Genomic DNA, 72,089 nt, shown 5'->3' with positions numbered 1-72,089 from the left:
TCATTAAAATGCAAATCAATTTATAACATTTTTTACATGCATTTTTCAGGATTTTTTGGTTGTTATTCTGTCTCCCATTGTTCAAATAAACCTACCATTATAGACTGATCATTTCTTTGTCAGTGGGCAAACGTCCAAAATCAGCGGGGGATCAAATACTTTTTTCCCTCACTGTAGTGGTTTGGCCAGTCGAAAGTGTTGCTGTTCCTATTGAGCAGTTGGAGTCATCAGGCAAATATTAAGGGCCTTCTTCTAGCACTGATGAGCTCTAATCCAACTGCGTGCCTGCTTCTAACACTGATGAGTTCTAATCAAACCCCGGGCCTGGTTCCAACGCTGATGAGCTTTAATCAAATCCTGGGCCTGCTTCTAAAATTGATGAGCTCTAATCCAACCCCGGGCCTGCTTCCAACATTGATGAGCTCTAATTTCCAACCCTGGGCCTGCTTCTAACATGGATGAGCTCTAATCCAACTGCGTGCCTGCTTCTAGCACTGATGAGCTCTAATCAAACCGCAGGCCTGCTTCCAACACTGATTAGCTCTAATCCAACTGTGGGCCTGCTTCTAACACTGATGAGCTCTAATATCCAACCCTGGGCCTGCTTCTAAAACGGATGAGCTCTAATATCCAACCGTGGGCCTACTTCTAACACGGATGAGCTCTAATCAAACCGCGGGCCTGCTTCCAACACTGATGAGCGCTAATCCAACTGCAGGCCTGCTTCTAACACTGATGAGCTCTAATCCAACTGCGGGCCTGCTTCTAACTGATGAGCTCTAATCCAACTGCGGGCCTGCTTCTAACACTGATGAGCTCTAATCCAACTGCGGGCCTGCTTCTAACTGATGAGCTCTGTGTGTGTGTGTCTATGTGTGTGTGTGTGTGTGTGTCTCTGTGTGTGTGTGTGTGTGTGTGTGTGTGTGTGTGTGTGTGTGTGTGTGTGTGTGTGTGTGTGTGTGTGTGTGTGTGTGTGTGTGTGTGTGTGTGTGTGTGTGCGTGCGTGTGGGTGGGTGGGTGAGCCTCCCATATCTTTCTGAGGTCAACAGAGGCCTTGACACATTCAGATGCACTATTAATGTAATTTGTGTTTATTAACCACAGGACAAATGTGCTGAGAGGCGTCTATTGATTCTCAGGGAGCATTCATTAATTGTGCGCTTCACTAATCATATTGTTGGTGGTTGGCGATCATTAGTACACATGTAGTCCTGCAGTGTGGAAGGGAACCGGACTTGAAGTATGGGCTGTATGGCCTGTTCCAGGGGTCAAGTGTTCAGTCTATCATATTCAATCTATTTAATTATATTATATGGTGACAGAGGTTCCCTGATGTGTTTGACTGGGGATTAATATAAGTGGCAAGTCTGTTTCCCTAGCTATCACCCCCACATGGGCTGGTTCAGGTTGGCTAGGCCCAGGCGGTGTGTCTGGCTGTTAGTGCACAGGGTCTGTCTAAGGTGCAGCGCTAAAGTCCTCCCCCCCTCCCCCACAGAGCCAAAACGCAGATGTTTCCAGATGCAGCTGGCACAGTATGGTGCACCACCTGACAGCGTTCACTCACTCACTCACTCTCACACACACGGGGGGTGAGTAAATGCAGAAACACTTACAGTATGTGCACACACACTCACTCATTTACACCCATTGTTGACTGTATACACACTCACTCATTTACACCCATTGTTGACTGTATACACACTCACTCATTTACACCCACGGTTGACTGTATACACACACACACACACACACATTGCAGATGCAAGCTCTCACTCTTTCAGACATATGTACACAAGAGCCCACATACCAAAGAGATCACTACAGGGCTCGTATTTAGAAAGTGTCTTAGAGTGTTGATCTAGGATCAGGTTCCCCCTGCATATATAATTGGATTCATTATGATCTAAAATGCTAAACTGATCCCAGATCAGCACTCCTACTCTGAGATGCAATATACGTAAATATGGGCCCTGGCTTGCAGCTGAGCAGAGCCTAACTGAGTCCTCTCACAGTTGGAAGATCTGTAGCCAGAGGACGCTACTACAGCCTGATAGATTTATGATGGATGGAGTTTGTTTTGATCATTTGTACATAATCCCAGAAATTGTCAGTCATATCGGAATGATTATATTAGAACATGAAAACATTTACTTTTGTCTAGAGACAAAGACAATCCTTTAAGTAGCAACCAGGCAGGTTGCCAGATCCCTGTGCCGTACATCGCGGTCGGAGAAATACCACACATCATTTTCAACTGGGTCTTAAGAGGCGCGCACACATACATCTTACTGAGGGAAACAGAGGTACCGCTCTGACTTATTCAGTCTCCATGTTTTTACTCAGCTGTGGGAGGCGGGACAAAGGTCAGGGAGAGAGAAGAAAGACAGGGCTTTCAGCCAATGGCTGTCAGTGCTGTGTGGCAGGGAGATGCAATCCATTTATCCCCACAGTCCAATCAATAGGAGTGTGTGTGTGTGTGTGTGTGTGTGTGTGTGTGTGTGTGTGTGTGTGTGTGTGTGTGTGTGTGTGTGTGTGTGTGTGTGTGTGTGTGTGTGTGTGTGTGTGTGTGTGTGCGCGCGTGTGTGCATGTGTGTGTATGTGTGTGCGTATGTCTGTGTGTGTATGCGTATGGATTTCATTTGTTTGCAGTGAGTAACATAGGTGTGAGCTTGTGCGTGTATATGTTTGTGTATGTTTGTGTGTGTGTGTGTGTGTTTGTTTACAGGGTAGCTGTGTATGTGAATGCATGCATGTTTGAGTGTGTGTGTGAGAGAGTGAGAGAAAGAGAGAGGGAATGTGTATTGAACTATAACCTGTATATTAAAGTAGGAGGACATTGAGTCACTAGCTGGCTGTAAATACATGAAGTGGACCTTTCATCAGCTCTATGTAGAAATCAATAGAACTTCTGCTATTGGTTAGAAAAAGACACCACTTTGCCTGCTACAGTGCAGCCATCTCAGGTTAGCCTAACCCTGACCCTAAACCTTAACTCTTCCTGTCTTCACTGTCTTTAACACTGCCACTGATCGTCTCTTTAGTCAAACCTAACTTCCTTATGCTAACATTAGTTTTCCCCTAGAAAGCTTAGCACTCAAACATTTACCATATCGGAAACCATACATTTTAAAAAGTATTGTTCAACAGCAAATATACCATCAAAAACACTTGAATATTCTTGCCACTTTAGTTAGGTTTTCTTGTTCTTGTTCTTCTTCTTGTTCTTTTAAAATCTGTTGAATTTAGAAGAGTTTGTGATCTGTGGTCTGATTCTTTCACTCTTTTGCTCAGCACAGAGTCAGTGAAGTGGCACCCGCATTGTTCCATTACAGTTACACTAGTGCATAGTGTCAGGCAGACAGGGTTTTCAACGTTACGCCTTGTCTACCACAGTGACTGAATGAAAGTGGTTACCCCACAGATGTAACATCAGCCACTTATAAAAACGCAAGTCATAGACCTCATTTCAAACCTGGATACGTTTACTACTCCTACATTGCATTTTGTCATTCGAGGAATTGCCTCTTGTTCGATACGAACGTTGGCTCGGTTAGTGCTTCGGTGGAAATGCCAGTGTTTCATTAAATGAACTGCAGTCAACATATTGAGTTCGGGCTTCATTTGAATTCTCAGCGTGTTTAGATTGAGTCTCAGCCAGCGTGCTGCAGTTATGTCTTTAGGTGATCTATGAAATGTTATTATTTAAAACAAGCTTTTTATACATTGCTTATGAGGCATGCTTAGCACATGATTGATCTGACCTTTCCCACATGACTGTTCCTTGGAAAAACATCAGGCTTCGTAAGGAATATGGGGGGTCTATACCCCCAGCCCTCAGGCACTTGTGTAGATCTGAAAGCATAGGCATAAGTATACAGTTGAAGTTGGAAGTTTACATACACTTAGGTTGGAGTCATTAAAACTCGTTTTTCAACCACTCCACAAATTTCTTCTTCACAAACTGTCGTTTTTGCAAGTTGGTTAGGACAACTACTTTGTGCATGACACAAGTCATTTTTCCAACAATTGCTAACACACAGATTATTTCACTTATAATTCACTGTATCACAATTCCAGTGGGTCAGACGTTTACATACAGTAAGTTGACTGTGCCTTTAAACAGCTTGGAAAAATCCAGAAAATGTCATCATGGCTTTAGAAGCTTCCGATAGGCTAATTGTCATCATTTGAGTCAATTGGAGGTGTAATTGTGGATGTATTTCAAGGCCTACCTTCAAACGCAGTGCCTCTTTGCTTGACATCATGAGAAAATCTAAAGAAATCTGACAGTACCAACAACAACAAAAAATTGTAGACCTACACAAGCCTGGTTTATCCTTGGGAGCAGTTTCCAAACGCCTGAAGGTACCACGTTCATCTGTACAAACAATAGTACGCAAGTATGAACACCATGGGACCATGCAGCCGTCATACCGCTCAGGAAGGAGACGCGTTCTGTCTCCTAGAGATAAATGTACTTTGGTGCGCAAAGTGCAAATCAATCACAGAACAACATCAAAAGACCTTGTGAAGATGCTGGAGGAAACAGGTACAAAGGTATCTCTATCCACAGTAAAACGAGTCCTATATCGACATAACCTGAAAGGCCGCTCAGCAAGGAAGAAGCCACTGCTCCAAAACCGCCATAAAAAAGCCAGACTACGGTTTGCAACTGCACATGGGGACAAAGATCGTACTTTTTGGATAAATGTCCTCTGGTCTGATGAAACAAAAATGTCCATAATGGCCATAAAGACCATTGTTATGTTTGGAGGAAAAAGGGGGATGCTTGCAAGCCGAAGAACACCATGCCAACCGTGAAGCACGGGGGTGGCAGCTTCATGTTGTGGGGGTGCTTGTCACGTCCTGACCAGTATAGGGGTTATTTGTTATTGTAGTTTGGTCAGAACGTGGCAGGGGGTATTTGGTTTATGTGGTTCGGGGTGTGTGTCTATGTAGAGGGGTGTTTGATTTATGTATTCCGGGGTTTTTGGGCACTGTTCTATGTTAGTGTATTTCTATGTTCTGTCTAGTCTAGTCTATTTCTATGTTTAGTTTATTGGGGTTGGACCTTCAATTGGAAGCAGCTGGTTATCGTTGCTTCTGATTGAAGGTCCTATGAGTAGGAGTTTGTTTTCATGGGTTTTTTGTGGGAGATTGTGCAAGGTATAGCTTTGTTGCCTTACCGGCCTGTTATTAGTCATTGTGTTTTTTTTTGTGTACGTATTTATTTTTGGTTTACCTTCTTTGTCCGTTTAAATAAAAGAAGATGAGTGCACATTTCCCCGCTGCATCTTGGTCCACTTTAACCTATGACAACCGTGACAGAATCTCCCACCAACCAAGGACCAAGCAGCGGGGTTAGGAGCAACAGATAAATTATATGGACTATGAGGGGAATTGGACATGGGAGGAAATTCTGGACGGGGCTGGACCTTGGCATCAGGCTGGGGAATACCGTCGCCCACTGGAGGAGATAGAGGCAGCCAAGGCGGAGCGGCGCCGGTATGAGGCATTGTACGCGCCGAAGGGGAAGCACGAGAGGCACCCCCAAGAATTTTGGGGGGGCACACGGGTAGTTTGGCTGGGCCAGGCAGTAGACCTAAGCCAGCTCCCCGTGCTTTTTATGGGAAGCAGGTGAAGAAGAGAGCGCCGGAGTATACGGAAGTGCGCACGATCGTGCCCATACGCACACACAGTCCGGTGCGAGTGATCTCAGCCCCTCGCAAGTGCCGTGCTAGAGTGGGCATCTAGCCTGGAAGGAGGATGCCTGCGCAGCACATCTGGTCACTGGTGCGCCTCCTAGGTCCAGGCTACCCTACGCCCGCTCTACGCACGGCAACCATCAGGCCCCTGCACAGCCCAGTTCGCCCTGTGCCAGCACTTTGCTTGTGCAGGGCTACTAGTTCCATCCAGCCAGGACGAAGGTTGTGCAGGAGGTGCGATCGAGACCGCCAGTGCATCTCCACGGCCCTGTATATCCAGTACCAGCACCACGCACCAGGCCTCCAGTGAGTCAGCCCAGTCCAGTGCGTCCTGTTCCCGCTCCTCGCACTAGCCTTGAAGTGTGTGTCTCCAGTCTGATACCTCCAGTACCAGCACCACACATCAGGCTTCCAGTGTGTCAGCCCAGTCCAGTACGTCCTGTTCCCGCTCCTCGCACTAGCCTTGAAGTGCATGTCTCCAGTCTGATACCTCCAGTACCAGCACCACGCATCAGGCTTCCAGTGCGTCAGCCCAGTCCAACTCAGCCCGTTCCTGCTCCCCGCACTAGCCCTGAAGTGCGTGTCCCCAAACTGGCACATCCAGTACCAGCACCACGCATCAGGCTTCCAGTGCGTCAGCCCAGTCCAACTCGGCCGGTTCCTGCTCCCCGCACTAGCCCTGAGGTGCGTGTCCCCAAACTGGCACATCCAGTACCAGCACCACGCATCAGGCTTCCAGTGCGTCAGCCCAGTCCCGAGTGTCCGGCAACAGTACCTCGTCCAGAGTGTCCGGCAACAGTACCTCGTCCAGAGTGTCCGGCAACAGTACCTCGTCCAGAGTGTCCGGCAACAGTACCTCGTCCAGAGTGTCCGGCAACAGTGTCTAGTCCGACACCGAGTGAGACTGACTACAGTCCGGAGCCGAGTGAGTCTGCCTGCAGTCCGGAGCCGAGTGAGTCTGCCTGCAGTCCGGAACCGAGTGAGTCTGCCTACAGTCCAGAACCGAGTGAGTCTGCCTACAGTCCGGAACCGAGTGAGTCTGCCTACAGTCTGGAGCTTCCAGAGTCGGCTTACAGTCCGGAGCTCCCAGAGACGCTCTACAGCCCTGAGCATTCAGCAGGGGTGGACAGGTTGGGTGGGGGTAATAGACCTGAGCCTGAGCCACCTCCAGTATAGGTTGGTTGGGGAGGGGGGTGCAGCACAGGAGCCGTCGTTGACAGCAGCCACCCTCCCTTCCCTCCCTTTAGTTTAGGGGATTTATTTTGTTTTGGGGTTATTTTGTTTTATTTGTGTGAGGTCCAGTACCTTTGGGGGGTACTGTCACGTCCTGACCAGTATAAGGGTTATTTGTTATTGTAGTTTGGTCAGGACGTGGCAGGGGGTATTTGGTTTATGTGGTTCGAGGTGTGTGTCTATGTAGAGGGGTATTTGATTTATGTATTCCGGGGTTTTTGGGCACTGTTCTATGTTAGTATATTTCTATGTTCTGTCTAGTCTAGTCTATTTCTATGTTTAGTTTATTGGGGTTGGACCTTCAATTGGAAGCAGCTGGTTATCATTGCTTCTGATTGACGGTCCTATAAGTAGGAGTTTGTTTTCATGGGTTTTTTGTGGGAGATTGTGCAAGGTATAGCTTTGTTGCCTTACCGGCCTGTTATTAGTCGTTGTGGTTTTTTTGTGTACGTATTTATTTTTGGTTTACCTTCTTTGTCCGTTTAAATAAAAGAAGATGAGTGCACATTTCCCCGCTGCGTCTTGGTCCACTTTAACCTACGACAACCGTGACAGTGCTTTAATGCAGGAGGGACTGGTGCACTTCACAAAATAGATAGCATCATGAAGTAGGAAAATCATATGGATATATTGAAGCAACATATCAAGACATCAGTCAGGAAGTTAAAGCTTGGTCGCAAATGGGTCTTCCAAATGGACAATGACCCCAAGCATACTTCCAAAGTTGTGGCAAAATGGCTTAAGGACAACAAAGTCAAGGTATTGGAGTGGCCAACACAAAACCCTAACCTCAATCCTATAGAAAATGTGTGGGCAGAACTGAAAAAGTGTGTGCAAGCAAGGAGCCCTACAAACCTGACTCAGTTACTCCAGCTCTGTCAGGAGGAATGAGCAAAAATTCATCCAACTTATTGTGGGAAGCTTGTGGAAGGCTACCTGAAACACTTGACCCAAGTTAAACAATTTAAAGGCAATGCTAGCAAACACTAATTGAGTGCATGTAAACTTCTGACCCACTGGGAATGTGATTAAATAAATACAAGCTGAAATAAATAATTCTCTCTACTGTTATTCTGACATTTCACATTCTTAAAACAAAGTGGTAATCCTAACTGACCTAAGACAGGGAATTTTTACTAGGATTAAATGTCAGGAATTGTGAAAAACTGAGTTTAAATGTATTTGGCTAAGGTGTATGTCAACTTCCGACTTCAAATCAATCAATCAAATGTATTTATAAAGCCCTTCTTACATCAGTTGATGTCACAAAGTGCTGTACAGAAACACAGCCTAAAACACCAAACAGCAAGCAATGCAGGTGTAGAAGCACGGTGGCTAGGAAAAACTCCCTAGAAAGGCCAGAAGCTAGGAAGAAACCTAGAGAGGAACCAGGCTATGAGGGGTGGCCAGTCCTCTTCTGGCTGACTTCAGCTGTATGTCAGTATAAGTACTGTATACATATATTATGCTGAAAATTCCACCTAACCCATGAGAGGGTGAGGCAGTAGTTGAACCATATTGCCCATAACTATCCAATTTATTTTCAGATCTACATGGTGAACGTAGGAGGTGAGGACTAGAGGGTTGATCCTGGATGAGACTAACTATGACCTTTAGGGGTTGATCCTGGGTGAGACTAACTCTGGCCTCTAGGGGTTGATCCTGGATGAGACCAACTATGACTTCTAGGGGTTGATCCTGGATGAGACCAACTATGGCCTCTATACTTGATTAAGGACTATCAGTATTTGTCGCACTCAGGGTCAGAATTAAATCAGTGTGGTGCCAGGACATCAAACTTCCCTCAACATCAGCAAGACAAAGGAGCTGATCGCGGACTACAGGAAACGGAGGACCGAGCAAGTCCCCATCCACATCGACGTGGCTGTAGCGGAGTGAGTCGAGAGCTTCAAGTTCTTCGGTGTCCCCATCACTAAGGAATTAATTTGATCCACACACACCAACACAGTCGTGAAGAGGGCACGACAACGCCTCTTCCCCCTCAGGAGGCTAAAAAGATTTGGCATGGGCCCGCAGATCCTCCAAATGCTCTATAGCTGCGCCATTGAAAGCATCTTGACTGACTGACTGGTATTTCAACTGCTTGGCATCTGATCGCAAGGCGCTAAATAGGGCCTTTGTGTACAGCCCAGTGCATCACTGGGGCTGAACTCCCTGCCATCTAGGAACTTTATACCAGGCGGTGTCAGAGAAAGGCCAAAGAAATTCTCAAAGACTCCTGCCACCCAAGTCATGGACTGTTCTCTCTGCTCCCACACTGCAAGCGGTACCGATGCACCAAGTCTGGAACCAACATGACCCTGAACACATTCTACCCCCAAGCCATAAGACTGCTGAATAGTTCATCAATAGCTACCCAGACTATGTGCTTTACCCTAACTATTTTGACTCATCACATACGCTGCTGCTACTGCTTATTATCTATCCTGTTGCCTAATCACTTTATCCTTACCTATTTGTACATATCTACCACAATTACCTTAAATCCCTGCACATCGACTCGGAACTGGTACCCTGTGTGTACTGTATACAGTGGCGGACTTACAATTAGAAAGAAGAGGCAATTGCCTCAGGCCTCACATCATCAAAGGGCTTCATGAGCTCGGCATAATTAAAAAATGTATCATGCTAATCATATTTTTTATATAATTTCTCAGCTTGAGGCCCCCCATACTCCGCTCGAGGAGCAATTAAGCTTAAGTGCCTTGCTTAAGGGTACGTCGACATATTTTTCACCTAGTGAGCTCTGGGATTCGAACAAGCAACCTTTCGGTTACTGGCCCAATGTTCTTAAACACTTAGTCCGCCCCTGTGTTTATAGCCAAGTTGACGTTATTCATTGTGTATATATGAATAACGGTAGTAAGCATTTCACTGTTAGTCTACACCTGTTATTTACAAAGCATATTACTGCTGGATGGAGATTGATGGAGGTTTATGGTGAGGAGGATATTTTGTTATCCTCCCTGTAGTTAAAAGCAACCTCATTATGGTTATTGACTCCCCACTACACAAACCAGCACGGTCATACACTAGGAAGGGTTTGTAAAGCGTTTCTTAAAAAATGAAAAATAGCATATTAAGCAGCACATATTTTCAATTTATGCAGAACATTTAGATGTGGTTAAGTTATCGTAATGTGCAATAAAACCTGGATATGAAATATGTAATCCACTTTGGAAAATTGCATACTATATTGCTTTAACATCCCCTGAAAGAGCTTTTGAAATGTGCGGGCCTGGTTTATTGGAGCCATCATTTAAATGTCTTCAGGTCTGGCAGTAAATATAAATGTATTAGTGGCAGGTTTAAATAGGCAGGCCTCGGCAGTGTGTGTGTGTGTGTGTGTGTGTGTGTCGTGTGTGTGTGTGTGTGTGTGTGTGTCTGGGTGTGTGAGTTTTTGATAACCGATGTGTGGTAGAATATGGCTTTCACTGGGCTTTCAGTGAAAGGAAGAAGCGATGTCTCTCGTCAGTCTATCTCTCGTCTAAATTGGCCATTTTGACAGGACGTAATTGTCGCTTCCTTTCAACTGGTTATAATTAGGGTCAATGTGTCTTTTTTTAAATCACAGGAAATTACTAATGAGCTAACAGAATTAGTTTCAGAAGTGAAGTAGGGTGTTCCTGCCCCAGGCTGATTGGCTGGCTACTGAGGGACACTACCACGTCTGGCACTAGCTGGGTTATTCCAGTGTTAATCGCAGGGGACCTGGGGGGACCTGGCCTCTGGTCTCTGTAATGGTAAAAGTAAGGACCTGGGCTCTGGTCTGTGTAATGGTAAAAGTAGGGACCTGGGCTCTGGTCTCTGTGAGAGTAAAGATAGGAACCTGGGCTCTGGTCTCTGTGAGGGAAAAGGTAGGAACCTGGTCTCTGTGAGGGTAAAGGTAGGAACCTGGTCTCTGTAAGGGTAAAGGTAGGAACCTGGTCTCTGTAAGGGTAAAGGTAGGAACCTGGTCTCTGTGAGGGTAAAGGTAGGAACCTGGTCTCTGTGAGGGTAAAGGTAGGAACCTGGTCTCTGTAAGGGTAAAGGTAGGAACCTGGTCTCTGTGAGGGTAAAGGTAGGAACCTGGTCTCTGTAAGGGTAAAGGTAGGAACCTGGTCTCTGTGAGGGTAAAGGTAGGAACCTGGTCTCTGTAAGGGTAAAGGTTAACCAATTGTCACAATAATATAAAAATCTACTGCTCTCTCACTCTTTCTCTTGCTCTTTTTCTCTCCCCCTCTCTCTCTCTCTCTCTCTTGCTCTCTCTTTCTTACTCTGTCTGTCTGTCTGTCTGTCTGTCTGTCTGTCTGTCTGTCTGTCTGTCTGTCTGTCTGGCTGGCTGGCTGGCTGGCTGGCTGGCTGGCTGGCTGGCTGGCTGGCTGGCTGGCTGGCTTGCTGGCCGGCTGGCTGTTTCTGTCTGTTTTTCTGTCTGTCCCCCAGTCTTAACTCTCCTCTGTAGGCTGGCCCTCACCACCTCACCTCCTCGCCGCCTCGGCACCTCGCCTCCTCACCAGCTCGCCTCCTCGCCACCTCACCACCTCGCCTCCTCGCCTCCTAGCCACCTCGCCTCCTCGCCACCTCACCACCTCACCACCTCACCTCCTCTCTCCTCACGATCTCGCCTCCTCGCCCCCTTGCCTCCTCGCCTCCTCGCCACCTCGCCACCTCGCCACCTACTCTTCCTGTGGTCCAGCAAAATTAAGGCAGTTTATACAATTTTAAAAACATTATAATATATTCACAGATTTTACAACACACTGTGTGCCCTCAGTCCCCTACTCCACCACTACCACATATCTTCAGTACTAAATCCATATGTATGTATAGTGTGTGTGTGTGTGTGTGTGTGTGTGTGTGTGTGTGTGTGTGTGTGTGTGTGTGTGTGTGTGTGTGTGTGTGTGTGTGTGTGTGTGTGTGTGTGTGTGTGTGTGTGTGTGTGTGTGTGTGTGTGTGTTTGTGTGTGTCTGTGCCAATGTGTGTGTGGCTTCACAGTCCCCGCTGTTCCATAAGGTGTTTTTTAAATCTAATGTTACTGCTTGCGTCAGTTACTTGATGTGTAATAGAGTTCCATGTAATCATGGCTCTATGTAGTACTGTGTGCCTCCCATAGTCTGTTCTGGACTTGGGGCCTGTGAAAAGACCTCTTGTGGCATGACTTGTGGGGTATGCATGGGTGTCCGAGCTGTGTGCCAGTAGTTTAGACAGACAGCTCGATGCATTCAACATGTCAATACCTCTCATAAATAAAAGTATTGATGAAGTCACTAAAATCTCTCCTCCACTTTGAGCCAGGAGAGATTGACATGCATATTATTAATATTTGCTCACTGTGTACATCCAAGGGCCAGCCGTGCTGCCCTGTTCTGAGCCAATTTTAATTTTCCTAAGTCCTTTTTTGTGGCACCTGACCACACGACTGAACAGTTATCAAGGTGCGACAAAACTAGGGCCTGTAGAACCTGCCTTATTGATAGTGTTGTTAAGAAGGCAGAGCATCGCTTTTTTATAGACAGACTTCTCCCCATCTTATCTACTACTGCATCAGTATTTTTTGACCATGACAGTTTACAATCTAGGGTTACTCCAAGCAGTTTAGTCATCTCAACTTGCTCAATTTCCACACTATTTATTACAAGATTTAGTTGAGGTTTAGGGGATAGTGAGTGCTTTGTTCCAAATACAATGCTTTTAGTTTTAGAAATATTTAGGGCTTACTTATTCCTTGCCACCCACTCTGAAACTAACTGCAGCTCTTCATTGAATGTTGCAGTTGTTTCAGTCTCTGTAGTAGCTGGCGTGTATAGTGTTGAGTCATCCGCATACATAGACACTCTGGCTTTACTCAAAGTCAGTGGCATGTCGTTAGTAAAAAATTTTAAAAGCAAGGGGCCTAAACAGCTACCCTGGGGAATTCCTGATTCTAACTGGATTATATTTGAGAGGCTTCCATTAAAGAACCCCTTCTGTGTTCTGTTAGACAAGTAACTCTTTATCCACATTATAGCAGGGGGTGTAAAGCCATAACACAGATTTTCCAGCAGCAGACTATGATCGATAATGTCAAAAGCTACATTGAAGTCTAACAAGACAGCCCCCACAATCCTTTTATCATCAATTTCTCTCAGCCAATCATCAGTCATTTGTGTAAGGTCTGTGCTTTTTGAGTGTCCTTCCCTATAAGAGTGCTGAAAGTCTGTTGTCAATTTGATTACTGTGAAATAGCGTTGTATCTGGTCAAACCCCATTTTTTCCAGAAGTTTACTAAGGGTTGGTAACAGGCTGATTGGTTGGCTTTTTGAGCCAGTAAAGGAGGCTTTACTATTCTTGGGTAGAGGAATGACTTTAGCTTCCCTCCAGGCCTGAGGGCACATGCTCTCTAGGTGGCTTAAATTGAAGATGTGGCAAATAGGCATTGCAATATCGTCTGCTATTATCCTCAGTAATTTTCCATCCAGATTGTCAGATCCCGGTGGCTTGTCATTTTTGATAGACAACAATAATTTTTTCACCTCTTCCACACTGACTTGACGGAGTTCAAAAGTACAATTCTTGTCTTTCATAATTTGGTCCGATATACTTGGATGTGTAGTGTCAGCATTTGTTGCTGGCATGTCATTCCTAAGTTTGCTTATCTTACCATTGGCATGACGTTGGCCTGTGGGTAAGGTTTATGACCCCCCCCCCATAAATACCTTTCTCCCTTCCCCTCTCTTACTGACCCTACTGAAGGACTGCTGTCCTGTTAAATATAGAGAGTCTGGGAACATCAAACAAATGGGGAAAGGAACCATATTTTGGTAATAAAACCAGTTGGAAATATGCTTGATAACGTAATGAGTATGGATTTCAATTCGCTTGTCATCTGAGACATTATGACTGATGACAGGACGACATAAACGGTACCTGAGAAAGTATACACATTCTAGTTATCAGAGTAACATGGAATTGTTATGCAATTGAAATGTTTGATATTGAAATTGTTTGTTAGGAGATGTAATTTTAGCTTCCAAATGAGAGAATCGGGTTTTCATAAGGAAAGTGCCCTGCTTGATCAGTGGCCCACCCCTGTGAAGAGACAGGGGTTATAAACGATGAAACACATCCTTCCCCCGCTCCACTATATAAGCCTTTGACGAAAAGATAACCAGGTTGTTCCAGCACGTGAGGTCTGCAGCCTCTACGTTAGAAGGACACACATGTCAAGTACAGAACTAAGCCAACCTCGGCGTGAGCTATGGTATGAACTGGTATGAACTTTGAGCTTATTCACTACAGAAGTGATACTTCCTAGCCGCTGTAGACGTGGGCTAGGAAAGGACGGACGACGGATCCAGTCTAACAGACGGACGAAGATACCACCACGTATCCAATTTACCACCAGAGACATTCTTAAGAGTTTACAGGAAGATCTGTTGGCCAACCTGGCCAGCATCTACGACCAATCTACCGAAGCACAGCTCAGAGTAAATATTTATTGCATTTTCCTTTTCCAAATGGGCGGTAATTTAGAATGTATAAGATAATGTATTTACGATAGCCTAGCTGCTGTTTCTCTGTTCCTAAATCTTCCCGCTCTTTCATTCAAGCCCAACCCCCTTTCCTTTGTGTAACTAGCTTTCATACAGGTCCCGTCCACCAGGACGTTTTCTGTATGACATCATTTGTATTCTGTGTATATGTAATTCTGTGTGATTAGTTTAGGTATTTAGTAAATAAATAATTAAACCCAATTTTGTATTGCTGATTCAACTTGTTAGCCAGGGTTCGTGAAGATAGCCAAGAATTTACAACTTTCATTATGAGACTGAAAATAAGATAAGGGTTAATATTGACTGCTACCGATGTAAAGTATTACTAAGTATTTTAAGAGTTTATTCGGAAGATAACGGCTCTATAAACGTTCTTCCATGGTGCCCCGACTTTCTAGTTAATTACATTTACATGATTAGCTTAATCAGGTAATATTAATTAGAGAAAGAATTTTATAGGTTAGCATGTCATATCACTTAACCCGGCATAGCCAAAGACACGACACCATTGAAAAAGTCATTAAAGTAGTTTGCAATATCAGTGGGCTTTGTGATGAATGAGCCATCTCATTCAATGAATGGTGGAGCAGATTTGGCTTTTTTTCCCAAAATGTCATTTAAGGTGCCCCAAAGCTTTTTACTATCATTCTTTACATAATTTATCTTTGTTTCAAAGTGTAGTTTCTTTTTATTTTTATTTAGTTTAGTCACATGATTTCTTAATTTGCAGTACGTTTGCCAATCAGTTGGGCTGCCAGACTTATTTGCCATACCCTTTGCCTCATCCCTCTCAACCATACCATTTTTCAATTCCTCATCAATCCAAGGGGATTTAACAGTTTTTACAGTAATTTTCTTAATGGGTGCGTGCTTATTAGTAACTGGAATAAGTAGTTTCATAAATGTGTCAAATGCAGCATCTGGTTGCTCTTCATTACCCACCACAGACCAGGAAATATTATTTACATCATCAACATATGAATCACTACAAAACTTATTGTATGACCTCTTATACATTATATTAGGCCCAGCCTTTGGAACTTTGGTTTTCCTAAATATGGCTTTTATATTGTGATCACTACATCCTATGGATTTGGAATCTGCTTTAAAGCAAATATCTGCAGCATTAGTAAAGATGTGATCAATACATTTAGATTATTTAATTCCTGTGGTGTTTGTTTTTTGCTGAGTGGGCAGCTTGATGATAGCCAGTCAATATTTAAATCACCCAGAAAATATACTTCGCTGTTGATATCACATACATTATCAAGCCTTTCACACATATTATCCAGATACTGACTGTTAGCACTTGGTGGTCTATAGCAGCTTCCCACCAGAATGGGCTTTAGGTGAGGCAGATGAAACTGCAGCCATATTACTTCAACGATATTTAACATTAGATCGTCTCTAAGCTTTACAGGAATGTGGTTCTGAATATAGACCGCAACACCGCCTCCTTTGGCATTTCTGTCTTTTCGGTAGACGGTATAACCATGTATTGCTACCACTGTATCATCAAAGGTATTATCTAAGTGAGTTTCAGAGATAGTCAGAATATGAATGTCATCTGTTACAAGCAAGTTATTGACTTCATGGACCTTGTTTCTTAGGCTACATATGCTAATATGGGCTATTTTTAGCACTTTTCTGGGTTGCTTGATTGTTTTTAATGCTTTACTGGGGAGCTTGTCAGAGGTAGACTTACTCATGTCATTTACATTGGAGCTGATAGTGCAGGGTGAGCTGGATACAGTGGTCTTCCTACTATTGCACACTGCCTCAGTGCTAACAGTGTAACTCTGGTTTATATGCTCATGATTACTGCTTATTATAGCTGTAGGATAAACAGATGTATTCGGTGCAATTAGGGGTACATAAATTAAATTACTTACATTGTGTTTGCCAATGCCCCTAAGATCATGTAAATTTGATGCAGCATTATGACGACTCATTGTCACAATGGTAGGGATTAACTGAGCTGGTCTTGGATCATTTACCAGTCATTGTTTCAACGCAGCCTTGAAATGCGTGGACAGAGTCCAGGAGCCAAGATGATTTGGATGGACTCCGTCATTCCTGTAGAGTATCTTCTGTTTCCAGAAGGTGTCAAAGTTATCAATAAAAGTGACTCCAGCAGAGCTACAGTAGTATTTTAGCCAGATGTGTAATGTCAGCAGTCTGCTGAATCTTTCACACACGCGGCCCAATGATGGTACTGGACCTGAAATGTTTGCCTGTTTTTTGGAGTCTTTTAATGCTAAAATCAGTTCTTTAAAATCATTTTTCAAATGTTCCAAGCTAGCCCTCCTGATGTTGTTTGACCCCACATGGACTACGACAGTGTCAGCTCCCGGTATCTGTGATAGAACAGTCAGAAGCAGCCTTGTTATGTCCTGTGCTCGTGCACCTGGGGTTTTGCCTTGGGGACTGAGATGTTTCTCACCATAGAGCTGCCTATGATGACAGCTGGTGATGTTGAATGGGCCTGTCTCTCAGGCAGCCTCACAGTCTGGTGAGCTGGGAGCTCCGAGGGTCTGAACCCGAGGTTTATCAAATTCTCCAGGAATTCTGGTGAATTTGAGGTAGATATGTACATTAGGAGAAAGTGACAGGTAGTAGGATAAACAATCATAATAATAATAATAATAATAGTAAAATGTATGGCAGCAGTATAAGTGGTTAGATGACTTACTATGACCTGTGGTGTAATAACACATGCATTATTACTGTATCCATTATAACCTCTGTATAGTCTGCACCCACTCTGTCAGGTCTAGATGTAAGGGTTCTTTAGCCGTCTGCTAATCATCCTGATTAGAGGTGTCCCCTCACTCACCTGGGGGCTTCCAATCTTATTAGCTGGGCCGTCCTGAGTTGAGCACGCCAAGCAGCAGTTTATGTTTGATCACTGGTGCTTAGCACCCAGAGTTGTCCTCTTACGCTAGTGTTAAGGAAGAGAGAAGAGGGGGTTTAAAACTGAGCTCCTTAACTCTCTGTGGTAGAAGGAGAGAGTTCAACACCCCATCTCTAGGTTTGACACCCCGCGCCATTGGAGGTCTTTAAAGTGCTGATGTTGTCTGAGAGGTGGAACGCTGCACATTATTCTAAGCTGAAAGTGAAGGAGAAAGAGTGAATGAGAGAGAGAGAGAGAGAGAGAGAGAGAGAGAGAGAGACTGTCTGAGGGAAAGCTCTATGGACAGGTTCGGAGGCAATGCAACTGATCTAGCTAAGCCCCTCCTCCCCCTCTCCTCACTCCCTCCTCCCCTCCACCCCCTCTCTCCCTCTCCCTCCTTGGTCCCCGTCTTGCTCCCCAGGCCTCTAGCACCCAAGAAGAGCCATGTGTTTCTAAATGGGATTGGATGGGAAATCGAAGCAGGGCTTCTCTGTTTATCAGCTCCTATGCCTGGCAAATTGGTGACAGCAGCACCAACGAACCAACCTCCTCAACAACCTTCCACCGCCCCCTCCTTCCCCCATCTCCACTCACCTACCCCCCAGAGCAGCTGGATCTGTTGTTTATTTGTATTACTGATGTCAGGTGAGGGGCAGGACACGGGAGCTGCCTAATGTGAACCCCCTCCCCCGACACACCACCTCCACCTTCACTCATTCCCTCCACTGCCCTCTCCTCTGCTAACCAGAGCCACAGGCCACAAGCCACAGGCCACAGGCCTCCCAGACCTGTCACCGCCGCAGGTGTTACACCTTAACCCACCAGGAAGACGGGGGAGAGACCATACACACTACTGTACTTAGAGGAGACATTATACATCACTACTTAGACTGCAACACCGCAGATTGGACTGGGGTGTATGATCTAAAACATGTTCAGTCTCAATGTTCATGCACTGTCTTTTCAATTCTGCCTGCGTGTGTGTGTGTGTGTGTGTGTGTGTGTGTGTGTGTGTGTGTGTGTGTGTGTGTGTGTGTGTGTGTGTGTGTGTGTGTGTGTGTGTGTGTGTGTGTGTGTGTGTGTGTGTGTGTGTTTTGTATGTGTGTGTGTGCTCCCTCCCTCTACCGGCTCATTGCAAGCTCACTGGACTATACTGACTCCAAAACACACACACACACACATTACATATGCTCCCACAGACAAAACACACACATGCATATTGATTGATGCTACATACACACACACTCAGACATACTTTCACACTCTTTCAAACTCTTCACATACACTGCTGCTACTCTGTTTACTATCTATACTGATTGCATAGTCACTTTTACCCCTACCTATATGTACATATTACCTCAACAACTTCATACCCCTGCACACTGACTCAGTACCAATACTCCTTGTATATACAGTGGGGGGGGAAAGTATTTGATCCCCTGCTGATTTTGTACATTTGCCCACTGACAAAGAAATGATCAGTCTATAATTTTAATGGTAGGTTTATTTGAACAATGAGAGACAGAATAACAACAAAAAAATCCAGAAAAACACATGTCAAAAATGTTATAAAATGATTTCCATTTTAATGAGGGAAATAAGTATTTGACCCCTCTGCAAAACATGACTTAGTACTTGGTGGCAAAACCCTTGTTGGCAATCACAGAGGTCAGACGTTTCTTGTAGTTGGCCACCACGTTTGCACATATCTCAGGAGGGATTTTGTCCCACTCCTCTATGCAGACCTTCTCCAAGTCATTAAGGTTTCGAGGCTGACGTTTGGCAACTCGAACCTTCAGCTCCCTCCACCGATTTTCTATGGGATTAAGGTCTGGAGACTGGCTAGGCCACTCCAGGACCTTAATGTGCTTCTTCTTGAGCTACTCCTTTGTTGCCTTGGCCGTGTGTTTTGGGTCACTGTCATGCTGGAATAACCATCCACGACCAATTTTCAATGCCCTGGCTGAGGGAAGGAGGTTCTCACCCAAGATTTGACAGTAGATGGCCCCGTCAAATGATGCGGTGAAGTTGTCCTGTCCCCTTAGCAGAAAAACACCCCCAAAGCATAATGTTTCCACCTCCATGTTTGACGGTGGAGATGGTGTTCTTGGGGTCATAGGCAGCATTCCTCCTCCTCCAAACACGGCAAGTTGAGTTGATGCCAAAGAGCTCAATTTTGGTCTCATCTGACAACAACACTTTCACCCAGTTGTCGTCTGAATCATTCAGATGTTCATTGGCAAATTTCAGACGGGCATGTATATGTATTCTTGAGCAGGGGGACCTTGCAGGCGTTGCAGGATTTCAGTCCTTCACGGCGTAGTGTGTTACCAATTGTTTTCTTGGTGACAATGGTCCCAGCTGCCTTGAGATCATTGACAAGATCCTCCCGTGTAGTTCTGGGCTGATTCCTCACCGTTCTCATGATCATTGCAACCCCACGAGGTAAGATCTTGCATGGAGCCCCAGGCCGAGGAATATTGACAGTTCTTTTGTGTTTCTTCCATTTGCGAATAATCGCACCAAATGTTGTCACCTTCTCACCAAGCTGCTTGGCGATGGTCTTGTAGCCCATTCCAGCCTTGTGTAGGTCTACAATCTTGTCCCTGACACCCTTGGAGCGCTCTTTGGTCTTGGCCATGGTGGAGAGTTTGGAATCTGATTGATTGATTGCTTCTGTGGACAGGTGTCTTTTATACAGGTAACAAGCTGAGATTAGGAGTACTCCCTTTAAGAGTGTGCTCCTAATCTCAGCTCGTTACCTGTATAAAGGACACCTGGGAGCCAGAAATCTTTCTGGTTGAGAGGGGGTCAATTCCCTCATTAAAATGCAAATCAATTTATAACATTTTTGACATGCGTTTTTCTGGATTTTTTGGTTGTTATTCTGTCTCTCACTATTCAAATAAACCTACCATTAAAATTATAGACTGATCCTTTCTTTATCAGTGGGCAAACATACAAAATGTTTTCCCCCACTGTAGTCTCATTATTGTTATTTTATTGTGTTACTATTACCTTTTCTTTTTTTTGCAAATATTTCTTACTTTTTAACTCGGCATTGTTGGGAATGGGCTCATAAGTAAGCATTTCACAGTCTACACCTGTTGTATTCGGTGCATGTGACAAATACAGTTAGATTTGATTTGTGACAGGCTTATGTGATTATGGGTAGTTTTGTGAGGCCCTCTGCCCTTGTCATGTGTTGTACAGGAGCCTCCTATTCACACCGCCCTCTCCTGTCTGATCTTATCAATGGGGAGAGAAAGAGAGCGGACGTGGGTTACAGCGTTGCATGGCCTAACTAACTGAACACACAACCCATCGCCAATGTAGCTAACTGCTTACAATGATGCCATTTAATAGGGTATTGATTCTGCCTGTACAGGGTCAATCATGGGATCAATAGTGTGTGTGCTGGATGGGGAGAGGGGGAAAGGGGGAGGGGGGGTATCAGGTCTCCTGCTGTGTTCGTTCTACCCCTGTCCTTCTTTGTGTGGACCAAGGTGTCCAGTGAGGAGTGAAGGGGTGAACTCAACACCCCCTTGTTAGGGGAATCACATGCCTCTGTCTAGCCAGATCGGAGCGGAGGGCAAGGTGTCCACTAAGAGTCTATAATATGGTAGGGAGACAGTAGCTGTTTGATTACAGATAGGCTATGTTGTTTGTGTGACAGGAGAATTCCATTGATATTGATGTGTGTTGGGAGCCTGGTTGTGTGTGATCTGTGATGTATGTAGTATGATGTTGATTGACCCAGATATTCTAACTTCTGGCAGCAGAACATGGAGCCAAATAACACAATGCAACACCACTGGGATCATTCTCACACACACACACACACACACACACACACACACACACACACACACACACACACACACACACACACACACACACACGCACACGCACACGCACACGCACACGCACACGCACACACACACACACACACACGTTTCTGAGATCAGGACCCTGTAGAGGTCGTGCCTCATGACAGAGTGATCTCATTTAGAATTCCTTAAGAGATGTCAATTGTGCATATTTCTAAAGCGTATTTGTAAATAGATCCTTTGTAAATAGCTCCTCTCTTGGCAATCAAGAGGCTGCTCTCTGCACAGCAGCATTAAAAATTGATCCCTAGCAGAGCCGGGGTGAAGCGCTAACATCGCTGCCAAATGACTGATTAAAAAGAAAAACCTTTAATCTTTGCTTAAAAGTGTCTACTGCCTTGGCATGCCTTCCACCAAGCTCTACCATCTTTCAGAGCTTGGGGGGTTGGGGGGAAAGGCAGGGGGTGCCGCGGGGTGAGGCAGGGGGGGTCGTCGAAGAGGAAACAGGGTCACACTCAGACGAGGACCCCGTCGTTGTAAATCTCGAAGTATAGTTCTAGCAGATCTAGGGTCAGTTTTTTCATACTTCCTTCACTCCACTTCTCACTCCTTGACTCCTTCCTTCACTAATTCAGTCCTTCACACTCAATCACGGTCTTTTGTTAAATGCACTTTAAATGAATTGCGATTTGATTTGACTTAGCCCCACCTTAAGCATTGGGAGGTTGAATACATACAACCAGCCATACGGTCAGGAGGTCAAGTGCAGTCCAGTTGACCTGGCTAGAGTGAAGTGGATTTCAGGTTGCTGCGCCAGAGAAGAAATACCAGGAATCTATGGATTTCGCTCTTAGCGACATTCTGTTCTTCCACCACAAAAGAGAGTTTGTCAATAAACCATGTGCTAATGACGTAATATGAAATAGGCTATCTTTATTGGAAGCCAATTGATGTGTTCAGTCGCTGTCTTAAGTTCTCTGCAACATATGAATAGACAGAGTAAAGAGAGAGTCTGAGGGAAAGAGAAGTAGAACGCTGCACATTATTCTAAGCTGAAAGTGAAGGAGAAAGAGTGAGTGCGAGCGAGCGAGAGAGTGAACGAGAGAGAGAGACACAGAGAGAGAGAGAGAGAGAGAGAGAGAGAGAGAGAGAGAGAGAGAGAGAGAGAGAGAGAGAGAGAGAGAGAGAGAGAGAGAGAGAGAGAGAGAGAGAGAGAGAGAGAGAGAGAGAGAGAGTCTTGTTTTGAAGGGGATTCTTGACAGTGCACAGCAGAGGCGACTGTGTGTTTTTGCTGGTATTTTAGAGAGCAGAGAGGGATATAGGGAATGTGCCCTCACAGAGACTGGAGTTGGCTTCAAAGTAAGTAGGTAAAGTAAGATACACACACTCCCTCTTTACTCAGCCAATATTACTCTCACTCACTCACTCACTCACTCACTCACACACACACACACACACACACACACACACACACACACACACACACACACACACACACACACACACACACACAGACACACAGACACACACACACACAGACACACACACAGACACACACACACACACACACACACACACACACACACACACACACACACACACACACACACACACACACACACACACATACATACACACACACACAGTCTTTACTCAGACAATCTTACACTCACTCACGTATTCATACATTCACTCACTCAGTCACTCACTCACAGACACACAGACAGACAGACACACACTCACTCACTCATCCTTCCTTCTCTCACTTCTCACTCATCGACACATTCCTTCACCCATTCACCCATTCAACCCTTCAATCCCTTCATCACTTTTTATCCCCTCATTCCACTCATATTTTATATAGTCATTTCTGGGTCCTCACTTTATTCAGCACATCACCCCCCAAAAATCTAAAGAATGGAAAATATATCAATCTCCTTCACACACACACACACATACACACACACACACACACACACACACACACACACACACAGAGAGAGAGAGAGACATACACAGACACACACACACACACACAGAGAGAGAGACATACACAGACACACACACACACACACACCCTCCTCCCCATCGCCATGTCATCCAGGTGTTTACTGTCATTTCCAGGGTTTTGTCTAATCCTCTCACCACTCCGGAGGCTCCCCTCTCTGACATGTCACTGGCTTTACTCTCTCTCTCTCTCTCTCTCTCTCTTTCTATTTCGCTTTCTCTATCACACACAGACATACATATACACACATACACACACACGTTGACACAAATGTTTATTGGCGCACTCTCATGCAAACACACGCAAAATGAATCACACACCAATACATTTTCAGACTATTTTCCAGTCACATGCTGAGTTTACTGTAACAATTCATTAAAAAACTTGATTTACTGTAACTAATTGAGACAAATAAGATAGACAAAGAAAATGAATGAATACTAGAGAAACTAGAGTAGCACGAAGTGAAACCCACAGGACCAGAATGTATTTCTGCTCTACTTTCATTAAGCAGCCAGGTCACCCGTGATACATGTCAGGATTAGACGTCCATCCATGTCTGAGGACGTTGGGAGATGACGTGGAAACCGGCCACCAGGTTCAACAGTGAGTGCTGTTACCTTCAAGTAGGTTTCAGTTTTGCTAGGGTGATGGGGATGTTGGATGGGCGTGATCATCTTCTTCTGTTGCACACACACACACACACACACACACACACACACACACACACACACACACACACACACACACACACACACACACACACACACACACACACACACACACACACACACACACACACACACACACACACACACACACACACACACACACACACACACACACACACACACACACACACACACACACACACACACACACACACACACACACACACACACACACACACACACACACAGCATCTGCCTCTAGTGCCGAAGGTTGCATGTTCGAATACAGCAATAGAAAGTTGCTTTTCGCGATTTTTGTTTTAAGGCTATCCTAAACCTTAACCCTTACCTTAACCATTCAGAGTTAATACCTATCCCAAACCTTAACCATTTTGGAGATAATGCCTAAACTTAAGCCTAACCTTAAAAAGTTGGAGTTAAGACTGAAACTTAACCTTAAACACTTTGAAATGTTACATTTGGAACAACTTTAATATTTGACGTTTGAGAAACATGGATGAACGTCTAGTTCTGAAGTGAGACCATGAGAGCTTGTTGCATTAAGAAGTCTGTTTCCACTGAGTGTGTGTGTGTGTGTGTGTGTGTGTGTGTGTGTGTGTGTGTGTGTGTGTGTGTGTGTGTGTGTGTGTGTTTTGCATGAGAGCGATCGAGAAAGATATCTGCTTAATTACTTACACTCCAAATCCTACTTAATTGGCAGCACGTTTTTAAATGGGGTCAGATGTTGCAGGGCAGTTTTCTCCTACCCCTACTTCTACTTCACTGCATAGCATCTGATAATGGGTTCAGGTGAGCTCTATTGATCTGTCTGAGGCTTTAGACTGGGAACACCTCTGTGATAAACTTACACAGAACACCCAGCATTCCAACAACGACAGCCAGTCTATAGCTCTCCTTTCCCCATGGCTTGACTGGCTCCTGGCTCATTAGGTCCTGTGTAGCTCAGTTGGTAGAGCATGGCTAAGCACCAGGGTTGTGGGTTTGATTCTCACGGGGGACCAGTATGAAAAAAGTATTGAAATGTATGCAGTCGCGATGGATAAGATTGTTTACAAAAAAATGTCAATAAATGCAAGGTGACATTTGTTGAGTCACAACTCCATTGACACTGTGGCTGTGCAATGAGTGGGTATTACATTTAAGCCCCTTAATAAAGGCAATTAGAATTATACCACAGTGCTCACGAAGGTGACCTTATGGCAAGGCAAACTACCCCCACCTTCTTTCCCTCACTTTAACCAGACAGTGTGTGTGTGTGTGTGTGTGTGTGTGTGTGTGTGTGTGTGTGTGTGTGTGTGTGCGTGTGTGCGTGTGTGCGTGCGTGCGTGCGTGCGTGCGTGCGTGCGTCCGCCAGGTCCCTGTTAACCACGCTGAGGTTGGACTCCACACCCGTTCCCCGGCTGATTGGCTGGGCTCGTGGCCGTCTCGCTTGATGACCAGGGGAAACCAGGTGCCCTGAGACAGAAAAAGACAGAGGGAGAAAGAGAGGGAGAAAGAGAGGAAGAGAAAGAGAGGGAGAGAAAGAGAGGGAGAGAAAGAGAGGGAGAAAGAGAGGGAGAGAAAGAGAGGGAGAGAAAGAGAGGGAGAGAAAGAGAGGGAGAGAAAGAGAGGGAGAGAAAGAGAGGGAGAGAAAGAGAGGGAGAGAAAGAGAGGGAGAAAGAGAGGGAGAGAAAGAGAGGGAGAGAAAGAGAGGGAGAGAAAGAGAGGGAGAGAAAGAGAGGGAGAGAAAGAGAGGGAGAGAAAGAGAGGGAGAGATACAGGGGAAGAGAGAGGGAGACGGACCGTTACGTGATCCAGCGGTTGCCATGACGTGGGCCCCGTCTGAGATGGACGGGACAGGAAATGGCCACAGATCTCACAGTCTCCTGTCAGAATTAGATGTTCATCCATGTTTCTCAAACGTCAAATTTCAAATTAAATTTTTGCTGGTGGTGATGGTAGTGATGATGATGGTGGTGGTATTGGTAGTGATGATGATGGTGGTGGTGATGGTAGTGATGATGATGGTGGTGGTGATGGTGATGGTAGTGATGATGATGGTGGTGGTGATGGTGATGGTAGTGATGATGATGGTAGTGATGATGATGGTGGTGGTATTGGTAGTGATGATGATGGTGGTGGTATTGGTAGTGATGGTGATGGTAGTGATGATGATGGTGGTGGTGGTGGTGATGGTAGTGATGATGATGGTGGTGGTGATGGTGATGGTAGTGATGATGATGGTAGTGATGATGATGGTGGTGGTATTGGTAGTGATGATGATGGTGATGGTGATGGTAGTGGTGATGGTAGTGATGATGATGGTGGTGGTGATGGTGGTGGTGATGGTAGTGATGATGATGGTGGTGGTGATGGTGGTGGTGGTGATGGTAGTGATGATGATGGTGGTGGTGATAGTAGTGATGATGATGATGATGGTGGTGATGTGATGGTAGTGATGATGGTGGTGGTGGGGATGGTGATGGTGGTGGTGGTGATGGTGATGGTGGTGATGGTAGTGGTGATGGTGGTGATGACGGTGGTGGTGACAGTGGCGATGATGGTGATGGTGATGGTAGTGATGATGATGGTGGTGGTGAAGGTGGTGGTGATGGTAGTGGTGATGGTGGTGATGGTAGTGGTGATGGTGGTGATGACGGTGGTTGTGGCAGTGGCAATGATGGTGGTGGTGATGGTGAAGGTGATGGTTTGGTGACGGTGGTGGTGATGGTGATGGTGAAGGTGGAGATGGTGTTGATGGTGGTGGTGATGGTGATGGTGGTAATGGTTGTTATGTTGAAGGTAGTGATGGTGAAGGTGGTAATGGTTGTTATGTTGAAGGTAGTGATGGTGGTGATGGTGAAGGTGGTAATGGTTGTTATGTTGAAGGTAGTGGTGATGGTGAAGGTGGTAATGGTTGTTATGTTGAAGGTTGTGGTGAAGGTGGTGGTGATGGTGTTGGTGACGGTGGTGGTGATGATGATGGTAGTAGTGATGGTGGTGGTGATGGTGAAGTTGGTAATGGTATTGATGTTTAAGGTGGTGGTGATGGTGAAGGTGGAGGTGGTGTTGATGGTGGTGGTGATGGTGGTAATGGTTGTTATGTTGAAGGTGAAGGTGGTGGTGATGGTGGTGATGGTGAAGGCAGTGGTGGTGGTGGTGAGGATGGTGGTGTTGGTGTGACGGTGGCGAAGATAGTGGTGGTAGTGGTGATGGTGGTGGTGATGGTGGTGGTGTACTGAACCCTAGAAGGAGAACCATGAACCATCCAGAAGAACACTGGTCCTTAAGCCCAGCCTGGTAATGCTCCCTGTCCAAGCCACACCCACTGCCACAGACCAGGATGTGGACCAGGACCAGGAGACCAGCAGGCTTCCTCACACCCAGGGGATAGGGCCATCTCTCCCATGCATGCCTACCTCCAGCCCAGAACTCCCTGCCCCTCTCCTCATCTTCCTCTGGTCTCTCCAGAGAGAACCACATCCACAGAAGGTCTGTCTACTACACTGATAGCTCCAGGAAAGAAGATGCGATGACCACCGAAGCCATCCTGTCAAACAGACATGGGGCCTTTCAGCAGAACTCAACTCTGTGGAATGGAGGCGGCAGCCATGTGTGGAATCCTCTGGGGTGAATCCAAGGTGAACAGCCACCTCAAGGGTCCAACGTGTTCCCAGGACCACAGTGCTGGATGAGTTTTTGTTTAAGTTCTCGTAAAACCAGCCAACGGATTTCCTAAAGGTTTGAATGCTTGTGGTGTTGAAGACGTAAAGATCTGATCCTTGTCTGAGATATTTCACTGTGAAGTGTCCTCTGTATTCTTTCATCTCAATCATTCCCATGTGTCTGCTACTATGCTCATCTGACTGTGAGAAACGGATGTGCTGCAGAGATAACACAATACAACATGTCCTTGCTTACTGAGGAACCGGATCATTACACAAAACAGTTTTTTTTTGGAATCCTCAGGAAATGTGATAACGTTTTGTTAAATTTCCTTCCTCCTTTTTCATGATGAGAGGTCCCCTTCAAAGTAGTGTCTACTGTATAGACAGTATAGACTGTGTTTATGGGTGTGTGTGCATGCCGACCTGTCTCTGTCTGTGTGAATGTGTGTCTAATGCTCCATGCGTAGCCTGCCAATCGATTCAAGTAGAGGCTTGTCGATTAAACAACCAGCACTGTGCTCCTTGCCCCACCCCAAAGCAGTCCCACCCTGTCCCCTCTCCCCACCTCATCTGCAGTCTATCAATAACCCCATCAACAGTCCTATTGATCCACCCCACCCACTCTTCCTCCCCCCGGGGGAATGGAACGGCGTCTGCGCAGGTTTCATTTTTGACAGATTTACAAAAAAGGTGAAGTTATTATTTAACTCTTCCGGCTGGGGCGTCCTCTCTGGTATAGCACCCTGAGAGAGGCATGAGTAACAGCCGACGTATAGAATCTGCCGGACTAGGATGATAGGCCCTGTTCATAACTCACTAGCTGAATGTCCAGTCAGTCAATCACTTGATCTGTAATCACAAATGCTGCCAGAAATTACATGAGTGATGAGCTGTAATAAAAGTGCTTACTTTTCCTGCTCTGTCTCTTAAGTGTTTTTGACAGACCCCCTCAGTCCCAGGAGGCCACGGCTGTGAAACAAAATCCCCATATAAACTGCCTCATTGTCTCGGCTAGTGTGTGTGTGTGTGTGTGTGTGTGTGTGTGTGTGTGTGTGTGTGTGTGTGTGTGTGTGTGTGTGTGTGTGTGTGTGTGTGTGTGTGTGTGTGTGTGTGTGTGTGTGTGTGTGTGTGTGTGCTTCTACATTATTCCTCTACTGTACTGTTTAACTCATACCTCTATAGAGAAAACTCTCTTGCTTGAATTGTCACTCTTTGAGACAAATGATCCACACTTCAGTGAAGAACATGACATTTCCAACTCCATCATGTAGCTACTATTTCTAAGAGCTACCGTGTGTGTGTGTGTGTGTGTGTGTGTGTGTGTGTGTGTGTGTGTGTGTGTGTGTGTGTGTGTGTGTGTGTGTGTGTGTGTGTGTGTGTGTGTGTGTGTGGGTGTATGGGTGTGTGTGTACTGTAATTAGATTATTAGTGTGAGCACTGTTTCCTCCAGACACATGCCTGTAAACAGACCCAGGTCCCTGTTAACCACGCTGAGGGTGGACTCCACATCCGTTCCCCGGCTGCTCGGCTGGGCTCATAGCTGCGTCGTTTGATGACCAGGGGAAACCAGGTGTCCTGAGACAGAAAAATACAGAGAAGGAGAAAGAGAGGAAGAGAAAGAGAGGGAGAGATAAAGAGGGAGAGAAAGAGAGGGAGAGAAAGAGAGGGAAAGATACAGGGGAAGAGAGAGGGAAACGGACCGTTACGTGATCCAGCGGTTGACATGACATGGGCCCCGTCTGAGATGGACGGGACAGGAAAAGGCCACGCGCAGAGTGGAATGAAAAGGAGGATGGCAGGTCGGTGGGGCTTTGTGGGGATGGAGGAGAGCTACCAGATTTCACAGTCTCCTGTCAGAATTAGATGTTCATCCATGTTTCTCAAATGTCAAATTTCAAGTGTTTAAGGTTAAGTTTAGACATTAACTCCATATTTTTGTTGGTGGTGATGGTAATGATGGTGATGGTGGTGGTGATGGTGAAGGTGGTGGTGATGGTAGTGGTGATGGTGGTGGTGACGGTGGTGGTGACGCTGGCAATGATGGTGGTGATGATGGTAGTAGTGATGGTGGTGGTAATGGTGAAGGTGGTGGTGATGATGGTGTTGATGTTGAAGGTGGTGGTGATGGTGAAGGTGGTAATGGGGTTGCTGTTGAAGGTGGTGGTGATGGTGAAAGTAGTGGTGGTGGTGATGATGGTGGTGATGGTGGTGGTGACAGTGGTGAAGGTAGTGGTGGTAGTGGTGTTGATGTTGAAGATGGTGGTGGTGATGGTGGTGGTGTTAGTGGTGATGGGGGTGAAGGTAGTGGTGGTAGTGGTGATGGTGTTTATGGTGGTGGTGTACTGAACCCCAGAAGGAAAGCCATCCAGAAGCACACTGTTCCTTAAGCCCAGCCTGGCAATGCTCCCTGTCTCAGCCTCACCCATTACCACAGACCAGGATGTGGAACAGGACCAGGAGACCAGCAGGCAGCCTCACACCCAGGGGATAAGGACCCCTCCTCTACTGTACTGTTTAACTCAAATCTCTATAGAGAAAACTCTCTTGCTTGAATTGTCACTCTTTGAGACAAATGATTCACACTTCAGTGAAGAACATGACATTTCCAACGCCGTCGTGTAACTACTACTTCTAAGAGCTACCGGTAAGGCCCCACTGGATCCCTCTCATATTTCCATATAACAGTGACATCCCAAAGTCTTCTACAGAGGGATCAAGACAGCTATTGATTTTTACTGTTGATCTGTTTTCCCTGCCTTCTATATGATGATGCTGATGGTGGTGATGTTGAAGGTGGTGGTGGTGGTGGTGATGGTGGTGACGGTGGTGAAGGTAGTGATGGTAGTGGTGATAGTGGTGGTGGTGGTGATGGTTGTGGTGGTGATGGTGGTGAAGGTAGTGGTGGTAGTGGTGGTGGTGGTGATGGTTGTGGTGGTGACGGTGCTGAAGATAGTGGTGGTAAAGATAGTGGTGGTAGTGGTGATAGTGGTGGTGGTGATGGTTGTGGTGGTGACAATGGTGAAGATAGTGGTGGTAGTGGTGATAGTGGTGGTGGTGATGGTGGTGACGGTGGTGAAGGTAGTGATGGTAGTGGTGGTGGTGATGGTTGTGGTGGTGACGGTGGTGATGGTTGTGGTGGTAGTGGTGATCGTGGTGGTGGTGATGGTTGTGGTGGTGACGATGGTGAAGATAGTGGTGGTAGTGGTGATAGTGGTGCTGGTGATGGTGGTGACGGTGGTGAAGGTAGTGGTGGTAGTGGTGATAGTGGTGGTGGTGATGGTTGTGGTGGTGACGGTGGTGAAGGTAGTGGTGGTAGTGGTGATAGTGGTGGTGGTGATGGTTGTGGTGGTGACGGTGGTGAAGGTAGTGGTGATGGTGGTGGTGGTGATGGTTGTGGTGGTGACGGTGGTGAAGATAGTGGTGGTAGTGGTGGTGGTGGTGGTGGTGGTGGTGGTGATGGTGATGGTGGTGGTGGGGATGGTGGTGGTGTACATTTCCAACTCCATCGTGTAACTACTTCTTCTAAGAGCTGCTGGTAAGGCCACACGGGATCCCTCTCATATTTCCACATAACAATGACATCCCAAAGTCTTCTACAGAAGGATCAAGACAAGTATTGATTTTTACCGTTGATGTGTTTTTCCTGCCTTCTATATGTTTTCTATTTGAACTGTAACATGGTTGTTACGTGCAGAATACCATTTATCCCATGAGTGTTAGACAATGTGTGCATCCCAGTCTTCTTTGCGGCAATAGAGGGAATAGATCTGGCCTGGCTTATGAAGATGGAGGTGGTGTTTCTAAGAGGTTGACACAAAACTTCAACAGCTCACAGCTCATTCATACAGTTCTGCTATGGCCAAAAAGCCATAGGATGTAATGGCACTGTAATGATTTGACCTTTTGCTCAGGGCTTCCAACCCAGTACGGCGAAGCAACAACCCTCCCCATATGAAAATAATATATATACTATGGTATAAATACTATAGTATTCACTGTAGTGTTTTTTCAGACTTTACTGTAGTAAAAGAAAACTGTAGTATTTCAGCTTTAGCAATTAAAATGTAGTATTGTAGTATACTGCAGTATTTACTGTATTGGTTTTGCAGGCTGTAGTATTTACTGTAGTGTTTTTGTAGACTGTGGTATACTTTTTATTATTTAATGTGGCAATTTTGCAGAAATTACAGTGGATTTTACTATAGTGTTTTTTTATATATATATTTTATATAGAAGTGGAGGCTTTCTCCTTGAGAAAACCTACTTGAGAAATACTAAAAGAGAACATGTTCCATAACCTGTTGACAAAAATATTATTTTTTAAATCTTTATTTAACTAGGCAAGACACTTAAGAAGAAATTCTTATTTTCAATGATGCCCTAGGAACAGTGGGTTAATTGCCTTGTTCAGGGGCAGAACTACAGATTTCTACCTTGTTGGCTCAGTGATTTGAACTTGCAACCTTTCCGTTACTAGTCCAATGCTCTATCCACTAGGCTACACTGCCACGATAGATAGGTAGATAGATAGATAGATAGATAGATAGATAGATAGATAGATAGATAGATAGATAGATAGATAGATAGATAGATAGATAGATAGATAGATAGATAGATAGATAGATAGATAGATAGATAGATAGATAGATAGATAGATAGATAGATAGATAGATAGATAGATAGATAGATAGATAGATAGATAGATAGATAGATAGATAGATAGATAGATAGATAGATAGATAGATAGATAGATAGATAGAGATTGGGATATATGGGAGGGGAATGGGCAGGGCATATGCAAATAAAATACTGTAGTATTTACTATCCTTTAAAAAAATGTACTGTTATTGCAGACATTACTGTAGTATTTACTACAGTTGATTTTTTTGTGGATAGTACTGTAGTATTCTACAGTATATTACAACATTCTATAGTAAATACTACACATTGATTTTTATTCATTTTTTAACCTTTATTTAATTAAGCAAGTCAGTTAAGAACAAATTCTTATTTTACAATGACGGTCCTACCCCGGCCAACCCCTCCCCTAACCCGGACAACGCTGAGTCAATTGTGCGTCGCCCTATGGGACTCCTGATCACAGCCGGTTGTAATACAGCCCGGGATCACACCAGGGTCTGAAGTGACGCCGCTAGCACTAAGATGCAGTGCCTTAGACCGCTGCGGCACTCGGGAGCCCTCACAAGATAATAAATGATCGAAGAATACTACATTATGTAGTTTAGTATTCGACCGTATACTACAGTCTACTACATCATTCTATAGTAAGTACTGTAGTATTCTATAGTACACTGTAGTATTTTTTTCATGTGAGTCTGTTGTTCCAGAACATCCATGGCATCATGAGGTGGGGTGGGACAGCTTTATTGATACGCCCTGACCTTAATAATTATACAATGGCCAGCTTGCACTATTGATCACCCCTATTGATAAAAAAAAAAACATATTTCACTGTAAAGGTCTGTTGATTTGACGCATTACGGCGTAAATCTCTCCGCACAAGCAGGCCAGCCATGCAGGGCCTCCCACTACTGAGTGATGGATGTGAACCAAACAAAGATAAATACTGTCTCGCATACAAACACCTATTCAGATGGTGCCACAGATGTCACTCTTTAGTAGCTGATAATATTCCTGCACAGCAGGAAATGCAAACTTGCAGGTAATGCTTCTAAGGTTGTAATTTCCACTTTAAATTTTCAGGTTTGATTTGCCCGAACGAAAAATGTATCAGCCCCTACAAATATGTCCATTAATTATAATCCACATAATAATTCACATTTCCTGTTGATTCAGGATTATTTTCGTGTTGTAACAAATTGGCTCAAATTAAGATCCTATATCTGTAGTAACAGAGTTAAAGACAAATAAAGAAATAATGATATCCATATCTCTATGCTATACTGTGGGAGTAAGCACATAGAGATGACAAGTGGGATCTCCTATCCAGCCGCTGGTATGATGTCATATATATGATGGTGTTTATGGGGCGTCGGTTTCATCTTATCACGATTTGTATTGTCAGTGGTGGTTGAATCTGTGTGGCGGTAATGGAGGCTGATGTGGCTCTAATGCCCCATGGTAAACGGGAATAGAGATGAATGTGACAGAACACAGAGAGAACCACTGTATATAAACTGCCTCTGGAGCTGATGTGTTCTGACGGGGAGGGAGGAAGGGAGTAGCCTAATGTGTCCTTTCTGGTATTCAAATGCCCAATCCCTCACAATCCATTCCTCCAAGACACTTTAATCCACCGTTGTCGTATTCAAGAGCAACATGAAGTATATCATGTTTTATTTTGGTGTTTAGTTTTTCCAATGTTTTATATGGTATCTGATTACTTAGGTGATCTATGACAATGGCTGCGCTATGACAGTAACAAAGGGGAAAGGAGGGTTTATGTAATACACACTGGTGTCTATGGTGTAGCACATTATCATCCTTCCATCTTCTCATGGAAAAATAAAACACGGCATTAGAAGGAAAACCAAATGTATTACAATTGGAGGGAAGGAAAATAGACCTTCAGGTTAGAATGTGGTGCAGGAGAAAATGTTTCCGCTTCGGAGCACAGTTCAAACACGTTTTCTTTTTCTTCTTTTTCTGGCTGAGCTCTGAACCACTTGGGGGCTGTTCCAAAAGGCCATGTTGCAGGCTGGTTTTCCCATTTAAGGGACAAAACGCTTGAAGCCTGGGTGTAGAGTAATAGACCAACTCAGCCTCAGCTGCCCCGATTGCAGCCGCTCCCGAAAGGCGAAACCACGTTTTGGCACTGCGCATAAAAGTCCTTTGGTGGGAGGTTGAAACAGAGAAATGTATTTTAATCAGTAGTGAATTGATGTACAACTTAAGATTACACCATAGACTAATCTGCTTGTGACTGAAAGGCACAGTTGATCTGGGTCCATTTCCTTAGATTCATTTTCCAAGCAAACCATGTCTTAATTTCTTTGGCAGAGAGCAGGGCCTGGGTCCTCTGAAGTCAGAATCTAGGACGTGAACACAGTACCACTACATAGTTGAAGTCGGAAGTTTACATACACTTTAGCCACCATTTTGCCACAACTTTGGGAGTATGCTTGGGGTCATTGTCCATTTGGATGACCCATTTGCGACCAAGCTTTAACTTCCTGACTGGTCTTGCTATGTTGCTTCAATATATCCACATCATTTTCGTTCCTCATGATGCCATCTATTTTGTGAAGTGTACCAGTCCCTCCTGGAGCAAAGCACCCCCACAACATGATGCTGCCACCACCACGCTTCACGGTTGGGATGGTGTTCTTCGGCTTGCAAGCAAGTGTACGTAAACTTCCATAAACTTCCGACTTCAACTGTACATTTACAATTACAGCTCATTTCAAACAGACTAGATAGTATGTGAGAGGATGTAAAGCAGGGAATAGAAAGTGTGTATCTATTCTTGATACAGTCGTATTTACATAGGCCACTTTTGACATTGCTGCACATAAGCTATTCTGGTATATTTGCTATATGAGTCTGTTTAATATGTTTAATATGTCTGTTAATTATGTTAATTATGTTTAATATGTCTGTTTAATATATTTAATATGTCTGTTTAATATATTTAATAAGTCTGTTTAACATGTTTAATATTTCTGTTTAATATGTTTAATATGTCTGTTTAATATGTTTAATATCTCTGTTTAATATGTTTAATATGTCTATTTAATATATTTAATATGTCTGGTTAATATGTCTGTTTAATATGTTTAATATGTCTGTTTAATATGTTTAATATCTCTGTTTAATATGTTTAATATGTCTGTTTAATATGTTTAATATGTCTGTTTAATATATTTAATATGTCTGTTTAATATGTTTAATATTTCTGTTTAATATGTTTAATATGTCATTTACATATTAAAAATATTTAACAGAAATATTAAACATGTCTGTTTAATATGTTTAATATGTCTGTTTAATATGTTTAATATGTCTGTTTAATATGTTTAATATGTCTGTTTAATATATTTAATATGTCTGTTTAATATGTTTAATATGTCTGTTTAATATGTTTACTATGTCTGTTTAATATGAGTCTGTTTAATATATTTAATATGTCTGTTTAATATGTTTAATATGTCTGTTTAATATGTTTAATATGTCTGTTTAATATGTTTAATAAATCTGTTGAATATGTTTACTATGTCTGTTTAATATGAGTCTGTTTATTATGTTTAATATGTCTGTTTAATATGTTTAATATGTCTGTTTAATATGTTTAATATATCTGTTGAATATGTTTACTATGTCTGTTTAATATGTTTAATATCTCTGTTTAATATGAGTCTGTTTAATATGTTTAATATGGCTGTTTAATATGTTTAATATGTCTGTTTAATATGTCTGTTTAATATGTTTAATATATCTGTTGAATATGTTTAATATCTCTTTTTAATATGAGTCTGTTTATTATGTTTAATATGTCTGTTTAATATGTTTAATGTCTGTTTAATATGTTTAATATATCTGTTGAATATGTTTACTATGTCTGTTTAATATGTTTAATGTCTCTGTTTAATATGAGTCTGTTTAATATATTTAATATGTCTGTTTAATATGTCTGTTTAATATGTTTAATGTCTGTTGAATATGTTTACTATGTCTGTTTAATATGTTTAATATGTCTGTTTAATATGTTTAATGTCTGTTTAATATGTTTAATATGTCTGTTGAATATGTTTAATGTCTGTTTAATATGTTTAATATATCTGTTGCATATGTTTAATATGTCTGTTTAACATGTTTAATAAGTCTGTTTAATATTTTTAATATGTATGTTTAATATTTTTAATATGTATGTTTAATATGTTTAATATGTCTGTTTAATATGTTTAATATGTCTGTTTAATATGTTTAATAAGTCTGTTTAATATTTTTAATATGTATGTTTAATATGAGTCTGTTTAATATGTGAAATCATTAGAGAATAATCACACCAGTCGGTCATATCTACCAGACAATACTGCCAGAAAAAGAAAAACATTTCTATCACAATTCCTGCTTTTGAAAATGCTAATGTCAACCCACAAAATGGCTACAATACAAGTTGTGTCTTCCCCAATGTAGAAAGGAGCTGGGGGAATGAGACAAAGGCTGTTACTAATCTGGGCAGGAAGCATACAGTCAGTGGCGATTCCATGTGACACAGTGATTGATATGAGTAAGTTGTGTATTTACACAAGCATGGGAAAAAGAGAGTGTTTTCTTCCCATCTCTAAGTTTATCTCCAGCCATAAATCACTGCCAATGAGATGCATAAATGTGCCCAAGTCCCTTCGTATGGCTCCAACACAGGCAATTCCACTTTGACCTTTACATTTGGCATTGGTCACCCGTGCTAAATGAGTGCAGCAACCCCCCTGACCTTGGCCATTCATATTTAATAGCCATACGGGCTGATGGTTCTTCACACAACATACACACACACACACACAGACACAAACACACACATAGGCCTAATGCCATGATTAAGATTGTCATGATGAGACGTGGTCACTATTAAAAGTGTGCCTAATGATAAAGGTACAGGCTAAAGTGAGCTTCCAAGGAGAGGTCCATCTATTGTTTCTTGTTAGTTCTTGTCCCTCTAGACGCAGCTCTTTGATTCCATTATTAGAGCCCAGCAGCACCTCATGTAGTCGTATGGGCATCCTAACCTTTGACTTCAGCCACCGCTTTAAAGGTTTTTCTATTTGTCCTCTCCCATTTGACCTGTCTGAAGTATACTGTACCTTAGTAATTGCAGCTATCGCTATCAAGTGCACATATGAGAGGGCGGCAGGGTAAGGGCCAACGTCTGTCCAGTAACCTTTTGGCCTTTTGCTCTTCAATTGCACCTGATGCAACCATGGGGTTTGTCCATCCCCCCTACTATTCCATACTGTATTAGTCTGCATGTCACTGTTATTGATGGACTGTTGGAAATATTTAATTGGTCAGAGTGACCTTTGTCTCAGGCCAACCAAACATACCCCACCCCCGCAAGCTCCTATTGACCTGAACATATTATCAGATAGATAGCTGGGATTTAGATTAGCAAAATGTACCCTGTAAAATAAATCCTGCTGTTTTTACAGTAACTTACTGGCAAGCAGTTATCTGTAAGTTACTGTAAAAAAAAAAGTACAGTATGTGAATGTTGACATTTGAATGTTGCGCTTGTGGATGAAGCTGGTGACTGAGGTGATATACTCCTCAATGCCATTGGATGAATGCTAGTTGTACATTTATGAAACACAGACAGCTAGCACATAACAGTATTGGGCTAAAATGCTGTTAGCGGCACTTCAATGCTGCGAGCGACAGAAACTGAACTGGAAATGAATGTTCCACCTCAGTCACCGGCTTCATCAATAAGTGCATTGACGACGTCGTCCCCACAGTGACCATATGTACATATCCCAACCAGAAGCTATGGATTACAGGCAACACCCGCACCTAGCTAAAGGCTAGAGCTGCAGCTTTCAAGGATCGGGACACTAACTAGGATGCTTATAAGAAATCCCACTATGCCCTCAGATGAACCATCAAACAGACAAAGGGTCAATACAGGACTAAGACTGAATCCTACTACACCGGCAGGGCTTGCAAACTATTACGGACTACAATAGGAAACCCAGTCATGAGCTGCCCAGTGACGTGAGCCTAACAGATGAGCTAAATTCCTTTTATGCTCACTTTGAGGCAAGCAACACTGAAGCATGCAGGAGTGCACCAGCTGTTCCAGACGAATGTGTGATCACGCTCTCCTTAGCCGATGTGAACAAGACCTTTAAACAGATCAACATTCACAAGGCCGCGGGGCCAGACGGATTACCAGGGTGTGTACACAGAGCATGCGTGGACCAACTGGCAAGTATCTTCACTGACATTTTCAACCTCTTCCTGACCGAGACTGTAATACGCATGTTTCAAGCAGACCACCATAGAGTGGCACAGTGGTCTAAGGCACTGCAGCAGTCTAAGCCACTGCATCTCAGTGCTAGAGGCGTCACTTCAGACCCTAGTTTGATCCCAGGCTGTATCACAACCGGCCGTAAGAAAATAAGAATTTGTTCTTAACTGACTTGCTTAGTTAAAAAAGTTAAATAAAATTCAAATAGTCCCTGTGCCCAAAAATGCGAAGGTAACCTACCTAAATGAGCACTCACGTCGGTAGCCATGAAGTGCTTTGAAAGGCTGGTCATGGCTCACATCCTCACCATCATCCTGGAACCTTAGACCCACTCCAATTCGCATACCGCCCTAACAAATCCACAGATGACACAATTTGAAACGCACTCCACACTGCCCTTTCCCACCTGGACAAAAGGAACACCTATGAGAGAATGCTGTTCATTGACTACAGCTCAACGTTCAACACCATAGTGCCCACAAAGCTCATCACTAAGCTAAGGACCCTGGGATTAACCTCTCTAGGCTAGGGTGCGATATTTTCATGTTCGGATGAAAAGCATGCCCAAAGTAAACTGCCTGCTACTCAGGCCCAGAAGCTAGGATATGCATATTATTAGTGGATTTGGATAGAAAACACTCTGAAGTTTCTAAAACTGTTTGAATGATGTCTGTGAGTATAACATAACTTATTTAGCAGGCAAAACCCCGAGGACAAACCATCCAGGAAAAAAGAAATTGAGGTCACTCTCTTCAATGGGTTTCTATGGGGTATTTCTAAGGCACTTGCTTGCAGTTCCTATTGCTTCCACTGGATATCAACAATCTTTAGAAATTGGTTGATGTTTTTCCTTTGAGAAATGAAAAAGTAGGGCAGTTCAGAACGAGGGTCGAGTGAAGTGTATTGTTTGTTAGGGGCGCACGACCTGAAAGCTCGCTCCACTTGGTTTTCGTCCTGTATTGAACACAGTTTATCCCGTCTTAAATTTTATTCATTATTTACGTACAAAAATACCTAAAGTTGTATTAGCAAAGTTGTTTGAAATGTTTGGACAAAGATTACAGGTAACTTATTAGATATTTTGTAGTCATGTTGCGCGAGTTGGAACCGGTGTTTTTCTGGATCAAACGCACCAAATAAATGGACATTTTGGATATATAACGACGGAATTAATCGAACAAAAATACCATTTGTGATGTTTATGGGACATATTGGAGTGCCAACAGAAGAAGCTCGTCAAAGGTAAGGCATGAATTATATCGTTATTTCTGAGTTTTGTGTCATGCCTGGCGGGATGAAATGTGATTGTCTGTGTTTGTTTGATGGGGTGCTGTCCTCAGGTAATAGCATGGTTGGCTTTCGCCGTAAAGCCTTTTTGAAATCTGACACGGTGGCTGGATTAACAAGAAGTAAAGCTTTAATTCGGTGTATTGCACTTGTGATTGTATGAAAGTTAAATATTTCTAATAATTTAATTTGAATTTGGCACTCTGCCATTTCACCAGATGTTGTCAAATCGATCCCGTTAACGGGATTTGATCCATAAGAAGTTAAACACTTCCCTCTGCAACTGGATCCTGGACTTCCTGACGGGCCGCCCCCAGGTGGTAAGGATAGGCAACAACACATCTGCGGCACTGATCCTCAGCACCAGGGCCCCTCAGGGGTGTGTGCTTATTCCCCTCCTGTACTCCCTGTTCACCCACGACTGCGTGGCTAAGCATGACTCCAACACCATCATTAAGTTTGCTGACGACACAACAGTGGTAGTCCTGATCACCAACAAAGATGAAACAGCTTATAGGGAGGAGGTCAGAGACCTGGCAGTGTGGTGCCAGGATAACAACCGCTCCCTCAACGTGAGCAAGACAAAGGAGATGATCGTGGACTGCAGGAAAAGATCACTCTGTAGTGGAGCAGGTTGATGAGCTTCAAGTTCCTTAGTGTCCACATCACCAACAAACTATTATGGTCCAAACACACCAAGGCAGCTTTTCCCCATAAAATATTTGGCATGGGTCCCCAGATCCTCAAAAAGTTCTACAGCTGCACAATCGAGAGCGTCCGGACCAGTTGCATCACCGCCTGGTATGACAACTGCATCTGACCATAAGGCGCTACAGAGGGTAGTTCGTATGGCCCAAAACATCACTGGGGCCAAGCTTCCTGCCATCAGGACCTACAGTGCCTTTAGAAAAATTTTCAGACCCCTTGATTTTTTCCACATTTTGTTACGTTACAGCCTTATTCTAAAATGGATTAAAAAATGTACAAATCCTCAACAATATACACACAATAGCCTATAAGAACAAAGAAAAAAAAGATTTGTTGAATATTTTGCAAATGTATTAAAAAATAAAAACAGAAATAGCTTGTTTACATAAGTATTCAGCCCCTTTGCTATGAGACTCGAAATTGAGTTCAGGTGCATCCTGTTTCCATTGATCATTCTTGAGATGTGTCCACAACTTGATTGGAGTTCACCTGTGTTAAATTAAATTGATTGGACATGATTTGGAAAGGCACACATCTGTCTATATAAGGTCCGACAGTTGACAGTGCATGTCAGAGCAAAAACCAAGCAATAAGGTTGAAGTAATTGTCTGTAGAGCTCCGAAACAGGATTGTGTCGCAGCACAGATCTGGGGAAGGGTACCAAAACATTTCTGTAGCATTGAAAGTCCCCAGGAACACAATGGCCTCCATCATCAGATGTTTGGAACCACCAAGACTATTCCTAGAGCTGCCCGCCCGGCCAAACTGAGTAATCAGGGGAAAAGGGCCTTCGTCAGGGAGGTGACCAAGAACTCGATGATCACTCTGACAGAACTCTAGTGCTCCTCTGTGGAGATGAGAGAACCTTCCAGAAGGACAACCATGTCTGCAGCACTCCACCAATCAGGCCTTTATGGTAGAGTGGACCTCAGACTGGGGCAAAGGTTCACCTTCCAAGAGGACAATGACCTTAAGCACACAGCCAAGACAACGCAGGAGTGGCTTCGGGACAAGTCTCTGAATGTCCTTGAGTGGCCAAATCTCTGGAGAGATCTGAAAATAGCTGTGCAGCAACTCTCCCCAACCAACCTGAAAGAGCTTGAGAAGATCTGCAGAGAAGAATAGGAGAAACTCCCCAGATACAGGTGTACCAAGCATGTAGCTTCATACCCAAAAAGACTTGATGCTGTAATCGCTGCCAAAGGTTCTTCAACAAAGTACTGAGTAAAGGGTCTGAATACTTATGTAAATAAGATATTTCCGTTTTTTATTTTTAATCAATCAGCTAAAAAAAAAAAAATGTTTTTGCTATATCCTTATGGGATATTGTGTGTAGATTGATGAGGATTTATTTTATTTTTTTACATTTTAGAATAAGGCTGTAACGTAACAAAATTTGGAAAAAGTCAAGGGGTCTGAATACTTTCCGAAGGCACAGTATATAGTAGGCGGTGTCAGAGGAAGGCCCCAAAATTGTCAAAGACTCCAGTCACCCAAGTCATTGACTGTTCTCAGAAGTACCGGAGCGCCAAATCTAGGTCCAAAAGGCTCCTTAACATCTTCTACCCCAGCTATAAGACTGCTGATCTATTCATAAAATGGCCACCCGGACTGTTTACATTGACCCACCCGAACTATTTACACTGCTGCTACTCACTGTTTATTATCTATTATCTATCACTTTACCCCAACCTACATGTTCAAAGTACCTCGACTAACCTGTACCCTCGTACATTGACTCAGTACCTGTACCCCTTGTATATAGCCTCGTTATTGTTAAGTCATTTCATTTTTTACTTTTATTTTTTTACTTTAGTTTATTTAGTCAATATTTTCTTAGCTCTATTTCTTGAACTGCATTGTTGGTTAAGGGCTTGTAAGTAAGCATTTCACGGCAAGGTCTACACCTGTTGTATTCGTCGCGTGACTGCCAGTATGTTTCCGTAAAAAACAACAGGATTTTTTTAACATTGTAAGCTACACTGCTTTCTGTCGGTAGGCTATTTGTAATAATTAGGAAATAGAATGAAATATGTTTTGAGCACTTAGCTTAAATCAAACATGTCAGTACTGCATGTGCCCTAGAAAACAATAGACCTCACATGATTGTAATTACGTGCATACTCAAGTACAGCAAAATGTTTTTGGTCACCAGATTCTTTTGAATAATACTTTTGCAATGACAATGGAATGCCTCTGCCCTAAAATGAGGTCCCTCCCACAAGATATGGGCCTAGTTCAACTGCAAGGTATGCTAGTCGCCATCCATAGAAATGTAGCCTTATGTTGACGTGTCGCTATGCATGTTTGTATGTTTTTATTGCTGAATGACTGACCATCAACATTTGTAGTGATGATAATAATATTGGTGGACTTTGAAAACATATTTAAAGAATGTGTTTAGAAGATATAATACAAAAATATTCCAGAAATGTTTGCATCAGTTTTTATGCACCATTGGCTCAGAATCCTGTGTGACTGTTTTCAGGTAGATACCACCATTTTGAGTTACATAATTTCTTGTCCAATAGTCTCAGTGTTACAGTTACATCTACAAAATAGTTTAAATCGCCGTTGTCATATCATGGGGTTGTTGAAATCACATTGTCAACCTAAAGAGCACTGTCATACCTACCAATGCTCAAAACATGTTATCCCTCTCTCTACCTCTCAATTCTCCTCCCTTCACTTGAAGTAAGCCTCTTCATCACAGGAAGTATAGCTTGTGTTGAAGCACCTACGATTAAGATAAGCCCGACCACAGCTGGACAATTACCTGCCAACTAACCTTTTCTGGAGGCACTTAAGGATGTAAGGACCCCTGAGGATAGCTCTGCCCTGAGTGGAACAGCCTGAGAGAGAGGTGAGTGACGGCGGGAGAGAGGATTGAGAGAGACAGAGAAAGAGGGGGAGATATGAAAAAGAGAAAGGATAGAGTGGTGAGTGGTGAGCAATGGAGAGAGAGAGAGCGGTTAGAAGGAACTGAGAGATGAGAGAGGAAGAGAGAGATGGTATCATGGTGAGATTACCTAATCCTCAGAGCATCCCAGTTGAAGGGCTTGTTCATGTCAGACGTGAAGGGGGCTTTGGCTAGGTTTACCCCAGAGAGGTGCACAGAGCACAAGTCTGTCTGTCCCATCCACATAACCTCACCGATGGCATGGTAAACAGTGTTAAATTGATTGCATGGAGCAGATGAGATTTCCAAGCACTTGCATTCATTAACAGAGTAGGTAGGGCCTTATTCGCCCACGCTGACTGCACCATGGTCTGCCCTGGAGGTACTGCCCCCTCAGTGCACTGGATTAGGTTTCACCATGAAGGGTTATTGGAGAGGTAGACCTGAGGGGAAGCCACAGAATCAGCAGTGGAATACCAGTTTTGTCAATGGTCAATAATCAAAAAGTGATGGATAACGATCACCTAGTAGCAGGATGCAGAATTGTGCTTCAATAGGCAGATTGTGGTGAGGTTCCTTTCCTGGGCTCCCAAGTGGTGCAGCTGTCTAAGGCACTGCATCTCAGTGCTAAAGGCGTCACTTCAGAACCTACTTAGATTCCAGGCTGTATCACAACCGGCAGTGATCGGGAGTCCCATAGGGCGGTGCACAATTGGCCCAGTGTCATTAAGGGAGGGTTTGGCCGGGGTAGGCCGTCATTGTAAAATAAGAATTTGTTCTTAACTGACTTGCCTAGTTAAATAAAGGTTAAATAAAAAAATAGAAAATAGAAATGGCACTGAGAGAGCACTGAGGGCATTACTGATGCTGCAGGGGCACAGGTACTTACGCATTGTAAGTCAGATTGCTATGTGCCCAAAAGATTTCAGATTCGATGCTTTATATTCTGTGTTCTCTAACCACAACCATGTCCTACAGATCTCATTAGGAGGCAGATTTTCCTTTGATTGGGACATCAGTGAAGATCTTCCTTTGATTGGGACATCAGTGAAGCTCTTACTTTGATTGGGACATCAGTGAAGGTTTTCCTTTGATTGGGACATCCTTGAAAATCTTCCTTTGATTGGGACATCAGTGAAGATCTTCTTTTGATTGGGACATCAGTGAAAATCTTCTGTTGATTGGGACATCAGTGAAGATCTTCTTTTGATTGGGACATCAGTGAAAATCTTCTGTTGATTGGGACATCAGTGAAGATCTTCCTTTGATTATGACATCAGTGATGCTCTTCCTTTGATTGGGACATTAGTGAAGATCTTCCTTTGATTGGGACATCAGTGAAGATCTTCCTTTGATTGGGACATCAGTGACAAAGTCTCTTAGCCAGATCACTAAATAGGTGTGTGCATATGCCAGAATTCAGGGAAACACTTTAATATAGAGTGTGAAATAACCTGAAATAACTTGAAATAACCCACTAAGAAGAATGTTGTGCTGAAGTGATGTAGCAAGGCCTGCCATAGAGCATGTGGTTAGCAGTTAGCTGGTTCTACAGGTGTGTAGGGACTAGGGAAAAGCTGTAAATGCCTCCATTACAGTAAGAATAGCCCACTCCCAGAGCCTCTCCAGACAGCCAGTCATTACCCATCCATTGTCAGACCTGAGATGGAGCTGTAAGTATGGGAGACTTATGGCTGTGAGAATGGGCCTGGATGTTCTCCATGGGGTTAATACTACCGGGGTGTTGTGGCCAGCGCATAGAGCGGCACTCCCCAATGTGCTCGTGATTAGAGTCAGGGGTTATTTGGTGCTATTTTTACAAATATAGGGTTGATTTGTCTTAGGCCATTACCGTCTATTACAGCTAGAAGTCTTGGGGGAAAGGTGGGAAGCGGCAGACGCTGGCATTCTGCCTAAAGAGAAATCAATGAAACAAATTAATCCTTTGCAGGCTGCAGTGACACAGTCATCCATCATTCACGACCGCTTTTACACAGCGAATCAGGGAACAGGGTGGGGGGAGAGAGCCCCAGGGGACGGGGCAGAAAACCACGCAATGCCAAGACCAGGGCAGCGGTGTTGTCTGTCTACAGGGAGCAGAGAACAGGGAGCAGAGAGCAGAGCAGGGATAAATACAATCAGGAGGGCATTACCATGAACAGCCATTATTAAACACAGTGTCTAGCTCTCTTTCACACACCAGTCTCTCCTCCTGCCTCCAGCTTGTTATGCCCCTCCAGGTTAATGGGAAGACTGATAGGTGATCTTGATCATTTATTTACAGTGGACATATAGCCTGTGTATTGCTAATTAATGCTAGGATAGAGCAGGCAGAGGAGGGAGGGAGAGAGACAGGGAGGGAGGTAGGGAGGGAGACAGGGAGGGAGGTAGGGAGGGAGACAGGGAGGGAGGTAGGGAGGGAGACAGGGAGGGAGGTAGGGAGGGAGACAGGGAGGGAGGGAGGGAGGGAGACAGGGAGGGAGGTAGGGAGGGAGACAGGGAGGGAGGTAGGGAGGGAGACAGGGAGGGAGGTAGGGAGGGAGACAGGGAGGGAGGTAGGGAGGGAGACAGGGAGGGAGGGAGGGAGGGAGGGAGGGAGGGAGGGAGGGAGGGAGGGAGGGAGGGAGGGAGGGAGGGAGGGAGGGAGGGAGGGAGGGAGGGAGGGAGGGAGGGAGGGAGGGAGGGAGAGAGACAGGGAGGGAGGGAGGGAGACAGGGAGGGAGGTAGGGAGGGAGACAGGGAGGGAGGTAGGGAGGGAGACAGGGAGGGAGGTAGGGAGGGAGACAGGGAGGGAGACAGGGAGACAGGGAGGGAGGTAGGGAGAGAAACAGGTAGGGAGGGAGACAGGGAGGGAGGTAGGGAGACAGGGAGGGAGGTAGGGAGGGAGACAGGGAGGGAGGTAGGGAGACAGGGAGGGAGGTAGGGAGGGAGACAGGGAGGGAGGGAGGGAGACAGGTAGGGAGGGAGACAGGGAGGGAGGTAGGGAGGGAGACAGGTAGGGAGGGAGACAAGGAGGGAAGTAGGGAGGGAGACAGGTAGGGAGGGAGACAGGGAGGGAGGTAGGGAGGGAGACAGGGAGGGAGACAGGGAGGGAGGTAGGGAGGGAGACAGGTAGGGAGGGAGACAAGGAGGGAGGTAGGGAGGGAGACAGGTAGGGAGGGAGACAGGGAGGGAGGTAGGGAGGGAGACAGGGAGGGAGACGGAGGGAGGTAGGGAGGGCACATTGAGCACAACCTCACCATGTGGCATCGCATTGTTCCAATTCCATTGGATTCTGTTGCATTGTTCTAGTGATGATGCATTCTGTTGCATTGTTCCAATGATGACGCATTCTGTTGCATTGCAGATTCCAATGGCTCGGTCCCAGGCCCACCCATGAAAAGGCCAGGTGTCACCACCCACAGCATTACAAGGAACCCCCCTCCACAAGTGGAAATGCAAACCACACTGCCATACAAAGATTAGAGCTCCATGCACGTATGGCAGCTACAGTACATGTGCCATTGGTACACCTCAGTTCAGCCAACTAGAGACCTGAGATCTAAGCACATGACCCACACCAGGAATCATCCCTCCCTTCATAGATACATGCAGCTTTATTCTATTGCAGTGTGTAGTACCAGACAACAAAATAATATCAATGCAAATACCAAAAAAACAAAACATAGAAATAGAACTGATATTTATTGGTCCTTTTATTCAGACGTACTATGTTGCTTTCTTTGACAGTAATGCTATTACACACAATCATGATTTCTGTAGGGTATCCCAGCACTGCATTGCATTAGCTTCCTCTGTTCCTGTCACCTGTGGCGACTGCATGTGTTCTTAAAAAATTTAGTGAGTAGTGGGCATGACTGGGGTGGAGGAGATGGTAGGATAACTCCCTGGGGGACTCACGGGACAAGAGGAACCTTTGCTCGCCTTGTCGTCGTAATGGGGGGTGCCACTTACCTTAATGAGCCTCTCAAAGAAGAATACCAATAGCCTGACACAGGTGACAGCAGCATGCTGGGAAATCAGAGAGAAACTGGGGAGAGAGTGGGAGATTGGGGTGGGGGGGTGGGGGGGGGGGGATATGTTGCCAGAAATGCTACAGCCTACACATCCTGTTTAAACACTATATCTTTTCTCAGCCTCTACATCCCTGCCCAGTTCTGAAGCCCCAAACACTGGTAAAGAGTGGTTTGATACTAACATCCAATGGGTTTACTTTGCTTTTTTTGACTACCATCCCTTTATTTTTCCTTATTCATTTGTAAACAAGACAGAACTTTGTAGAGCATTACATAAAAGTAGCACATTAAGGTTTGTCTTCCTCTGAAGTTCATGTTCTGGAACATTTCCACAACCTTCTGCCATTATGTTTATGTGTGATAAGCTCATTCTTACAACCTTTTGACGAGATAGATGTTCAGAGGAGGAGTATAGAGAGATAGGGAGAAGAGGGGGAGTTGTTGAGGAAGAACATGTTGTGGAATGTTTGCTGTTCTGCGCCTGAACTCATTTGTCAAGGCTTGACCTCCGCTGGGATGCCTCAGGTCAGCGCGGGTCATCTGAGGTAAACTTGCCGTGTGGTCACACACACACACAAACACAGAATCAAATACACATATACAAATGAAAATCCAAGTGAAGGAGAGGCATAACTATGTCAAAATCCTTTTTGCCCAGCACAGTATAATACAGCTGCACATTCATTTCTAAATATGACAATAAGAACATTGACAATAAAACACTAATGGCATCACAAATACATTAGGTCTTGAGAATGTTATTTCATGTATAGCTTCTTAAAAGCAACAACACCATCCTCATAATCAATCTACTCTGCTTCCATTGACCATCAGGGCTGTGTGAGCTGCTGGGTAGAAGGGGTCAAGGTTAACTGAGTGAGGTTAATCCACTCTGTTAAGGATATGTCTTCTGGGTCCATGCCAGGCCAGGGCAGTGAGGGCAGAAGAGCAAGCATAACTCATAGCACAGTAGATATCTTCAACTGCAGACAGTACCTGTCTTTTAAGGCCAAGACAGACCAACGCAACTGTTGTCTATGTGCAGCTGGTGGCCTTCCTATCAGCTCTGACTACAGAACATCGGACGTTTTCTGTTCATTTCAAGATGATTCTACATGTTGCCACTGTTCATCAACACCCAGCAGGTGATCTACCGCGCACGGCCGACGTGCGTGTTGGTCTGTCTTGCGCTTTACCTACAGACACAAGCTCCTAGTAGCAATCCTTACCTTGTACACAATCCATCAATCACAGGTGTACCTACCTAAGCTGGGGTTTTGATAAACATTATTTTCTTCCTTTTTATTATTTCTGAAGATTACATTAGGAGAAGACTTGTAGATTCTGACCGTGTGACACGGTGATGCTCTTTATTCCAAAGGAAGGGGGACTTGCCACGACGTTCATTTAAATCTGAGAGAAAAAAACAACAAAGAGACGTTGATGATGAGAGCTAGCTGGAGGAAGTGTGGGGGCCTCTAAAGCAAACAGCCTTATCATTGGCCCTGCGTGATTCATGCTGCCTTCTGATTGGCTTCCTGAGTCAAAATGAGGACTGACTTTGGCCATGCCCTGTTGAAGGGATCAAGATGATATTACGGATCTGTGTTCAAGTTATACCAATATAATAAATGTATATTTTTGGTAAATTATTCCATCCATGAATCAATTAGTGCTAGTGAGATGTCTCAGTGAATTGGTGAACAGGGCCTGTGTAGCAGCAGTGGAACTTACATGGCACGATCATGTTGCACAGCCGCTCACTCCCTGTCAGGAAAAAACACAATTAGTTCCTTATTTGATGATGAGAACACACACAGAAACATGCCATATGGCTATTGCAATATAATAATAACATATTGTCTGGTCCGAAGTTGAGTTTGATTTTGAATTTAGATATTTTCTTAATTTTGACCCTTCTGGGTTTCCTTGGACAGAAACATCAAACAAAAGTATTTTGAGTTTTATGGAGAGAAGGAACGACAGACTGTGAGCTTGAGAATAAAGAAATATTGAGCAGCATAGTTGCTTTTCAGTAGGTGTGTGCTGAATGCAGCAGGCACTGGTCTGTTACTGGTCTGTTACGTTGCTTTAGTTGTAATTAGTATTTGATGCAGCCTGAAGCGAAATGGTTGAACCCTTTTTACCCTATCTGAAAGGTGAGGAGATATCATGTTTAGATCAACAGGTGAGGTAACACAGAGTTATGTTTACCATCATTTGGCAGGAGAGACCTGATATTGGTTTACTTGAGGCTAAAGGTCCTAGAAAGGGAAAGGGGATACCTAGTCAGTTGTACAACTGAATGCCTTCAACTGAAATGTGTCTTCTGCATTCAACCCAACCCCTCTGAATCAGAGAGGTGCAGGGGGCTGACTTAATCCACATCCACGTCTTCGGAGCCTTGGGAACAGTGGGTTAACTGCCTTGCTCAGAGTAGCAATATCAAAGATTCAATACAATACAAGACAACTTTATTTTCCATTGGTTGCAGCAAACAACAGACATTTGTATTCTGCTCCCTTTTTAAGGAGCAGAATACAGACAGCACACATCACACATCCAGCTGAGACGAGCAAAGGGTCAAACTGCCCCTGGTACCACGTAGCTCTAATAGTCAGATAATATAGTCAGCCAATAGCTGTGGAATTACTTGATCTCACACACACACACACACACACACACCTGCACTGATAGATACACACACACCATTTCCAAATCAATCTGAAAATATATGGTCTGTTGTGCCTTTGTCATCAAAGCGCCTTAAAAAGGCTACCGGCCAAAACGGTCTCTGTTTTGTGTCCTGCAAGCAATTACAGCACTTGGAACAGGAATAGTGCAGACTCTCTTTCTTCATGTTCATGATTCATCACTGGCCCAGCACTAGCCCATCACTGGCCCAGCGCTAGCCCATCACTGGCCCAGCGCTAGCCCATCACTGGCACAGCGCTAGCCCATCACTGGCCCAGCGCTAGCCCATCACTGGCCCAGCGCTAGCCCATCACTGGCCCAGCGCTAGCCCATCACTGGCCCAGCGCTAGCCCATCACTGTCACAGCGCTAGCCCATCACTGGCACAGCGCTAGCCCTTCACTGTCCCAGCGCTAGCCCATCACTGGCCCAGCGCTAGCCCATCACTGGCACAGCCCTAGCCCATCACTGGCACAGCACTAGCCCATCACTGGCACAGCACTAGCCCATCACTGGCCCAGCACTAGCCCATCACTGGCCCAGCACTAGCCCATCACTGGCCCAGCACTAGCACATCACTGGCCCAGCACTAGCCCATCACTGGCACAGCACTAGCCCATCACTGGCACAGCACTAGCCCATCACTGGCACAGCACTAGCCCATCACTGGCCCAGCACTAGCCCATCACTGGCACAGCACTAGTCCATCACTGGTCCAGCACTAGCCCATCACTGGCACAGCACTAGTCCATCACTGGTCCAGCACTAGCCCATCACTGGCACAGCACTAGCCCATCACTGGCCCAGCACTAGCCCATCACTGGCACAGCACTAGCCCATCACTGGCACAGCACTAGCCCATCACTGGCCCAGCACTAGCCCATCACTGGCACAGCACTAGCACATCACTGGCCCAGCACTAGCCCATCACTGGCACAGCACTAGCACATCACTGGCCCAGCACTAGCCCATCACTGGCCCAGCACTAGCCCATCACTGGCCCAGCACTAGCCCATCACTGGCACAGCACTAGCCCATCACTGGCACAGCACTAGCCCATCACTGGCACAGCACTAGCCCATCACTGGCACAGCACTAGCCCATCACTGGCCCAGCACTAGCCCATCACTGGCACAGCACTAGCCCATCACTGGTCCAGCACTAGCCCATCACTGGCACAGCACTAGCCCATCACTGGCCCAGCACTAGCCCATCACTGGCACAGCACTAGCCCATCACTGGTCCAGCACTAGCACATCACTGGCCCAGCACTAGCCCATCACTGGTCCAGCACTAGCCCATCACTGGCCCAGCACTAGCACATCACTGGCCCAGCACTAGCCCATCACTGGCCCAGCACTAGCCCATCACTGGCACAGCACTAGCCCATCACTGGTCCAGCACTAGCCCATCACTGGCCCAGCACTAGCCCATCACTGGCCCAGCACTAGCCCATCACTGGTCCAGCACTAGCCCATCACTGGCCCAGCACTAGTCCATCACTGGTCCAGCACTAGCCCATCACTGGCCCAGCACTAGTCCATCACTGGTCCAGCACTAGCCCATCACTGGCCCAGCACTAGTCCATCACTGGTCCAGCACTAGCCCATCACTGGCCCAGCACTAGCCCATCACTGGCCCAGCACTAGCCCATCACTGGCACAGCACTAGCCCATCACTGGTCCAGCACTAGCCCATCACTGGCACAGCACTAGTCCATCACTGGTCCAGCACTAGCCCATCACTGGCACAGCACTAGTCCATCACTGGTCCAGCACTAGCCCATCACTGGCACAGCACTAGCCCATCACTGGCCCAGCACTTGCGCTGGACTTCAGGATGTTCAGATCCAGCTAACATCTCTGATCATTTTACAAACTTTGCAGGCATCTATTTCTCTAATGATTACACCCCCCCCCCCCATGTAAGATTCAAGATACCGAAGCCTGTGTGTGTGCGTGTGCGTGCGTGTGTTAAATACTTTAATGACATTATTTTAGTTTTATTATTTTTTTATTACACTCATCTGCATGATTACGTGGAAACAACGTTGATTCAACCAGTGTGTGCCCAGTGGGATGTAATGATAGGTGGATACAGTCATCTTTTATACTGTTTGTGGATGCACTTTGCTATTTAACATGTCTCATGTTCATACATGTTTGGTTTTCTAAAGGATATCGTTGATTGTCAAATGAATTTGTTCAGTATCTTGCTTATTAACCTATGGCTCACATAACGTTTACTGTTTGGAAACTGAATGTCTACATGCACATTAGGCTATGCACGCGTTTTAATATCATGCCTTATAAAATATGAGAAATGATCACAAATGAATGATATGTAACTTGAGAATGATTTTGTTCTGTCTTAATGTACCGTTAGTCTAAACGTGCTCAGTCACCCCCTATTAGGCAACAGCATGGTGGCGGTTCAGACAGACAACGTTCAAATTGAGCGCGTGCTGTGTGTTGGTTTAAGAAAACCATTATGGATACTTGAGGTGATGTCACTCATTTAACAACAAAAGATGCGAAATGACGCAGGCAAGTTGGAAATGTCATATTTTATTTCACCTCCCAGTTTCAGGGAGAACAAATGAGACAAGCCACTTGTCTATGTTCTGTCTATTCCTTTCTCTCTTTACTCCCGTTTTATAATAAGCCTGCTCCTTAAATGGTTATCTGCGGCTTGCATATTTGCACGGGAGATAGTCTTGTTCTGACTTTTTGTCTTTGGTCTATCTACAGTGTGTTTTCGGATAATGTGGCGATAGGATGAAAAGTAATTCGCGTGCAGAAGCTCCTCTATACTTGTTGAATTTCTCGAGAATTCCACCTTTGCCCTCCTGTTTCCCTGAAATAAATTACTGTTACGGGTAAAATGCCTTTATGCACTGCGTTTGAAACCCGTGTCCGTGTTGCCTTGGTCCCTGTAGATAGAATAGTCGATGTAGTAGTCGAGTAGTAGAGAAAATGGAATTCTGCTTCGGTTAATTTTTCCACATTTAACCAGGCTAATTTCTAAAACTTGTAAAGAACTTCAACATGGGGTAAAGGGTTGTCCTCATATTATATGGACTGAGGTGATTTAAAAAGTCTCAAGACATTGACAGTAGGCTATCACAAGTAGCCTGTAAGTGCTTGGCCATTGGTTGGTTGCATTAGTTAATATGGTATCGTCTCCCATTCAAAATTATTATTTGGCTGTGTTTTGCTAATGTCTTCTTTCTTCGCCACCATGGTATTAGGCGTATATAGGCTACCACATTAAGACACTATAGGTGTTTTGAAGGATTTTGTCTGCCTTGAATGGCGTGATGCACACTTTATACTTCGTTATAGGCCTACCTTACGCATTAATTTGACCCTTTCTTATACAGAACCGCGTAATTTATGTCACTTTCACCGTCTTACCACGTTAACAGCTCAGAAAATGTGTTTACTTTGATGTCGCTACTGGTGCTTCCAGTTCGGTTTTTGGTGAACTACAATATTACAGCAGGACCATGAGGATGTTCAGTGCTAATGGATTCATGATCTCGGTCTCTGACACCATTTCATGTAATTAGCACATATGCTCTAAATATATGATGGTTTTGTGAGCGATAAAGCCATTACCCATCGCATAAACTGACAGTCCCTCTAACTAAACTTCAACCACAAAGCTAATTGGAATAGTCATTTCGGCTTCAATTGTCTACAATTATAGCCGTGGCAGTAGCCTCAGAATCCTAGTGTGTGGTTCTTCATTCATCATGGTGTATTTTGACCGGTGAATAAAACTCTGAAGAAACAAACCCAACTCAACTTGTTAGCTACTTTGATCTGTCTGTAATTTTGTCGAAGCTGCCTGCGTTAAACATAGCGACCTTAAGAATATAAAATATTTTCCCTATTTCTCACGAATAGCTTTTCCATTAAGCGCGATTAGATTATGTCTATTCAAAGTTGCTGATCCATAGAGAAAATGGCTGCGGATAAAATACGATTTCAACTGACCTTTTCGTCCCTTTCACACCAATCTGAGCCCCCGAATAGTTAGGGATCAGATTGGGGGAAAAACCCCTCCTCCTCTCTTTCAACCCGTAACGACTCAAAGCGGAGGGGCTCTCAGCAAACCCTCCAACTCACACATTAACCTATAACGCACAGCTTGGGTCTAAAGAAAACAGCAGCACTGGCCATCTTCATTTTGTCTTTATGTAATTCATTATGCAACATTTATTTTTCAAATGAATTTATAAATGTGGTTCAAAGTTGAGAGCCTGTTATATCAAAACTAGGTTACACTGAACACATCAAAACAAATACTAATCTTACAATTAGGCTACAGGCAATACTTGTTTCAAGTATACTATTGAATAGTAGCTTATATAATTCCAGTGATACAGTATTGGGGAAAAGTTTGAAAAGACGCAGATGAAGGATTTTTTTAATTCATTATGTCTTCAAAGGTTTCTGTTATCTGTTAAAACATTGTTATGTTAATTTAAGTTATTTTCTCATTTTTAATTATTGTAAATCACTCAACAAATGGATGTTTTGTTATATGTAGTTGCACATGTAACATAGGCTATTATGCATATTAAGTAAATAATTGACAGCAGCACACCTCATTTGTTAATGAAACGTCACTACACTTTTTCATAGATATTTTACACTTGTATTTTTCTTGGCAGAAATATAGGCTAGTTCTATATTTTTGGAACAACACACCACAGCCATTTCTTCTAGAAAGTTAGCTGTTCAGTTAGGGGCAGATGCTCAAAGGTGCGCGTGGATGTGAAAAGCATAGATCGTGTGTTACCCTCTCCTGAAGAAACGTAATACTTGTTTTTATAGTAGGCATTTCGACAGAGGCCTCTAAAGCGCCAGGGAAAGCAATGGATGGAGCTTGAAGCTTTGAACAGTGTAGTGACTTTATAGATTCCCTATACTGAAGCGCCTACATAAACTGAACCAATGAGGATTGTATTATTAGCTATTTTCCTTCAACGTTGTTAGGTGTTTATTAATTATCTGAAATGCCGATGGGCTGATATTAGCCCCCGTGTTCACGAAGTAGGAGGTCCGACTATCATGGCCTTTTATTGCTTTCACAACTGGTCCAAGAATTCATAACGCTCGATTGACTGCTTGCAGAAGCGAAAACGTGTTTATGGGGTGCAGTTTCCCTGACATTTTTTTATTTATTTGTTATACAAACGGATAGAGAGAGAAATTAGCCTAATTTAGCCTATGTTTTTTTAAATATATTTGAAGCCCACGTAGGCCTATATCTAGGCTAGTTTGACCTCTAACTCGCGGTAGATGCTCAGCAGAACATATGCAGGATCTGATTCATATAGGCCACATGTGCAAATATAGCCTATACTGCACTGCGAATGGCATTTGATATTTTTGGTAATAACACATAATTATGTCACATAATTATATTTATATGTGTCTTGTTTTAGGGAAATATAGGCTAACTCAAAGTATAACATAGACATTAATAGTAAGTTCCTGTCATGTGGAACTTCAAGTGGCATTTATAGCATCAACTTAAAATCTGAGACACAAGGGAATCGAAGTTGAATATAGTCTTGCCAAAATCGTATTTCATATAGGCGTAGCCTATGCTTGTGTCAGTATTATCGCTCGATGTAAGTTGTGTGTATGCATCAATTATCTACCAAATAATCGTAAAAACTGCTTTTAAATTGACATAATATATTCTGTTTATCTCACATAGTGGGGTTGAAAATGTATCTGCAAACTTTTCAATTAAATAATAATCATTTGATTATCATGAACGCCCTACATTTTCATATGACTAAACAAAACAGACAGAAAGTGTTCCAGGAACCATCGTCATGCCTGTGCTATGCCTGACCAGCTCGGTCGTATAACTGTCCTTTAATCCGTTGAAACTATCGATGAGAAACCGGCTGCTATCAATCTTTTCATTATGTGATCAAACAACAAATAGCCTTGTACAGGTGAGATGCTCATAGCTTGGAAAGGGTTCCCCGAATTGCGGTAACAGCATCAACGATGTTCGTATATATTGCTGACGACAGTTTAAAACGGAGAAACGGGTCCCCAAATCAGTAAGAATGTCAAGGAAGGAATCAAAAGTACGGTTCAAAAGTTTCGTCCTGGAATGTAGCCTAACTAACAGTGGTTGTTTGGCATTTAGACAGATAAGCTAGATAACGGTTGCCTACATGGTTTGCATGGTAGTGTAGCGAGGCTAGAATGTATTGTTCATTCCTTTAGAGCTTCTTGTGAATAGGTGGAAGAGAAATAAATGTTGTACTTGCCTGGCTGGTGTTAGCTAAATTCAGGTACCGATGTTTCCCGTCCACTATAGCCTAATAGTTGTCGCTGGGTGCTTCTTCTCTTAATGCCCTGCTGTCCACGTTCTCTTTTTCTCTCCCGTTTTCGTGCTATAGCCTTCTTCCCGCTGCTCTCATTCACTGTCACCCCTCTCTCTCTCTCTCTCTCCGTCCAGCTCTCTTCCCGATCTGTGGAGTAAAATCTTAATGATACACTTACAGAAAATTCTTTGTCCGTTTTAATCTTATTCGTTTCACCTTTTCAAAGAGCTGGAGACATGACCGGGAGTCTCAGTGCAGTGTCCGAGACAGGGACGGGAAGAGTTCTGTTGTTGAATACTTAAAAACACCCATTCCTCCTATGCGTTAACAAGAGGGGTACTTGCATATTTGCGCACCATTATCTTTTAATAGGTGACTACACTCGGACAGACATAACAAAGGTATTCACAAACTATTCACTTTATTTTCACATACCCTATACTCTATTTAAGTTCGGCTATTATGGATGCATGTCGACGCACCAGGCTTGTAGCCCACTGAATACACTTCTGGTGGCTTTGGTTACCATGTGGGCGACATGTTGTCATATTCAAACTACCCCGTGTAAATGTTATTTGTGCTAAGTTCCACAAATTGTAAGTGATTTTACCCTGGAAGGTGTTTCCTAAATCGACAAAACAGGCACCAGCAGCTCCGTTTGAAATCTTCATCAGGAACACAGTATCTGTAAAGAATATAAATAAAAAAAAAGCAATTTTCATGAGTTTATTTCTTGTTTTTACGATTTTACAAAGTTGATAAGAATACATGCATGATCACAGTGGGTTATGCATTACTATGTGGATGTAATGGTATACTGTACGCTAGATGGCAGACCGATCCAGACATTTTTGAGTTGGAGACGCATGCAGGCTTCAGTATCCACATACAAAAAGCCGGAATTCCCGTGCAATTTTCAAACAACTTGACATGATTTTAATGATTGTCATTATAAAACATAATATGACACCCGTTCAGTGATTGTGTAGGCCTTAAAACCTCAACTGTTATAGAGTATTTGTTATTTGCCGATGTAATTTTGAGATTCGCTGGCGCCATCGCACCCTGTCTGCCTATTCTAACACGACTTGTCTATTATGCATCATTTCTTACATTGTAATTTTTCCTAATTTGATCCAGTAACTTTGGACCCGAATTTTGACAATGTAAAGTTGAAGCATATACAGTATTAAACACCACCAAATGCTGTAGTCTATAATAAAATACACGATACATCAATAATAATGTCCCCCGCATGTATAATGAATATGGTAGTCCCAAACAAACCATTTAAAACTTTGAGGAATTCTATGCCAGTCCCTTTCGCCTAGCACGTTTGTTTATTTCACGTGCACAAAGCTTTTGTCCTCGCTTTTACCCTTATTTCGGCTATTCTATCCAGGGTTTCCTCCTCTGTTTGTGACAATAGACGGCCCATACTAATCAGGTTTCAAAGTAAATAGCATCGCAGGGCGAGCTCAATGTAAATTGTGCTTGTCAGAGACCCCAGTCGTAGGTAGCAAGGAACGAGGACTCTAACCAATGGAGAGAAAGAGGCTTGGCTAACCTTAGCCTCCCATTTTCTCTCTCTCCCCTCAATGCAGGGCTCTGGCCAGTCAGTCGCCTTTGATTATCAGTTGCCAGCAGCCCCTCTCTTGGCTCCTTGACACGAGCACCATATAAGGCGTAGCGATCTCCATAGAAACGTGTCAGTTTCAATAGTAGTGTCAAAGTTCACTATATACAGACATTCGCGCAGATCCCCGTTTCGGAAACATTGCTCTGCTGGTCTTCCCGTTTAAACGCATTCATTTTTGGGTCTCTCCTTCTTGCATATTCTATTAGATGTTGTTTTTTGTTTTTTTATCTTTTCGCCTTCGCTCCATTCTACTGGAGAGGTGAAACTGCACGGGCACTTCGGCGACGCGGTCTTTTTGCTGGTCGAAATGAATTGTATTTAAGAATATAGATGTAAAATTCCGCTCTTCAGTTTTTCCTCAATCTCCAACAGCGAAGACGGGAGTAAGGAGCAAGGAAGAAAGGAGAAGGGAATTTATTTCTCGCAGCACTTTGGATCGCATCTATTTTATGTTCATTTCTACGCCCATGTGAATCGCTCCTGCCTCCTTTCTGGCTATTTTATAACGAACAGCATTTTTTTGTTAACGGCTGGCTCGCTTTTTCTTCAAGATTGGGTTCCTGAATGGCTGACTGCAGTTTACATTGGAACTGGCCTCCCGACACTTGCATATCCTGATCGGGTGCCTATTCTATCGCCTCCTGTATTCTGAATGTATTGATCGTGTTCTGCTCCATTCTTTCTCTCATGAGATTGTTTTTTCCGATTTGACTTTGCACTGTTGTGTTTGAGATCTTTTTTCTCCCCTTGCTTTATAAATCCCAGCGATCAGTTCGCTTTATAGCACTTTCCGGGCCCGAGATATGGCAATGGTAGTTAGCGTCTGGCGAGATCCGCAGGAAGACGTGGTCGGAGGACCTCCAAGCGGCCCCAATCCAGCAACTCAGCCGGCCAGGGAGCAACAGCAGACGGCGTCGGCAGCACCTCACACTCCGCAGACCCCAAGTCAGCCAGGACCCCCGTCAACACCAGGGACTGCTGGAGACAAGGGGAGTCAGAATTCTGGACAGAGTGGCGCACAGCATATAGAATGTGTTGTTTGCGGAGACAAATCGAGCGGCAAGCACTATGGTCAGTTCACCTGCGAGGGATGCAAAAGTTTCTTCAAGAGGAGTGTCCGAAGGAACTTAACGTATACATGTCGTGCCAATAGGAACTGTCCCATTGACCAACACCACCGAAATCAGTGCCAATACTGTCGGCTGAAGAAGTGTTTAAAAGTGGGGATGCGGCGGGAAGGTGAATATCTTTTTTTAATGGCACATATGATGATGCGTACTACGTTTCATTGACAAATAGGGCTGCCGTGTTGCATAAAAGGTCACATACATACGGCTGAGCACATTGCACATCCATGTTTTTTGAGGGGATGTGTATGTGTGCGCATTTAGCCTATAGAGAGGGTCAAATGCAATGTAGCTACAAAAGATAGGAAACCGGTACGAGTCGTAGGCTAAAACAAAGCAGCTGTTTGTTTGGCTGACGTTTTTTGGGAACGTCAAAACTAAACATAACCATTTGCTATTTGCTTTTAGTGTGTGTGTGTGTGTGTGTGTGTGTGTGTGTGTGTGTGTGTGTGTGTGTGTGTGTGTGTGTGTGTGTGTGTGAGAGAGAGAGAGAGAGAGAGACGTCCTTACATGTGTAGTGATAGACTTGTGTTTGGTTTGTCTGTGCATTAAAACGAACAGACAACATAACCACATCGTCTCTCTGTTCCACATGCTGACTAGACAGATTAGGCAGCTTGAGCAGGCTGACGTTAATGCTAGAGAATTTGTGCGGTACACATTTGTTTAGCCTCATAATGTATGAGAGGCCGTAACTTTCCCTCTCTTTGGAGCACAAATTATAGCAAAACACGTATTTTAAATTAACCACCAAATTACCATACATGTTATTTAATATTATCCCCAAAAAATATTGTCAACAAAAATACAATTAGACCAATTATACTTTTTTAAAGCACATTATTAAAATATTCTTCCTCGACTGAACTACAGGCTTAGAAGGCGTTTACTCTTATTGTGCTTGATATATTTTTGCCATTCTTCTTCAGTGCAGCATAAAACATATGTAATGGAGGAATACATTAGGCCAAATGAAACTGACACATGGACTGCAGTGAACAACTAGATGTAGTATAGGTCTAAATGGCATTATAGGCCTGTATTAAAGCATCCGTTATGTTAGCTATTTGAATATATATATGTGTGTGTGTGTGTGTGTGTGTGTGTGTGTGTGTGTGTGTGTGTGTGTGTGTGTGTGTGTGTGTGTGTGTGTGTGTGTGTGTGTGTGTGTGTGTGTGTGTGTGTGTGTGTTAATCTAGATGCATGCATAGTCGATACTAATGTAGAAAGTGCAACACTTAGCATGTAGGCTACGGTCACTTAGATATAGAAAATATTATTATTTATTTAAACAACACACAATCTTACACACTATATAATTTACAGTTTGAACTAGATTGTGATGGGAAATCTTACTCCCTTATCTCAGAGCAGAAAACACTAGCTTGCCTAATGCTTCTCAGCATAGGTTGCACATGCAACAATGTTCATCAGTTCTGGATGCACATTTCCTCTCCTTCTCTTTCTTTTTGTCAGCGGTTCAGCGAGGACGAATGCCTCCAACCCAGCCGAACCCAGGGCAGTACGGGCTGACGAACGGGGACCCTCTGAACGGCCATTGCTATCTCTCCGGATACATCTCGTTATTGCTTCGGGCTGAGCCTTACCCGACGTCCCGATATGGAAGCCAATGCATGCAGCCCAACAATATCATGGGTATTGAGAACATCTGCGAGCTGGCAGCTCGCTTGCTCTTCAGCGCCGTGGAATGGGCGAGGAACATCCCTTTCTTTCCAGATCTGCAGATCACCGACCAGGTGTCCCTTCTCAGGCTGACGTGGAGCGAATTGTTTGTGCTAAACGCGGCTCAGTGCTCCATGCCTTTGCATGTGGCCCCTCTGCTCGCCGCGGCAGGCCTCCACGCTTCTCCAATGTCTGCTGACCGAGTCGTGGCTTTCATGGATCACATTCGAATCTTCCAGGAGCAGGTTGAGAAGCTCAAGGCCCTCCACGTTGACTCGGCAGAGTACAGCTGCATCAAGGCGATAGTACTCTTCACATCAGGTGAGTGTTTCCCATGCTGCTGCTGAGGCCTCCTCTCTCACAGACGGGCAGTGAGGGGGAAGACAGGGAGAACAACACTGACACAGAGGCCATGGCTGTTTAGTGCAGGCTACTCCATGCTGTTTTGACAATGGCTTGCTCCAAATATCCACAGTGATACATTTTGTGTGTTACTCAAAGCGTAAGAGAAGTAAACAAACCGATTTTCAAAAACGTAATTTTTATGTGTATTTTACTCCCACGTAGGAATAGATTGAAAGACAATATACTATTTAATAACAGTGGGATAGTATAAAAAGTGAACGGCATTACATGTTTTATAAGTCTGATAACTAGGTGTACAGAAGTGTTTGGTCTATGCAGCAGGCGTTTTGTTTTAATACGTTATATGCGTAAAGAAAAGCATCATTGTAGTATGTCACTTGATGTAGGCTATGTATGAGATGCGGCACATGTTTTTCATGTTTTGCGCGCACAAACATGTGTCTTGGTAAAACAGGAAATAATCCCCAGCTGTCTATTCAAAGAAATACTGATTAAATAGCCTAATATGTCATTGTATTACTCTGCTATACATTTCTGTCAGAACAACGGTACGCTTGAGATAGATTCGGAATGTATTTAGTTTAAAGATATTTCCTCTCACAATTATTTTCTTGTAAAATATTAGAATCGCACATTTTGAAAAGAAGGAATAGTCTACATATGACAGCTCATTACTAGATCTGGCTGAGCCAAGGTCACCGTTCCTGTCGCGTGTAATAATATAGATATTTGGGGTTTGATTGTGGACACTTGCTGCCATTACCATTTGCAAGCAGTCGTATAAGGATAATGGAGAGTAAGTTGGCCTAGTGGATAAAGAAGCCTAAATCGACCGTGACTCAAAAGAGCTCTTATGTGGCTCTTTAGAAGTGAACACATTCTCATTAAACAGCATTATTTCAATCAATACATTTCACAATTAAGTAACATTTTGAACATCATTGTGTTTTGTAATATGTGTTTTTATTTTATATTATAGAACATATTTTCACTCTCGATGTCCTCAAAAAACACTATGCTTAGTGACCACCTATAGCCTAGCCTAAAGTAGCCTAGCATTAGCATCTTACTGAATTATAGCCTATTAAATTTATCCTATAGCCTACTCTAAATAGCTAAATATATTTCCTTGCATATTCTACAATATTATATTATATTAGGCATATTATATTATGTTATAGGCTATTATATTATTTGCCATATCCATATGAAGTATTTTGTCATTATTATTTTTTAAATTGTGAGAATTGTATAGCCCACAGACAGGTTGAGTGACCAGTGAGCATGTTTTGATCATGGCCAATAAACCTCCTCTAGTCCTCTAGTCCTCTAGTTTGCCCTCCTCAGTGACATGAAGACTTTTACCACTGCCTTTTCTGCCCGTGAGGACATTTCTGTCCATAGCATACAAACATTATATTCTCGTTTTGTAGGCCTACATATGACTGTGCCCTTTTAGGTACATTTATATGACCAGTCAAGCCCTTCTGGTTTACCTATAGCCTACCTTTGCTAATGCGAGTTTATCTTTTTTTCCTTTTTTTCTAGGCTGTTAGTCATTAACATAACATGACGACATTGAGTGCCTTGCTCCAAGTTGTTGTTGCGTTATTAGGCTATATCCAATTTAACATAAAATATAACTACAGAGATAGTTGTTTAAGATGACTAGATTTAACATTGATTCTGTCCATTTTAGCTAGAGGCAACATGCGTAACAAACTATAGTTATTGTCAAGGTTTACTGTGTTGACATTTATTTATTTTTTCAAACATGAAACCCATAGGGGTAGCCTAGTTTAGGTCGTTGTGTTCTTATGATTCATATTATGTCCAGTTATGTATTGTAAGATATTTTTCATAATCTGTTTTCACATACTTATTCAATGTGAATCTATGAAATAGATGTCTTTATGTGCAGATATTTGCAGGTTATAGTATGGCGCAAGGGTTAGTTCTGTTTGGTGAACTATGGTGTGCCCTTTCACGAGCTTTCTTTTGACTCATGCATTCGCTGCAGCTCAGTCGTCGATATGATTTGAGCTTAATCATTGTGTTTCACAAGTTCATATTTGCAAGATGTTTTAAAACGTCATTCACTTCGCCCTGATTAATTGTTTTATGTATTGAATAGAGACTATCAAAGTTAATCCAAACGGATTTGCATACATGGGACTGTGTTGCCTAGTCTAAGATCATATAGTAAATCAACCCGAGATCTCCGCGTTGCCCCCGCGCAGTCCGTGAGTTCATAAGGTTATTGTGTCTGGCCATAGTGAGTTATCGCCCTGAGAAATCAAGATGAGGCTTAAAAGCCTCTCGGATACCATTGTCCGGTGTTTAATGTATTGTTACAAAGCAATGGCTTAATACAAAATCGTCAGGCCTATGCATAACGGTCCAAATGCTATTATGCTTGGCCCTGCACAGCCGTTTAATGCAGATTTCTAGGCACAGCAGTATGCCGTGGTCTGTGCGATAAACAGTTTAGTGTGTAGGCTACTATGCGCAAACATATCTTAAGACATTAACAATGAGTGCATTTCTCCATTTAGGCCAATGTGCAATGAACAACCCCCGACTGTGTAGGCTACGAACAAAACACATGTCCCATGTGTTGTTGTGCTGGCTCCTTTTCGTATTTTTACGTGTTTTTTGCGTGACTATTGACTTCACCCCAGCTAATAAATGTGATTGCTTCCAGGGCCTTTACTAGGCTACATTGAAAAACAGACAAAGCATGGTATATCAAGAAAAGAGCGGAGAAATGTCTTAACAGCTTATCGAGAGTAGCTTAATTAGGTCATATTATAACCATTGCAATTTCATTTTCATCAATGTATTTTATACGTTTCCATAGACTTGTGTCCCCTGAGTCAGAAACCATGAGTGGGCCTGCCTACCTTTCCCCTTGCTCCCTCGATTGGAAGTGCAAAACGCTATACAATAAATAGGCTTATGCTGCACACCATTTCCCATGGCCGTTAGCTGCATATTCTTTGTTTTGATTGGTTTATGAAGGTGTAGAGGTATCTGCCTCTGTGTAGTGCGCTCCCCACTTCAACAGATCGCCCTTGTTTATTCTATATGACAGTTCCTCTTACTCAACGTGACGTAGCATGTTTGGGCAGTGTGTTTGTTAATTTCACTTTGTCAATAACACGTAACGTTGATGTTGAACGATAACCAGGGTTCTTTTGTGTTTCTCTTTTGCCTGCACAGACGCTTGCGGCCTGTCAGATGCGGCTCACATCGAAAGCCTGCAGGAGAAGTCTCAGTGCGCCCTGGAGGAATACGTGAGGAGCCAGTACCCTAACCAGCCCAGCCGCTTTGGCAAGCTCTTGCTGCGGCTGCCATCTCTCCGCACCGTCTCCTCATCGGTAATTGAGCAGCTGTTCTTCGTCCGCTTGGTAGGTAAAACTCCTATTGAAACGCTCATCAGGGATATGCTATTATCCGGGAGCAGCTTCAACTGGCCTTACATGTCCATCCAATGATCCGAATGAGAGTGACAAAAAGAGAGAAAAAGGACCAAAATTCAGCATCCCGTACAAGAAGACTATATATAGGACATTTTCTGAGCATATTGGAAGACATGACATGTTTTTTTTTTGTCTTCTGGGACTAAGATCTGAGATGGAATACGTTATGTACAGAAAATATGGAACTGGACTTACACCTGTTTAAATCCACTCTCATCTTCAAGAACAGTACTCTTCATTTTGTAAAATATTAGTCTTTATTTTCCTTTTTTGTAAAAAAAAACCACAAATAAAATGAAAAACAAGACTTAGCGGGAAAATAATGTTTCCAAGCAATTATAAGAAATGTCCTGTGTCTATGTACCCCTCTGTTTTGTATTTTTTCTGGTTCTAAACCAGCTTTTCTGTGATTCTATACTAATAATTTTTATATAACCTTTTGCTTCTTATTATGAGTGCGATATATATGTTGTCGAAGCTACGTTCTCCGAGAATTAAAAGTTGAAGTGGGAATTTAAAACAGAAAAATAAAGAAATGTAGACAAATAAGATACAAGTCTAATCGCTATGACAATATCACCACTGATGGTTGAACTATGGACCTGCAACAGCAGACCGACCTCGTGGACATTTTGACGAGAGGACGTCTTGCTCCTGGTTATGAGTGTTTGAGGAGTCGATCATCAGTCAAAGAGGAGAGACATGAAAATCAAAAGCACTTTTAATATATCATTTCAAATACATTTTCTTTGTTTCGTCTTGAAATTTTCATTGTTTCTTGAATTTTATTGGTTGTTGCCTTCAATTTGCTTACTTCATAATGCAGCTTTTGCAGAAGGGTCGGTTGATGAAGTTGTGTGATGGTGAGTGTACTATTAAAAAAGAAATAGGCAACAATGTCTCACTCTCAAGAATGTTCTTCTGAAGATCGAGATGCGCACTCACGCTTATTGTGTGGGATAGCATAATGCCACTCATCTTCATACACATGTTTAGGCTACGCAATATGTTTGCCTTATATGTGCGTTTTCAAGTGTTGTCTTGCATACTACACTAAACATTCTAATTCATTATAGGCATTTTGCCTCTATTCTTCCCAATGGAGCTTGGCGAACGATGGGAAAAGATAACACTATCATGTTATGCTACAGAACAGGCGTTGTTTAGATTGGATGGCTGGCAGGCTGCTCATTGCATAGCTATATGTCACTGTTTCACCTAGTCGCTCACTCACGACTGAGTATAAACACAACGATGTGCGGAATTAGACAGTAGTGACGCTGCTCGCTGCCTGTGCGCGCATTAATGTTTCATACTTTCCCAGACAGCAATGAAAGCACGAGCTTCTCTAGCCTACCTCTTGTGGCTTTATCAAGGTGATTCTCAATTCAACTATGACTGTCTCCAAACATCTGCATTCGCCTGTTAAAAAAAGATACCCTTTGAAAGAATTGTTTCAATATTGACATGCGTTTTAGCTAAGGATTGCACTCGCTGCAAAACAGATGTGATATGCATGATCAATCTGGAAAATGTATTTTACAGCATGTAAGCCAGACGATAGAAACATCGAATGTGATGTATTGTGTTGGAATAGAGAGAGTGGAGGAGAGATAGCGAGACAGACGCGGAGTGCACAGTGCAAAGACAAATGAGAGAGGAAATATGCGGAGGGAAATCAGTGTGTATGTAGCCTTGGCATGCCTATAGCCTACATGTATAATGAATGCATCGACGAAGTCCTCAACGTGTTGGATTATGATGTTTGTCTGCACAGTGTATAGTATATTCGTGTACAGCGGCTGTATGTCTCTTGCGTGACAATGTCTGCTTACCCTTTACAAAGAACGTGGACCCGAGAGCAGATCTCTGACGTACAGAAATAACTCAGTATACTGTTCATATGCATAATACACATACTGTATCAGACTCAAATAAGGACATAAGCTTGGGATATGTTGGGAGGAAGAAGACGGTGTCTTGTAGCCTTTGCCTTGCAGTCGATCTTGAGATAGTAGCATGATGAGGACATGAACGATCTCCCTACGATGAAAGCTAGGGTGAGGATGGAAGCTGAACGGAGACACATGTCTTAATTGTATTTATATCACCATTTTGGGTTTGGGTGGGGGCTTATAGTGGCGGCGTTTGATTTGATTGTATGTTCCCTGATTAATTCATTTACGAGTAACTTATTTTTTGCTTAAGCTAGTGATGTTGTGAAATTTCGTAAATGAGGGCCTATCTCTAATCGTTTTTTCTGACAGCTTTTAAAACAGGAGTCGACCTATTAGGACTAGTTATCATGGTCTCATCTGGTCAAAAGATGAGCAGGCCTTATTTGATCCCGGTCGACCTGTGGTCATGATTGAAGCAGTGTTCAGCCTCTATAGCTTCTGCTAATTTTTCAACACTGTATTTCTCAGATCAACGTAACCCTTAATTGTGTTATGTCCTCAATAATGTGTAATAATATGGCTATCAATAATTATGAACTAACAATGACATGAGCATGTTGGCCGGTTGGCCGGTTCACAGTTGGAGAATGAGCCCTTGTAGTTTTGCTTTAAATTAACAGCCATTTTTTAAAATAGTTTAAACACTCATTTTAACACCTGAGAGCAAAAATTGTACATATTATACCTTAGCATTTTACAAATTACCCATTTAACCTTATTGGAAAAAGAAATAGGCGTTTTGGGCTAATTTGGAAGTTTAGCTCATAACCTAGGCCTACTCCACAACTGTTCTTAGATTGTAGTCCCCCTAAATATTTTATTTTATAAATCTGGTTGTATGTGTTGTATTTATTAGTTTTTTGGCTAATATCCTAGTTTATGTTTACCCGCATATGAAGAGATGTTTAATTAGAAAAATATAACGTTTACTGAAAATAGTGTCGTTGATGACGATCAATTCCAGCCTATATTTCCAGCCCTCGACTAAATTGTTTACCAGCATATTAAATGCAGCTTTTAACTGGTTGTCCTCACATAATGTATTCTAAACCCCTCTAGAATTCTAACTTTCATCCTTTGCTGAGCGCATTCTGTTGTACAATCTCTACACTACGGGCTATATAAATCAATTCAAAATAACAGAATTCGAGCCATGTGTTTCTAGTTAATGAAGCAGTATGACTCACTACAAACAGGAATGATAGGCTACAGTTTGGTAGACCTATAAGTGATATTTATTAATCGATGGTGTGTTGCTTTCATTTTCCAACAGTTAGGACAATTTAAAGATGTTTGTTGTAATCCCACATATGCAACAATTAGATATAATCTCATACTAGTTTGGTATTCGGCTTTCCAGTAACCTCGTAGGCCTATAGTGTTTGGGATGATGAGCTTTCAGGCAGAAGTCTTTCATAGTTGTAGATCACTCAACGTTCAAATATGTTATACAAATGGTCTCTCTGGGTCTTGTATGCTGCTGGTATTTTAGCTGCTTTTCTGAAGAAGAAATAAACGTGTGACACGTTTGGGATGTTCTAGCATATCGTATTGTTGCACTTGACTGATGACAATGGGTAAGGCAACGGGATCTGTAACACACTATAGGCCCCATTTGTGTCTCGGTAATTTCGGAAACTCTGGTTACCAAAGTGTTATTCCCAAATGAGTTAAATAACAATTTACCTTTGTCTGGTTTCATCCATCAAACCACAAGTGAATGACTCCTAACACGGGGCTATTTGTTTGCTTGCACAAGCAGCTGGGTGCGATTTCACGTTTGAGATATCTGTCTGAAAGCGAAACATTTATTATCCTAAGTTGTCAGCGACCCTATTTCCAAAACCTCATGCAACCAATGGTTCCACACGTCTTGAGCAGTCACACGGCAATAACAAGCTTGTGTGGGGTAACGTCACTTCATTTCGCCAATGTTAGGCCTACGTTAAGTCACTCTTGACAAACAGTTTGGGAAAATATTTTCAAATGGAAGCTTTGGGATGCGTGAATGATCCTCTCAAGTATGGACTAAGACAATGTTATAAACTTTTATTTCAGGTATTGGCTTATGCATAATGAATAGACATACACGACAATGGACATCACGTTTTTCAGCATCGCTTGGCAATTCAAACACTTCTCGTGAACGGTTGAAAACAGCACAGTGGGAAATAGCCTAGCATTCTAAATATAGTGCATGGATGTCTGCTTGTGTGTCATAAAATGGCTTGTTTGCTTTCTATGTGAAATGGTGATAATATGTAGTCGACCTGGGATGACGTACAATTGTTCCTAACAATCTCAATGATCGCAGTATAATTCTGCCGTCCGCAGACCTCACAGACAAGCTTTTAGCCATGGATCAAACCCAGTACTACAGGGGTATAAAATATATCCAGTTGTGAACGTAACATAAGGGGACGCCTGTGTGTGTGTGTGTGTGTGTGTGTGTACGTGCGGTGTGTGTTGCGAGCGTGTGCGCGCGCGCGTTTATGTATGTGCAAGCTGGCGTGTGTGAGTGAGAGAGTGAGTGAGAGTGAGTGAGAGTGAGTGAGAGACAGCGAGGGAGTCGGTTGCGAGAACAGATCGCGGTGTAAGCGATCCCTTTGTGTTGATTTAGGAAGACGTTTGCTGTATATAACGTTCAAGGCTGATAATATCATTGCCTGGCCAGATAAATAAAGCATTGGCCAAACCATCAGGTCAGCTATCGATCCGCTGCTCTCCCCGAGCGAGAGAGAGCGAGAGGGAGCGAGGGAAGGATGGAGGGAACGAGCGAGCGAGCGAGGGAGGGGGTGAGACAGAGAGAGAGACCCTTTACTCATTAGCATTCCATACCCATGGACTAACGCTGACAACTAACAGAGATATCCAGCTCTACACCATGCACTCTCTCCTTTTGTCTCCATACCCTTCATTTCAACGGAAAGATTTCGTCACAGTGAACACATTCTAAGCATTTACCCTTGAACAGATTCCACATACAATAGAAGTCATTTTAACGATAGGCCTATAGAAAATAAGACGGTGAATTGTTATCTTTATCGTTCATTAATGAGCCTAGTGGTAAGGCATTTCAACTCTTGTAGCCTAGTTATAACCTATAAATCACAGCATTTGGATGTAGGCTAATTATGACAATTGTGTGCCTTTACAGTAACATGGTCAACTAAGTTGTCCAAACTCTCACATAGACTACTGTTGGTGTTTTTATAAGGAAACATTATGTTTTTCTTGATTGGCACGTGAATCGTCAGAACGTTGAAGACTATTGTGGATTCACCATAGGCTACGTCCTCAAGGGAAGATTCTACCCAGTTTTACGCAATGTAGGACACTGAGTCGCTGCTGAACATCAACCACCATGATGGCACTGCTACAATGCTTTGGGATTTTATATTAACTTATGCAAGCCTAATTGGCTAAACGTTGTGTTTACAACATGGTGGTCATATAAAGTGCCAATTATACGAAATAAAGGGTAATTGTGAAATACAAATATTGAAGCGTGAGATAAAAAATAATAATCGTGGAGGGGCAGTCGATGATAATTACTCGACAGGGGCTTTGGGAATGTAGGCTATATCTTAATACCCGCTCGAGACTTGCCCAACAATGACAGCTGTTCATCAGATAGTAACTTCTTTTCGAGTTTTTTCCCCTCCCACCCGGAGCCCCGTCTCTATCTTGCTTTGTTGTTTTAAAATATGCATGTCCCTCCGGAATGCCAGTCACGAGTCCAAACTTTGTGTCCAACCTCCCACATGAAATGATCCTTTTAAAGCGGGCTCAATATGTCTCAATCTGCACTTCACTCTAAGCTTTTGGGTATAGTCTATGGGACAGAGCCCAGAAATATATTAATTAAAGTGAGATGTTGTGTCGAACTCAAATGTTTCAGACTTTACAGACTGTGAAGAGAGACGGTTCAGAGAAGCTGGAACATCAAGGACTATGATGGAGATTCACGAAAAAAGTAAGACTTGTTTTGGTTTTGTCTCTCTTGCACAGTGTGTGTGTGCACGTTCGGGTGAAATGGATAAGCAAGGGGAGAGGGGAGAAGGAGAGAGCGAGAGTGAGAGAAGGGGGAGGGATATGTGAGAAACGGAAAGAGGAAAGGATGTGCCTATGCGTTTGTGTGTGACTCCGGCTGTCATTAACAACAAATTAATCAACACGTGGCATTTAAACTCAAGAGTGATATTTTTCAGTGTATGTATACGTCCCGTTAATCACAGTACCGGAAAAGAAAGTTTGATTTTGAAAGGGAAAGCGTAAAACGAGTTAACCGAGTCGAGGCGACGAGGAGAAAGGGCTGAGGTTTATTTCCTTTGAGAAGTTTATAGGGATGTTTGTTATTGTCAGTGGCAAATGTTGTCATTAAGGCCAATTCCAATTGTGTTTTGAGTCAGAGAAGAGTTAACCTGTTGCTTATGGACTCTAGGTGCTGTCCGAAAAATTCCAGTGGTCCAAACATAACGTCACCAGCATGCGTGCGCCAACTAATTCATTCCGTAATCCCTTCAAAAATGTTTACAAACAGAGTGACGTCAAGTCATCGGGAGATCTAGCCTACACCAACTAAATTAATGTAACTAATATGGTAATGTATTATTCTGATATGTTTTAATAGACATCCCCACGGTGTCAACACATGGGAGGCCAGCAAGGCCGGGCTTACCTGATAACACCCTGGCTTTTCAGCAATATTTACGGCTTCTCTTTCTAATACACACCAGATGGTTTGTAACTGTGTCACCGCAGCCTCCTCAATTTTACTCAGCTGCATTTATACTTCATGCTGAGACCAAATTCATTGGTCATCTATTTTTGCAGCATGTTTATGTAAGTATAATGTTGGTCACCACTAACGTTTCACTTCATCGTCAGGATTTTCACATTGCCTTTATGAAGTTCATTTTTCATATGGATTTTTTAAATTTTATCTTAACTAAATGCATATGTAGCCTATAGGCCTGGTACCCACGTTCAATGCATGGTGTATTAAAAACAAGAAAATACATAGCACGTCTTGAAGCTTGACCAAACTGGGTTGATAGGCCCCTCAAAGCACGTTTCTGCCAATCACTCAATCAATCATAATGCTTATGAAGCAATTTATATTTTATCTAACTAGTCTCTATCTGTAGGCCTATTGGCTACGTCTTCAAAATATTAAACTGACAAAACATAAAACAATATTTATTTATAGGCTATAGGCCTATGCAATCGATATACAGTAATTTGGGTAAAGAAAGGCCAGTTAGTCTCCTAGCTGAGTTTGAGTCAATTTGTTTAATTTCTGCTATGTTTATGAACAAACGAATAGGCCTATGTCTGAGCTATAATAGCCGTTGTGAAAATAACAGCCATTCTGGAGAC

At 43.5% G+C, this 72,089-nt stretch overlaps 1 protein-coding gene, 2 long non-coding RNA genes and 1 other non-coding gene across 5 annotated transcripts; 1 reads left to right on the top strand and 3 right to left on the bottom strand.

Moving 5' to 3' along the window:
* Positions 1–31,777: 31,777 nt before the first annotated feature.
* Positions 31,778–31,834, bottom strand: LOC123730460 (U7 small nuclear RNA). Its single transcript, XR_006761904.1, has one exon. It is a non-coding gene; the product is annotated as a U7 small nuclear RNA (small nuclear RNA).
* Positions 31,835–47,056: 15,222 nt separating this feature from the next.
* On the bottom strand, positions 47,057–49,165 carry LOC123730366 (uncharacterized). Its single transcript, XR_006761728.1, has 2 exons — positions 49,130–49,165; positions 47,057–48,808 (listed from the first exon to the last, which is right to left on the bottom strand). It is a non-coding gene; the product is annotated as an uncharacterized lncRNA (long non-coding RNA).
* Positions 49,166–56,395: 7,230 nt separating this feature from the next.
* LOC106585792 (uncharacterized) lies at positions 56,396–57,905 on the bottom strand. The gene is made up of 3 exons (XR_001324028.2): positions 57,740–57,905; positions 57,063–57,137; positions 56,396–56,599 (listed from the first exon to the last, which is right to left on the bottom strand). It is a non-coding gene; the product is annotated as an uncharacterized lncRNA (long non-coding RNA).
* A 183-nt stretch (positions 57,906–58,088) lies between these two features.
* On the top strand, positions 58,089–65,648 carry LOC106585791 (nuclear receptor subfamily 2 group F member 1-A). 2 transcript variants are annotated; one of them, XM_014172420.2, is made up of 3 exons: positions 58,089–59,330; positions 60,698–61,222; positions 64,490–65,648. In XM_014172420.2, the coding sequence occupies exons 1-3, from the start codon at positions 58,895–58,897 to the stop codon at positions 64,762–64,764; spliced, it is 1,236 nt and encodes a 411-aa protein (XP_014027895.1). In that variant the 5' UTR covers positions 58,089–58,894; the 3' UTR covers positions 64,765–65,648. The 2 variants fall into 2 exon arrangements, with proteins under 2 accessions (XP_014027895.1, XP_014027894.1); XM_014172419.2 differs by having other exon boundaries at positions 60,695–61,222.
* Positions 65,649–72,089: the final 6,441 nt, after the last annotated feature.

The sequence above is a fragment of the Salmo salar genome, chromosome ssa24 (genome assembly GCF_905237065.1).
Source record: "Salmo salar chromosome ssa24, Ssal_v3.1, whole genome shotgun sequence".
Lineage (NCBI taxonomy): Eukaryota > Metazoa > Chordata > Actinopteri > Salmoniformes > Salmonidae > Salmo > Salmo salar.
The sequence above is the reverse complement of the archived record's forward strand: the minus strand, read 5'-3'. Positions and strand labels throughout refer to the sequence as shown.

What these genes read in the sequence shown, in the direction of transcription:
- LOC106585791 (XM_014172419.2), top strand. Translation starts at nt 58,895, where the DNA reads ATGGCAATGGTAGTTAGCGTCTGGCGAGATCCGCAGGAAGACGTGGTC. An exon ending in AGTGGGGATGCGGCGGGAAG is followed by an intron (nt 59,331 to 60,694) that starts GTGAATATCTTT and finishes TCTTTTTGTCAG; the next exon opens with CGGTTCAGCGAGGACGAATG. An exon ending in GATAGTACTCTTCACATCAG is followed by an intron (nt 61,223 to 64,489) that starts GTGAGTGTTTCC and finishes TTGCCTGCACAG; the next exon opens with ACGCTTGCGGCCTGTCAGAT.